Source organism: Gavia stellata, chromosome Z (genome assembly GCF_030936135.1).
Source record: "Gavia stellata isolate bGavSte3 chromosome Z, bGavSte3.hap2, whole genome shotgun sequence".
NCBI lineage: Eukaryota > Metazoa > Chordata > Aves > Gaviiformes > Gaviidae > Gavia > Gavia stellata.
Window position 1 is genome coordinate 37,735,716 of NC_082637.1, and position 70,941 is coordinate 37,806,656.

The following is a 70,941-nucleotide window of genomic DNA, read 5'->3' on the forward strand; positions in this document are numbered from 1 at the left end:
AGGGCAACTATCTTAGAGATAATTTTACATGATTTAGAGCAAAAGGATAATTGGTGTGCAGTGCTGTCCCACCCTGCTGAGGGGGCCTATTTTTGTAGGTGTAGGTGTAGGTGTAGGGAAACGTGTCTTTCAACAAATGGGGCCAGAAAGAATGCACAGAATAGCTGAAAAATCTGTTACACTTGATGACATGGGCCTGGTCTTGACATGTTGCACAATACTTGGCAGTTCCGTATTGCTCTGTTCCCTGTCTTGTACAGGTAATCCCTGAAGAATGCTTTATTCCTCAGGTGGTAGGATCAAAATCTGCCTTGGCCAAGACAGACATTACCAGGGCTGACAAAAGTTTGCATCTAAAGCTTCAGTGCTAGGATGAAGGGTGTGATCCAGGGATTAGAAGAAATCAGGAGGCCGTTTGCTTTCACACCTCAGGTAGTTCAAAGCTTTGCCTACAGAGCCCTGTGATTCTATTCCCTTCTAGGAGCACATAAGATGTTGTTGATGGAAGCAACATCCTTTTTTCACTGGCAGATTTACAGCTTCTGTCATCCTGCTTCCTAAGGTGTATGTTTTCAGAAACATTTAAAAAATGTGACATGGGTTCCTAATTACCAAACTTGGCTGTGGAACTGCTGCTCCTCACAGAGGAAATTAGGAAGTCTTCCAGCGCTGAGCTATCAGCTGCCGAATATAGCAAAATGTTTTGAGGTTGATGTTGACTTTTTTTTCTGTTGAACCCTAAGGTTTCATGAAGCTTTTACCTTAGACATTCTCATTTATTGCAAAGTGAAATGTTGTGAGTAATATAGCAAAAAACCCCAACAGTTCCCTGAACAGTTCTCCATTTAAATACAGAAGTGATTGAACCAAATGGGGGTGGGTTTTTTTCCTCTTTTAAAATATCCCCTTCCCTTCAGAAAGAAAGAAGATGGTAGTCACACCCAGAATTTTGTATTTGAATCTTGCTTAGTGATTATACAGACACCTGTCCCTTTACAGATAATCATACTGCTTTTCCCACATGAACTACATGGACAAGACTTGAAAACTGCTATGAGGACTTCTTTCCTGGTTTCATATTTTTTGGTCTTTCAAATCTTTATGGCTACCACTACACTGAGCAATAGTTCTGCTCCAGGATGTATCCTAGGCTTGCCATATCTACAGGCAGAGGAAACTGTCTTAGGAAAGCAGAGAACAGGGTGTGTGTAGGTCAGTGTGCAGATGGGTCTTCTTCCCAGCATAGGAGTAGGCTGAGTTTGAGCTGGGCAAGTGAAGTAATGAATCAGGGCACATTCCCAGGTAACACTGTATAAAACCAAATGCATTCTATAGAAATGGTCTTAATTTTCTGCAAAGCACCAGTAGGTTGTCTTAGACTTAAGCTCAGAATTTCTAAAATGCTCTGTAATTATATTTTTATTATTTTTAAACTCTTAGCACTCTGGTAGTTCAAACACAGACTTGGAATTTCCAGAAGGCTTTGCTGTCTTTCTTTCCTTACTATTTGGCCTAAAATGTTGCAGAAGATGGGAACAGCTTTGTGATATATTCTTGCTGTGCACTGTGAAGTAAGATAAATTCTAAGCTATTTACCTTTAATAGGATCTCCATGGAGATAAAGCACAGCGGAGTTGGTCAAAGAAGCAGCAGCTTCTATCACACCATCCTAGAGCCGCTGGCTCTGGAAAGCCCTGGTGGCTCTGGGACTCAAACAGAGAACACTTCCCTTTCAGATGCTGCTGGGGCAGACAGTGGACGAGCTTAAGTCCCTGCAGTAAGAGCCCTCTCGTGGCCTGCAGCTCATTCGATGGGGTAGTGGCAGCCAGCCTCATGCTACTCGCACTCACTTGCATAGCACTCAGGGCTTGTGCCTTTCACTCTCTTCACCTTTTGTGAAACCTGGAGTTAAAAAGAAGCATTAACAAAGCAGGGAAAGAAAAGGGGACTTGAGCTCCTGTGTCTCTGCTTGTCTATATGCTGGGAGGCTCCAGGAGGGGCTGGGCAGCTCTCTGACAAGATCTACTTTCCCGGTACCTGCAGAAACACACTGGTGCTTCTTTGGGTCACCGCCTGAAACTAGAGAATCCAGCAATTTACCTTTCATAGGCCCCTGTTAGCTGCACTCTAGGTGCTGTGCTCCCACCCCACGAAAACCACATACTTCAGTCTGAAACCATGTACCCATCCAACACCTACATCCAAATTCAGTGTAATGCATACACTCTCTTGTCCCAGTTATGGACCTCTATTTTGACATGTAACCTTCACACTGTCTAACATTTCTGCTCAGGGGTAGGACTTGGCATTTCCTTTTGTTGAAGTTCATTAAGTTCTTGTCAGCTCATTTCTCCAGCCTGTCCAGGTCCCTCTGGATGCCAGCACAACCCTCTGTATCAACCACTCCTCCGTGTTTTGTATCATCTGCAAAGTTATGGAGGGTGTACTCTGCCTAATATTCCAGACCATTAATCATAGAATCATGGTGTCACAGAACGGTTTGGGTTGGAAGGAACCTTTGAAGGGCATCTTGTTCCAACCTCCCCCCACTGCCATGGGCAGGCACATCTTTCACTATATCAGGTTGCTCAAAGCCCTGTCCAACCTGAGTTTGAACACTTCCAATGATAAGACATCCACAGCTTCCCTGGGCAACCTCTTCCAGTGTCTCACCACCCTTATCGTAAAACAATTTCTTTCATATGTCCGATCTATATTTACCCTCTTTCGGTTTAAAACAGTTGCCCCTGGTCCTGTCACTACAGGCCGTAGTAAAAAGTCTATCTCCATCTTTCTTATAAGCCCCCTTTATATATTGAAAGACTGCAATAAGGTCTTCCCAGAGCCTTCTCTTCTCCAAGCTTAACAACCCCAAGTCTCTCAGCCTCTCTTCATAGGAAAGGTGTTCCAGCCCTCTGACCATATTCACGGCCCTCCTCTAGACCCACTTTAGTGAAGATGTTGAACAAGATTGGTCCCAATATTTGCTGCTGGTGTACACCATTCACAGCTGGCCTTCAGCTGGTCATTGTGCTGCTGAACACAACCCTCTGGACCCAGTCATTGAATCAGTTTTCAATCCACCTCACTGTCCACTGATCTAATTCATACTTTATCAGTTTGTCTGTTAGGATGTTAAACCACAGAGAATGTTACACCACAGGACTCCCAAAATACTAAAATGTATATATTTCTCTAGCACTTGCTTGTATATAGAGCAGACCATAGTCTCCTAAAATATTCGGATTCTTAAATAATCGGTAGGTTCTTAAATATTGAATACTTTAAGTCTGGCATCTATTTTCATGTTAGTTGGTGAAACAAATTTTCATAGAACCAAGGAAAAATTTAGATTTGGAGAGTCATCTGTGGAGTCTAGTCCAACCTCCTGCTCAGAGGAGGTATGACTGGATCATGCTGCTCAGGTCCATGTCCAATTAAGTCTTGAACATACCCAAACTGGAACTGCAAATTCTCCAAACTTTTTTTTGCAGAGAGGTGGAACATCCTTAGTTTCCACTGAAAATAATAGTGAAGTCACAGCACTGTAAAAGTTAGCTGGTATATGCTATGCATCAGAATACTTGGATACACACAGGCCTTCAGTGCCTGCTGTAGTGGCTGCCTCCAAAGCTTTTATGTTATGTGTAGTGAGAAGGACATTAGTTATGACTCTGTGTAACAGTTATGGTTACAATGGTTGACAGTACGAAGTACTTGAGGAGTACTGGTATCTAATAGTGGAAAAGACAATACACAGATTGCATAATTACACTGAGTTAATTGCATAACCAGAATTCCACAAATACCTTGGCTAGGTTTCAAAGATTTAACATTTATTCTGAATGCCTGTGTCTAAGGTTTGGTTTTTCAAAGTGCCTATTGAGTTGCCGCTTAGCCCAGTGGTCATTACAGGTTTTGTTTGTAAAATTCCTCAAGTGTCTACATTTCTTACCCAGAAGCACTGAAGCCTTGGCAAAACTCATCTCTGACTCTTTGCAATTGATGAGCTAAATAATCCTCTGCCAATACTGCAAGCAGAACTCAGTCCAGTACACAGTCATATTTTCTTAATTTATGTCAAGATCTGCTGGGCTATTTGATCTTAAAAACCTGTCAGCAAAAATTGTAGCACTAACTCTAGCTGGGCAGTCTCATTCAACCATTTTATATCCCCATCTGCCTGGACCTTCCAGAGATCACAAGAACAGGAAGAAATCCAGAAGCTCCTGTAGTAATGTGGAATGTATCATACGTCTGAAGCTTCAGCCCATGTATGGGGTTGCATGATGAACAAGGCAACTTTAGAAGAGGCAGAAAGATGTTCAGTCTGCTAGTAGGAAGCTTCAGAGCCAGAATTATCCTCTCTTTTTGCTGACTTTTCAGGTGGTGCTGGGAAATGAAATTCCTGGAATTTCTCTGATTTTAGCCTTTAAGTGAAATGTGATCAGAGCTGCTTCTAAAACAAATACCGACATGAAGAGAAAGAGTCATAAATAGAAAACCTCGCAAGCATACTTTACTTCAGTGTGAGAGGAGGAGGTGGCCTCTGACAGTCCTTTAGCAGTAGGCCGAAGTAGTTTGTTAGCAGCTCACAGTTACCATAATGCAAACTTGAACCATCAGGAAAAGATATAGGATGATGATAAACATCAGCACACATCAGTGGTGATGTCCAAAGGAAACTGCAGATGCACCAGCTTCATCAATCCTACAGCAATCTTCTGATCCAATGTTGTACCCAGTTCCTGTATGATGAGCGGAGTAGAGGGAAGAGTAATGCTAAGGCAGCTGGTCAGTCCCTGCAAGTCCTGTAAGCAGGTGCTTTAAAGCTTGCTTTTCAAAGAGCAGAATGAAATTACAGATATAAAGTAAATAGAAGGCAGCTGGACTGTTTATGCCATCGTAAGGCATAAGGCGGGACATTAAAAAGCATGGTATACCACATGAAAATAACTTAGACTCACGACGTCCAATACAAAAGGGCAGCAGCTGCTATGCTCAGCTGTGTGTAAGGCTGAGATAACTGTTCAAAATTGAGGAAGCTTCCAGAGACATGGGACATTGTAGATCATTACACCATGTCCTCAAAATTCCTTCTCCCAGAAGCTGCTCCTTGCTTTCACTTTGGAGCATCCTGAAGTTACTATTTGCTTTCGCCTGGAAGTCTAGCAGGGTCTCATGTGATTCCCAAAGTCACCAAGGTCACATCATACCTGTTTCCAGATCTGTTTAAGGCCCTAAGATGGGACTTAGCATAGATTTGATTTCCAGTGCTGGCAAAGAATTGGTGCCAGGAACTGGGCAGTGAATTCAGTTTCATTTCTCCAACTGTACAAGAGGGCTGATAATGATTCCACATTTCACAGAGCTGTTGAGAATACATATTAAAATGCATAAAGCTCTCAGACTTTACACTGCAGACTTCAGCAAAAATCTGTTCAGTTTGCTCTGTACAACTACGTTATTAATTCAGCCAAATCAAAATTTCTGCTTTTACCCAAGGCCAAAATTTTTACTTTTGCCAGTTTAAGGATATTTACTAAATATTAATACTCTAACCTTCAGTTGAGAGTCTGAAAATGGAGTTAAGCTGAAGGTATCTTCCACTGAATACTGGGATGATGTTTGGCAACTAGAGGTATAATGAGCTGCAATTTCATAGGTAGATGTCTGGAGGTCACAACTTCAGCACTTCACCAGACTGTAAAGTTAACTGTAGATATGTTCCTCCACACCCTCATGTCAGAGGGCCTATCAAATAATAGTGCAATTGGCATCAGTGGTTCTTTTTCTGTTCTTCTTCTCAGCCTGCAAAAGTAATAAATAATCACATTATCTTATATATTTTTCATTTCTTTATGTCTAAAGGAAGTTCATGGAATTCCAAAATTCCCTATAACCCGACAAAAGCTCTCACTTCCTGCTGCTCTCTGCAATATTACAGTATGAAGAGATATGAAGAAACAAGTCTGCTGATCTGGTTTGTAGCACTGTATGCACACTTCTAGAGATTACCAGGAGGCAAAACTGGAAGCATAGACAGGTGGGACACTGCTTGCTGAAGGTCAGCAATCACCCGCTGTCACCTCTGAACAAGTATTTCCAGTCTGTCCAAGAAGATTCTTACTTGATGTCTGAGGCAAAGGCCTCCCTCTTGATAGTGTGCAGCTATCGATCTTGTTTCTAAACTTAACACAGGCCAGCAGCCCACTTTTGTCATAGCTCCTGCGGGGAACTAGAGCAGGGAAGGAGTTTCACAATCCCTGCTGAACTTGCAGGCTCTGATGAGCTGTAGAAAATGCAACAGGACATGATTGTTTCTATTTTCATACCCTGGAAAGCATTTTTTTCAACTGATGATGCATAACATTGCAGCCTTGTTGGTGCAATATGAATGTGGTTTGTTCTACCATGCAGTCAGCAGCCCCTGGAGAAGCCAGTCAATTTCTTCAAGCCACATACAGCGTATGCTGCCACCACCTTTTCAAGACGTGGGAGGGACGCAAATCTGTTTTTAACAAGTCTAGCATGTTTCAAATTAAATGCAGCTGGCAATCTTCTCTTAGATTTTGGACCATGGTTCCTGCTGAATTACAAATAATTTGATTTTAGTTACTGTTTGGTGTTAATACTGTGAGCCAGTAGAGGGCACCCTGGCATTTAATTTTAATACTATTAACTTTTAAATAGATAGGTTTTCTTCCTGAAATTTAAAGTTTTAAATGATACTGTTAACAAACGTAGAGATTCCTACAGATAATGGCCATTGTGTAAAGCCAATTGTGAAAACCTACTTTTTCAATACACCCAAACCTGAACATTGAAATTTAAAAAAACGCAAACAACCCAAAAACCCAAGCTGTAGTAATTTCAGAAGCTCACCCTACTTACTTTTGTCTATCATGTTTTCACAATGTAGGCATTTTTTTTTAATGCAGATCTTCAGAATGGCTTAATAAAACACATCTAAGGGTTGAAAAGTCCAGTAAAACAATTGAATAGCACACACATACTCACATCACCCATGTGTCCTGAAAAAAGTTATTTTTAGCTGTCTCGTAGCTACAGATCCTTCCAGCACAAAGCTCTATAATTTCAATCAGGCACACATTCTTATATGTAGCTTTTACTCCCCTCTTCCCCATATAATAATAGAATCACAAAGGCTTACCTTCAGAAAACATAAAATTAAAAAAAAAAATCAGAAAACTTCTGAAATTGTTCATTCAAGCACAAACTATTAATCATGAAATACATCTGTCAGCCTTTAGCTGGAAGGAGAGTTATGCTCACTTTGGGCCAAACTGTCTCCAGGAATATATTAGAATATGAATGTTTTGACAGTTCATAGCACCTTTCATCTGAAGTTCCCCAAATACTTCATGTATATTAATTGAAGTTTCTTCTTGTAGCAAAATCTTTCTGTTATACCCAGTTTGCACATGGGCCCTTGAGGCATAAGTGATTAAGACCCACTTTTCGCAAAGTGTGTCTTGAAGCAGTTGTCTCAATGCCTGGTTGCTCTTCACTGTAATATTAGGGTAATTTCAAATGTGTTTTGTTTTATTTCTGTAAAAATGTATTACAAGTAAGAGGAGGTGCAGGAACTAATAATGCCTAAAAATTTAATTAATCTGTAACTTGACTATAAGAGATAAGTATGAGAATAAGTATGAAAAAGTGTTTTCAGGAGTAAAGATTGGTTCTCCAGAGACATTCGGGAAGTTATTCATATTGGTAAACAGCTAAGCTGAAAGTGCCTGTTAAAAATGCTGAAACAAGTATTCTTCATGTGAAATCTTAAAACCATACTCAAAAACAGATTGTAAGAATATCAACGTCATGCACATGTGCAAAAGTAGACAGTGAGTGGGGCAAGAGGGTAATAACCTGAGGCATTAGGGACTTCGTATAGACAAGACAGAGAGGACTCAGGCTGTCAAATGTACAGGAGCAATGATGGCAAATCATTGCCTTGTGTGCCCTGCGTGGCACCACCAGAGAGCTAGACTGATGTCATCAGCAATGCCAGTGCTTTGTAAAATGTGGTTTTGCCCAGCAGCACACAGAGATGCCTTTTCCGGAGACTTTTACCAACTCTAGCTACCATTTTGATGCTTTACAATGAGTTAAAAAGAAAACAAAAGAGTCTGACAAAAAGGAACCAGGCATTTTTTGGCCTCATTGGAATAGAAAAATAAGTGAAAAACACAAGCGTGGGGATGGAGCTCCATGGATATAGGCTTCTGCTTTCACCTGTTGTAGGAAATGCGCTTCCGCTCTTGTAGGAAAGGCTTACAAGCCATGCTGCAGGCATGGGAGTGTGAGGATCAGCACATTCCTTGAAAGTATCTTGAATGTGCAAAGTAGAAATGTTTTGTTGATGAGCTCTGGAAAATCCCTTCTAGCAACCAATCTTTGCTGTCTTTATATTCCTGGGTCCTTTCATAGCATCATTAGTGACACCACTTACTTCAGCTAGTACTTTGCTCCTAAAGACCTAAGGGAATACCTTACAGTTAAACCCATCAGGATTACAAAACACAGGGTTTCCAAGGATTAGACAGTCCCAACTCCAGATTGTTTGGATATTCTGTGTTGTGATAGATTTCCAAAATTTCTGGACTGTACAGATGGCAAAATATCTTGTGATGGCTGAAAGCAAATCCTTTTCATAGGTTGTTTAAACTTTCATTCCTTTCCAAGTATTTAATTTGACATTTTTGTCTCCAAAATCTTTTTTATTTGCTGCAGGAGTATCACAACCTTTGCCCTGATCATAAGTAAGTCCCTAAGCGTAATTAACCACGGCTGACAGGCAAGCAAGCAAGCAAGCAAGAACTGAGTGGGATGAACCATGGTATGGACCATGGATCATCAAGTGCCAGGAGAATAACACCTGAAACTGCTGGAAAGGCTTAGTGTGATCTCATTATGTATCAATTTGAGACAGCACATGGCTATAAACCCCCCCAGCAACAGAGTTTGGGAAAGCTGGTATATGGACTTCTGCAATCAAGTAGAAGCACAGAACCCAAGATGCAACTGTTAAAACATTGCCTGCCAAGCCCTCAGGCAGAGCGCACGATGGAGTGGCTGGAGAGAGTGTTGCTTTTTCTGGAGCCTCAACTTTCTGGCATGGGAACGGTGAGGGAATCACACATGTAACTGTATATGTTAACTCTGTGTGTGTCTGAGTATGCATGTGCATGTGTGAGCATGCGTGCAATTCTTTACCTGATACAGCCTATCCCACTTTCTGGTCCACTTAATAGTCAACTCATACATATCATGTTACCTGGTGTAAAATTTGAAGTAAAATTACTCCTATTTTCTCTCTCTTATATATTTTATATGCCACATTTTACCCACATTTCAGTACAAAAGAAAGCATGTGAAACAAAAAAATGAAAAAATATGGGAATATTTCTATCATTGAAAAAAGTATTTAAAACTTTTACAGTCTTCAGGTGTTCTACTCTGAGTTGCTATTCTAAGAAAAATGCCACTGGAAACAATTTGTAATTACAAAGTCATAACTTTTTTTTTTGACAAAAATAAACTTTGGCAAACAATTTTTGATCAGCTCTTGAGTATCTCTGTAATTCAGAGATGTCACCTAGCTACAAGAAGACTTCTTAGGCCAAGATTAAGGTATACTGGGTGTTATGTAAGATGATATCTATAGCTGCTTTGATACGCAACATTACTGGACAACTTGCATCATGTCTTTACCCCTAAACTAGTTTTGCAGTCTACAGATTGAAGCAACAGCCTCTTATTTTATATTTTTTTCATGTTTATATGGAGGATAACTTTTGTTTATGTAGAGGATGCACACCTACTTATTGAGGAGTTGTATTGGGTTTGTGTGGCAAGGTTTTGGTAGTAGGGGGGCTACAGGTGTGGTTTCTGTAAGAAGCTGCTAAGAGGCTTTCCCTATGTCCAATAGAGACAGTGTGAGCTGGCTTCAAGATGGACCTGCTGCTGGCCAAGGTCAAGCCAATCAGTGACGGTAGTAGCACCTCTGTGATAACATATCTAAGAAGGAGGGAAAAAAAACCCCACCTGTGCAACAGCAGTGGAGAGAGGAGTGAGAATATGTGAGAGAAACAACTCTGCAGACACCAAGGTCAGTGAAGAAGGAGGGGGAGGATGTGCTTCAGGCGCTGGAGCAGAGATTCCCCTGCAGCCCGTGGTGAAGACTGTGGTGAGGTAGGCTGTCCCCCGGCAGCCCATGGAGGTTAATGGTGGAGCAGATATCCACCTGCAGCCCATAGAGAACCCCACGCCAGAGCACATGGATGTGCCCGAAGGAGGCTGTGACCCCATGGAGAGCCTGCGCTGGAGCAGGCTCCTGGCAGGACCTGTGGACCTGTGGAGAGAGGAGCCCACACTGGACAGGTTTGCTGGCAGGACCTGTGTCCCCCCAGGGGACCCACACTGAGGCAGTCTGTTCCTGAAGGACTGCGCCCCGTGGAAAGGACCCATGCTGGAACAGTTCGTGAAGAACTGTAGCCTGTGGGAAGAACTCACATTGGAGAAGTTTATGGAGGACTGTGTCCTGTGGGAGGGACCCCATGCTGGAGCAGAGGAAGAGTGTGAGGAGTCCTCCCCCTGAGGATGAAGGAGTGGCAGAAACAACGTGATGAACTGACTGCAACCCCCATTCCCCATCCCCCTGCGCTGCTCGGGGGGAGGAGGTAGAGAAAATCGGGAGTAAAGTTAAACCCAGGAAGAAGGGAGGGGTGGGGAGAAGGTGTTTTTAAGACTGATTTGATTGTTAATAAATTAATCAATTTTTTTCCTCCAAGTTGAGTCTGTTTTGCCCATGACAGTAATTAGTGAATGATCTCTCCCTGTCCTTATCTCGACTCATGAGCTTTTTGTTGTATTTTTCTCTCCCCTGCCTAGCGAAGGAAGGGCTTTGATGGGCACCTGGCATCCAGCCAAGGTCAACCTACCACAGGAGTTTGTCCTGAAGGAGATAATTTTGATAAAGATAATACCAACTTCTGAATCTCTGTTATCAAGATTACTCTTCTTACTTTCATTTTTCCTGTCATCACATCTCTTTTGTGTATTCACTGTAAACCCTGAGAATCTGCTCATGTTCCAGCAGAGACTGAAAACAGTTACTCCGTTTCACTTCTTCTGGCTATGTTTCAGAGTAGCCTCTGCAACACTTTTGCATTTGGCCTTTGTCCTCATCTACTTAACATTCTGTAAAACTTCATGGAGCTTTTTTTATATTTGTGTTGGATGCTCAAACAACAGGGATCTAGCTGAAAGGCACTTTTTAAAATCCCCTAAATTTGTAACTCCTGCCTGCACTTAGCAGTGTGCTGCCACAGGCTGTGTGCATCTCCCCTATCTTTCACCTGTTTTGGTCCTATGCTTAGGCAATTATTTACTTGACTTCATTTCTACAGCACTTAGTATAGAAAGAGGAAAAAAGTCTCCATATTAGATTTTACCACTATGCCTGGCATGGTGTAAGTTCTACAGTTATTTTGCATATCAATCCTTAGCAGCTATAGACACAATCCTACATAATACCCAGTATATCTTAATCTTGGCCTAAGTAGGTTTTCTGTATATTTTCTTTAATAGTGTATTATTCAGACTTGCTTTTAAAGATCTCCAGTACTAAGCTCTGTAATGACAATATAGACTGCAAGGACAACCTTCAGATGCTGCTGCTCAAGTGCATTTATAGAGAAAACAAGTAACAAGCGAAGTGTCTTGCATTAGCAGCATTTAGGAACAGTTAACCCTGTGCAGTTAGTATCCTTGGGGTTAGCAGTCCTGCAAACTGGAAGCAGCTAGTGGGGGTGTCTGCACACAGAGGGAGATAGAAAGGGATGCTGAAGGCTAAGAGTCTGGTGAATAACTCTGGTGATAGGAAAGAGTAATTAGAAATGCCTGGCTGATTGGTATCAACCAGGATGCCATCCATGGTCCCTGCTCAGCTTGACACAAAGGAAATACAAGAAGCAAGAAACTTGACTGTGTGCTCTTCTCTCAGAATAATAAGAGGAAAAGCATTGGGATACATTCTTCTCTTCCCATTAGGTCTGAAGACATTTTCTTGTGTGAACATCTCATAGTTTCTGCTTTTATTATTTCCAGTTAAGAGCAAGAAAGCTAAACCTTCCCACAAAACATATTTCCAAAGTGTTGATTTACCAGTCAAAATATTTTGTGTAAGCTTCTGTGTGACTATGCTTAACATAGTTTCTGACATCTTGAAAGTGATAGCTAGCATAGATAACCACATTGATAAGATATTACGGGTGGTTTTACTTTGTAAAACTTTGTCTTAAAAAAAACCGGGCTACATTTTCTGACCAGTTTCTCTTATGTTACAGCTGCAAAAATCCAGAAATCTGTCCTAATAATTCTGTGCAGGTAATCTGACACTTAGAGGAATTAATACTTACAACCTATGGTTGTTCTATGTTCTATGGTTGTTCAACCTATGGTTGAAGCTGGTGAGGGGTCTGGAACACAAGTCTTATGAGGAGCGGCTGAGGGAGCTGGGGTTGTTTAGCCTGGAGAAGAGGAGGCTGAGGGGAGACCTTATCGCTCTCTACAACTACCTGAAAAGGGGTTGCAGAGAGGTGGGTGCTGGCCTCTTCTCCCAAGTGACTAGTGACAGGACTAGAGGAAATGGCCTCAAGTTGCGCCAGGGGAGGTTCAGGCTAGATATTAGGAAAAAGTTCTTTACTGAGAGAGTAGTGAAACATTGGAACAGGCTGCCCAGGGAGGTGGTAGAGTCACCCTCCCTGGAGGTATTCAAGGAGCGTGTGGATGTGGCATTGTGGGATGTAGCTTGATGGGCATGGTGTTGGGTGGGTTGGTTTTTGGTGTGTTGTGGTTTGTTGTTGTTGTGTGGTGGGGTTTTTTTGTTGTTGTTTTTTTTTTTTGTTGTTGGACTTGATGATCTTACAGGTCTTTTCCAACCTTAGTGATTCTGTGATTCTGTGATTCTGTGATTCTATAAGAAGTGATCAAAATTCCATTCCTCATACCTGCTTAGGCTATCAGAAAGGCCTGAAGATCTGTGAGGTTTTTCTTCCCCTGTCTTTAATGTCTATGCTCTTTCTTCATCTCTACAATCTGTTGGTGCATGAATAGAGCTGATGAGTGTGCCCCATTCAAAACTGGTTTTCATTCTGGGCTGCTGTGAGAGCCTGATGAACAGAGATCATAAAAATCAGTGTCAGGTAACAACATGGATATCAGTACTGAGATATGGGTATAAAAATGAAAATCACAAACTTTCACACAGACAACATGGTGAGAAGCAGAATTGGTGTCAGGTGCAATGTCCTCATTAAGCATCACTGGGGAGAAGTGTTCAAAATAAAGCCTGGGCTGTAAATGCTAGTTTCTAATAGCCGACATGCTGACTTGTTCACATATTTGCTATGAATTTGTTACCTTTACAGCTGCTTCCAGCAATTCAAAATAAATACTATGCTTCCATCCTAACAACAATGCCACTAACTTTCTGAAATATGTCAATAGGGTAGAAATCAGTAGACGTAGAGAGGCGATTTTTGTGAAACTCATGCCAGAACACTACATACAGCTCTAACATCAACACTTACAAGGAACTGAAAAACGGAAATGTGGGAAAATGCTTGCTAATTGTTTGAAGGCTAGGGAAACAACCTGCCGAGACCCAGTCCTTTTTTAGCTTAATAAGAAACAGAGATAACCTGTATTTGGTAGAAAAATATTTATTGGTATAAATGGGATGAAATAGAGAACATACTGCATCTACTAAAGCTCATAAATATAGTAAAGAAAGGCTGTTGGCCAAAATATGCATTCACACTACATTAGTGACTGGGTCCCTTTCAAAATGCAGAGCACAATAAGGCACAGTTTATAGATGTAGTTAATAAGTGGCAATTGAATGAAATTTTGTGGCTTGAATAAATTTGTCTATGAGTTTAATAGCCTCTACCAGTCTAAGAGACAAGAAGTTGATAGTGAGGAAACTAGGAAATTGGAGGGTAGAGGAATAAATGAACATGTTATCAAAGAAGAGGTAGGTAACAGGAAGGTAGAGCAACATCACAGTAATTACTTTCCCTTGATTAAATGAACAGCACTGATGGTTTGTTAATAAGAAGTTTTGTTTGGAATACGTGAAGAATGTTTTAAGTGACACATTATTAAAGGCTTCCTCTCAATTCCTCTCTCTTTTCTTAAAAGGATGATGAATTGGTCACTATCCCTGACTGCCAACAAGTCAGACCAATAGTGTAGGCTCAGTTGAATGGGTTAATAAGATTTGAAAAACCTTGTATTTTATCTCTCTGGTATGCTGTCAAAAAGCAGCTAAATATCATAATCTTTCATTATGGTAACTAGTCTTTAATGGTGATGAAGTCCAGAGAAAATATGGTATATGGAAAGAATGCACTATGGAACTTCCGAAAATGTGACAATATTTAATGTATTACTGTAAATTCCAATTCCGGATCAAAAAAGTGTCAGAAAAAATAGGCATGTAGTGGGGGTTTTAACTGCATAGTTTCTCAGTATGATGTAGTATGACACAATTGTCTATAACCAGCAGTTTTTACTCAAGTACTTCAAACAGGGGAAGAGTTTTGGAGAATGACTGAGATGTTGTTAATGTTTAAACTACATTTTCTTTTACCTGTGGTTCACAGTAATTATGCAACATTCATGATCTTAAGAGAACTTTGTTGTCATTGAAATAAATTTAAAAAAAGAAAAAGAAAAGCTAACTTTCACACAAGATAAAACAAATATTTGTATTTAGGCACTATTTTTCTTTGGAAATTTACAACCAGTTCCTCCTCACTCATACTTGGCCTTTTCTAGTGTTCTTCAAAGCTGAAGATTCACACCTGTGTATTTTAAAAAGAGAATACTGCACAAGGATCTTTCTAACATGGACAGCTATGTAAATCATTGCATTTGGCACTATAGAGTGAAACCCTTCAGCATTTCACCTCATAATCCCTGTACTGAAAACTTACCTGACTTCATCCATTTTAGTTTAATGGCATATGTATGTTTCTATAGTACATGAAGAGCAAGGCAATTTATATTCATGATAGGTGATTTTAAAGTTTTTAATGGATGCTTTAGCCCCAGCTAGACCTGAAGAATGTTCTCTACTGTATTTGGGTACTTGTAACTGCATGTTAGAACTGCACAGTGCAATAGAGGTGTTATCATGTTTAAAATCTCTGCCTAGCTGGCATACAAGTGCTTATTCTTTTCTATTTTCTGTTACGGAACATTCCTAATGTCAAGCATTATTAGCACACCTCTGGATTCCCTGCATATTTTCATTTTACAAAAGAAGCTGCATTGTCCTAGTTCTTTTTTCACAGAATCAGTACGGTTGGAAAAGACCTGTAAGATCATCGAGTCCAACCTGGGGGAAAAAAAAAAAAAACAAAACAAAAAAAAAAAAAAAAAACCCCACACAACACACAACGTCAAAAAACCCACAAAAGAAAAAAAAGAAAAAAAAAACCACAAAACCCACGCCACACAACAACAATAACAAGCCACAACCCACCCAACACCACACAGCACCATGTCCATCAAGCTACATCCCACAATGCCACATCCACACGCTCCTTGAATACCTCCAGGGAGGGTGACTCTACCACCTCCCTGGGCAGCCTGTTCCAATGTTTCACTACTCTCTCAGTAAAGAACTTTTTCCTAATGTCTAGCCTGAACCTCCCCTGTCGCAACTTGAGGCCGTTTCCTCTAGTCCTGTCACTAGTCACTTGGGAGAAGAGACCAACACCCACCTCTCTGCAACCCCCTTTCAGGTAGTTGTAGAGAGCGATAAGGTCTCCCCTCAGCCTCCTCTTCTCCAGGCTAAACAACCCCAGCTCCCTCAGCCGCTCCTGTGTTCCAGACCCCTCACCAGCTTCGTCGCCCTTCTCTGGACACGCTCCAGCACCTCAATGTCCTTCTTGTAGTGAGGGGCCCAAAACTGAACACAGTATTCGAGGTGCGGCCTCACCAGAGCCGAGTACAGAGGCATGATCACCTCCCTGCTCCTGCTGGCCACACCATTTCTGATACAAGCCAGGATGCCGTTGGCCTTCTTGGCCACCTGGGCACACTGCTGGCTCATATTCAGCCGGCTGTCGATCAACACCCCCAGGTCCTTTTCTGCAGGGGAACTTTCCAGCCACTCATCCCCAAGCCTGTAGCGTTGCCTGGGGTTGTTGTGGCCGAAGTGTAGAACCCGGCACTTGGCCTTATTGAACTTCATCCGGTTGGCCTCAGCCCATCGATCCAGCCTGTCCAGATCCCTCTGCAGAGCCTTCCTACCCTCAAGCAGATCAACACTCCCTCCCAACTTGGTGTCGTCTGCAAACTTGCTGAGGGAGCACTCTATCCCCTCATCCAGATCATCAATGAAGACATTAAACAAGACCGGTCCCAAAACCGAGCCCTGGGGGACTCCGCTTGTGACCGGCCGCCAGCTGGATTTCACCCCATTCACCACAACCCTCTGGGCTCGGCCATCCAGCCAGTTTTTTACCCAGCGAAGAGTGTACCTGTCTAAACCACAGGCCGCCAGCTTCTCTAGGAGAATACTGTGGGGAACAGTGTCAAAGGCTTTGCTGAAGTCCAGGTAGACAACATCAACAGCCTTCCCCTCATCCACTAGGCGGGTCACCTGGTCATAGAAGGAGATCAGGTTGGTCAAGCAGGACCTGCCTTTCATGAACCCGTGCTGGCTTGGCCTGATCCCTTGGGTAACCTGCACGTGTCCCGTGAGCGCCCTCAAGATGAGCCTCTCCATAACCTTCCCCGGCACCGAGGTCAGGCTGACAGGCCTGTAGTTCCCCGGATCCTCCTTCCGGCCCTTCTTGTAGATGGGCGTCACGTTGGCAAGCCTCCAGTCATCCGGGACCTCCCCCGTTGACCAGGACTGTTGATAAATGATGGAGAGCGGCTTGGCAAGCTCCTCCGCCAGCTCCCTCAGCACCCTTGGGTGGATGCCATCAGGCCCCATAGACTTATGAGTGTCCAGGTGGCATAGCAGGTCGTTAACTGCTTCCTCCTGGATCATGGGGAGCCTATTTTGCTCTCCATCCCTGTCATCCAGCTCAGGGGGACGGATTGCCTGAGGATACCCGGTGTGGCTGTTAAAGACTGAGGCAAAGAAGGCATTAAGTACCTCAGCCTTTTCCTCATCCTTCGTGACAATGATGTAACTAGGGAAAGATGTAACTAGGGAAAGAAATTAATTCCTTGTACAGTAAAAAATATAATAATAATCGAGTAACCTTTGAAATATGTCAAACAACTTCTTCAGATAGCATAAGTGGGTAAAGTATATCACGTAAGGCTCATACAGGGTTTTAGCTAGAGATACACAAGACAAGCTGATAGATGACAAGAACAAGTCTTTTATCAAATGATCTGTAGGCTCTTTTTCATCTAAAACTAGGAAGGCTTTGTCTTACTTCCAGCTCTTCAACAACTTTGAGCAATCGGCACCAGGCCAAGACAGAAAGAAATGGATACCTGCAAGTACCTTTAGTACAGTGAGAAAGGGTTGCATACCATCCAGGCAAACTGAGAAGAATCTTGGTGATGAAGAGAGAAACACTGTTTGCATTTGGAAGTGTTCAATAGGTTGCTTCATTTTTTCGTTTGTTCTCCGAAAGCACCTATTATGGAGTTTTGTTTACTTGATCATTAATTCCTTGAACTCAGTGCTTCTCTTCCAAGCATCTCAAAAGTAGCTCATGAAAAGGCAAATTTGAGTTATAAAGGTTGGAGGTAGAGAGCCATTGACAGAGTTGAGGAGGAAAATAATGTCCAGAATCTTTTGTCTGATTTAATGGCTGCACCAAACTCTCTGCTAGAGCCTACATTACAGTATCTGGTAACTATTTATTCAAACATTGTTTATTGTCTATCTCTCTGAAAGACTTTTAAGTTTTCCCATGTATTCTGTGCATCTTAAAATCAAAATTATTACTCAACTGCATGGATAGTAAACAGTAAAAAAACAAACTTCATGGTATTTTTATGCTTTAAGTTCCTTTTAAAGTAAAATCAATGTTGTCTTTATCTTAATGATTCTAGCACAGTTCACTGCTGCAAAGTACTGAAGATTGCCTTTCTATGTGGCCCAATTATTTAATAATTTATGAGGTAGAAGATTTGTGATTTGTACTCAGTTTTGATGTGATTCACTCTGTGCACCTGAGCAAAATGTGTACTCTCTGCATACCTCAGTAGCACTTGTTAATCAAATATCATTAATATTAACCAACCTGGTAGAAAACTGCTGCCTATGTGACAGTTACCATAGCATTTATTGACATCGCTGTAAGTACCAGTTTGCCGTGCTGCAAATAAAATTATTTTTGGTGGCTGCAAAACCACTGAATCTGTTACTGTGTGCACTGATTTATTCATTTGGATGCTAAACAGTAAATTTGCACTATTTAAGGCAAATATATGTATATTTATACTGGCATCACCCAAACTGAAACTTAATGTAGTGCTCCAGATGGTTCGATGGGCTTTGTAGCAGAACCAAAATCCTGTAGGGACGGAATCAATGACCTCGTCCATCTCCAGAAGTTTTAACAAGAAGAATTGTGTACTGATACTGTAGTACTTGAAACACACTTAAAAACACCTGAAAAATAATCTCCCAGAACTTGCCAGTCAAAATCCTCTTTAATCTACTTATAGTCTTTCATCCTAGTTAGGCACAAGCACAAATAAGTGAAGCAAAATGCCACACATTTCAGCCAACGTAATGAGGAAAAAACTTTTTACTTTGTGTGTTTCTGTTCTTACCTGATAGAAAAATTCTTCCTAGTTGTTGTATTTCAGTAGATGATAGGTTATGAAGTTCTTTTAATATTTATTTCTGCTGCTTATCTTCAGCCTAAAATTTTGCAACCCTCTGCAAATAGCTTAGCTTGCAGTTACTCTTCACTTCATTTTTGGTAAATTTGTCCTGTCGTGTGTTGGGTTAGTTTGCAGGAGCACACATGCCAAACAGAAAGGCAGGGGCAAAACTATGCAGTTTTAGCTAATGTCAGAACTACAGACTAGAAATGTATCTGAATAGGTTAACAGGCATTTGCTATGTGAAAATGCCTTGAAAGACTGCAGAATGGAATACTGGGTTCTTGCAGTCCTCTTCTTGTCAAGGGACCAGTATTTTTCTCCTATTTTTTCCCCTTCTCAGCATTTCAAACTGCCTTTCAGCAAGGTTGTGTAATAGTAGATAAACACATGCGTTTAGTCTTTTTTTTTTTCCTGCCTTTTCCTTTGGCCTGGGAGGTACCTATGCATAGACGACTGCTCTTCAGCTTTAGCATAAGATTATTTGTAAACCTACTCATACAGAAAACGCTTGGAGACCTAAGGATGGAAAGTGCCACTTCACCAGCCTCAGCAAACGTGCCTGTTCCTAGGCAATAATCAGAGTGTACTACACCTAGTGAATGGGCTCACTTACAAATAATCCCTTTTTTTGTGTTTCCCATGTCTCCACCAATATAAATGAAAATAGCACATGAAAAGTTCTTATCTTTGGGGGGTTATGGGGTGTATAGGACAGTTTGAAAAAGGCTAGGTAGGAATTATACTTCAGATAATGCCCTGAGAAAGCAATTTAATTTACAAGGCTTTCATGGCGTAAGAAGCAGCAAGGTAAATGCAGGAAAGATAAGACAAACTAGACTGATACTAACAGTCTCAGTGCTCTGGTATGCTACTTTCTTAGGAATAAAAACCCGCCAGTTCATTCCAAACACTTTCAAAAAAGTTCCTGAAATCAGTGGGGAGTGTTTCAATGAGGAGTATTGCATCTAGTGATGCAATGTCTTGCAAAAAGTTTAAGGCAAATCTCACACTTGTATAGGTACTTCCCATGCATTGTGTATGTGTGTGTGTAAATACAACTGGTGAATTTCTTTCTCACAAGTCATTAGGATATAATATGACTTTGCACACTTAACTAACGTTAATGCAATGGTTTAGATCCTTTTAATCCACATCTAATATCAGGTCATCACCAAGTAAAAATTAGTGCATTTCAAAGTAACACACATTTTGACAAACAGGAAATGCTCTTGGTATGAATTCCTAAATGTAAATACGTTTCACTAGCCCTGGCTAGTAACAATTAGAAAAATTTCTCAACATGCTATAAGTATTGCAGAAGTGATTATGGACTGCAGAGCACGTGATAGGGTACTACTTTCTTTTGGAAATTTGGTAGCATATTTACCAGACATGTTGTTAGCAATGGGATATAGATATTAATACATAGTTCAATGAAAGGATCTCCTCAATTTGTTCCATACTATGGTACTACAAGCAGTAGACAAACAGTTTTTATTTTATTCAGAGAAAACTGTGTTGCTTATAGTCATTCTGAAAATGTCCTACCTTGCAAATTTTCTTGTGGATTTGAATAGAATTTTTCAGGAAATAATATGCCACTTATTCACTGTAAAGACAGCAAAGTTCAGTCCCTAATACACTCTATTTCTATTTTCCCTTCCTATCTCCTACAAATGAAGTGTTTTATTCTGCCCCTTGATTTTTTGGTTCCTGTGTTCTTCCTTCAAATCTAGCAAAATGTAAATGTTTTCAACTCTAGCACTCTTTCAGTCTGTCTGTTTCACTTTTTTCACTTTGGATTTCTTTCACTCATCTAACACCTGCACAGTCGTGCTATCTCCCTAGGAGTCCCACATCTGTTCAGGTGCATACCCACACCCCCACCAGACCATACATGCCCAAACATAGTATATTTCTGGATCCATGGGCTCCAAGAACCCACTGTTGGAGTCCAGCTGCTCAAAAAACTTCAGTATTCATAATATGGTCATTTCTCTTTTTCAGGGCACATTTTATTTTACCTCCTGGAAGGGCAGGAATAGAAAATTTACTGCAAAGTAATATTCCTTAGGATTGACTATCAGTTCAGTCTGGAAATTACTTAGAAGGCCTACAAGACTTCTTGCCAAGCTTCTGCCCCTTAGGTATTAGCTTCTGGGTTGATTCACTAGGGACAGGTGAGAGATATCTGGGTCATTTTCAACACAGATACACGTCAAGCTAACTGCTTCTGAAATAAACAGATCAACTTCTAAGAAAAGGGTTGTTTAAAGAGCTGCCAGTGGGTATTCTACTGTTTGCCTCCTTTCCAACCCCTTTTACATTTTAGGTTTTGAACTTTTCTTCTGCTTGGTCTGGATTCTGCCTTTTTGAAATCATTAGGAGTTTGTGCCATGGGATGAAGTCTGTAAAACAGGAGGAATAGGGCCTAACTTACAAATTTTTACAACTTTACAAATAACTTACAAAGTCCAAGGACAAACAGACGTACAACCTTGCCAAACGTTTCTTGAAAGAGTTCTTGCCCTATTCACCTATTCCTGCACTTAAAAAGCTTTGTTCTTTTCCAGTTTATAGCATCCTCCAATTTGATCCAGCACTGTAAGTCATAATAATGCTAGGTTTGTGACCATGTGTTCGTTTCTACGGCAACGAAATGCTAAGTCACAAATACAGGATTATGGCTGTCAGCAAAATTATTCTTATCCAAGCACAAATATGCCAGAAAATAAACAGCAAAGGAAATGTACAAAATGGTGGGCCAACTAAGTTGTTCTGTGCAGAAATATAAAAGAAACGGTCTTAAGAAGCTACTCAAGAGACAAGCAAAAATTAGTTGCCTACTATTGGTTATTTTAATTAGAGACCAAATAAAATTGCATTAGAAAATTTAGGGATGTTTTCAAGTGTCACTAAAGGCAGGAAGTTTCCTGCTGGAAATGGCATCTTTGGTACAAACGTTACTATATTCTATTAAAGGGCTCTTGGTGTGAAAAAGGCTTTACTAGGAAGACTTCCAGCGCGAATTTTCTGACTGTTCTGGACAAACAATTTGTCTCTTGATAGAATCAATGGTTTGGGTTGGAAGGGACATCCAAAGATGTTGCAGTGTTTCACCACCCCCATTGTAAAGAACTTATTCCTTTTATCTAGTCTGAATCTACCTTCTTTTAGTTTAAAACCATTACCCCTTGTCCTATTGCAACAGGCCCTACCAAAAAGTCTGTCCCCATCTTTCTTACAAGCCCCTTTTAAGTATTAAAAGACCAGAGTCCTCTCCTCTCCAGGCTAAACAACCCCAACTCTCTCAGCCTTTCCTCATAGAATACGTGTTCCAGCCCTCTGATCATCTTCGTGGCCCTCCTCTGGACCCACTCCAGATCCATGTCTTTCCTGTGCTGAGGACTCCAGAGCTGGATGCAGTACTCTAGGTGGGGTCTCACCAGAGTGGAGTGGAGTGGAGCGGCAGAATCACCTCCCTCGACTTGCTGGACATGTTTCTTTTGATGCAGACCGGGATATGGTTGGCTTTCTGGGCTGCCAGTGCACATTGCCAGCTCATGTCCAACTTTTCAAACACCAGTACCGCCAAGTCCTTCTTCACAGGGCTACTCTCAATCCTTTCAACCCTCAGCCTGTATTGATACCAGGGGTTGCCCTGACCCAGGTGCAGGACCTTGCACTTGGCCTTGCTGGATCTCAAGAGGTTCACATGGGCCCACTTCTCAAGCTTGTCCAAGTCCCTCCGAATGGCATTCTGTCCCTCAGGCATGTCAACCGCACCACTCAGCTTGGTGTCATCTGCAAATTTGCTGAGGGTGCGCTCGAACCTACTGTCTGTGTCATTGATGAAGACATTGAACAGTACTGGTCCCAATCACAGAATCACAGAATCACCGAAGTTGGAAAAGACCTGTAAGATCGTCAAGTGCAACCATCAACTAACACCGCCATGCCCATTAAACCATGTCTCACCATGCCTTGTCCACATGTTCCTTGAACACCTCCAGTGAGGGTGACTCCACCACTTCCCTGGGCAGATTATTCCAATGTTGCACCACTCACTCAGTAAAGGAATTTTTCCTAATATCCAGCCTGAACCTCCCCTGGCGCAACTTGAGGCCATTTCCTCTAGTCCTGTCGCTAGTCACTTAGGAGAAGAGACCAGCACACACCTCTCTGCAACCCCCTTTCAGGTAGTTGTAGAGAGCGATGAGGTCTCCCCTCAGCCTCCTCTTCTCCAGACTGAACAACCCCAGTTCCCTCAGCTGCTCCTCATAAGACTTGTGCTCCAGACCCCTCACCAGCTTCGCTGCCCTTCTCTGGACATGCTCCAGCACCTCAATGTCCTTCTTGTAGGGAGGGGCCCAAAACTGAACACAGTATTTGAGGTGCGGCCTCACCAGCGCCAAGTACAGGGGCACGATCACTTACCTACTCCTGCTGGCCACGCTGTTTCTGATACAGGCCTGTATCAGGCCACCTGGCACACTGCTGGCCAACACCCCAGGTCCTTTTCTGCGGGGCAGCTTTCCAGCCACTCTTCCCCAGGCCTGTAACGTTGCATGGGGTTGTTGTGACCAAAGTGCAGGACCCGGCACTTGGCCTTCTTGAACCCCATACAATTGGCCTCAGCCCATCGATCCAGCCTGTCCAGATCCCTCTGCAGAGCCTTCCGACCCTCAAGCACATCAACACGCCCACCCAACTTGGTGTCGTCTGCAAACTTGCTGAGGGAGCACTCAATCCCCTCATCCAGACCATTGATAAAGATATTAAACAAGTCCGGCCCCAAAACTGAGCCCTGGGGGACTCCACTTGTGACCGGCTGCTGAACTGGATTTCACTCCTTTCAACACGACTCCCTGGGCTCAGCCATCCAGCCAGTTTTTTACCCAGCAAAGAGCGCACCTGTCTGAGCCATGATTTGCCAGATTCTACAGGAGAACACTGTGGGAGACAGTGTCGAAGGCTTTAGTAAAGTCCGGGTAGGCAACGTCGACAGCCTTTCCCTCATCCACTAGGCGAGTCACCTGGTCATAGAAGGAGATCGGGTTGGGGAAGCACGACCTGCCCTTCATGAACCCGTGCTGGCTGGGCCTGATCCCTTGGTTGTCCTGCACATGCCCTGTGAGCATCCTCAAGATGAACCTCTCCATAATCGTCCCTGGCACCAAGGTCAGGCTGACAGGCCTGTAGTTCCCCAGATCCTCCTTACGGCCCTTCTCGTAGGTGGGAATCACATTGGCAAGCTTCCAGTCATCTGGGACCTCCCCCGTTGACCAGGACTGTTGATAAATGATGGAGAGCGGCTTGGCAAGCTCCTCCGCCAGCTCCCTCAGCACCCTTGGGTGGATGCCATCAGGCCCCATAGACTTGTGAGTGTCCAGGTGGCATAGCAGGTCATTAACTGCTTCCTGCAGGATCATGGGGAGTTTATTTTGCTCTCCATCCTTGTCTTCCAGCCCAGGGAGCTGGATACCCTGAGGATACCTATTATGGCTATTAACGACTGAAGCAAAGAAGCCATTAAGTACCTCAGTCTCTTCCTCATCCTTGATGACTATGTTCCCCCCTGCGTCCAGTAAAGGATGAAGATTCTCCTTGGATCTCTTTTTATTGTTAATGTATTTGTAAAAACCGTTTTTGTTATCCCTTATGACTGTGGCCAGATTGAGCTCTAGTTGTGTTTTTGCCTTTCTAATTCCCTCTCTGCATGACCTAACGAGATCCTTGTATTCTTGATCCTTCTTCAGTTGCCTGCCCCTTCTTCCAAAGGTGATAAACTCTCCTTTTTTTCCTGAGCCCCAGGAAAAGCTCCCCATTCAGCCAGGCTGGTCATCTTCCCTGCCGGTTCTTCTTATGGCACATGGGGACTGCCTGCTCCTGCACCTTTAAGATTTCCTTCTTGAAGAAGGCCCAGCCTTCCTGGACCCCTTTGCCCTTCAGGACCGTCTCCCAAGGGACCCCCTCAACCACTGTCCTGAACAGGCCGAAGTCTGCCCTCTGGAAGTCCATCGTAGTGGTTTTGCTGACCCCCCTCCTTACTTCACCTAGATTTGAGAATATTTCATCATTTCATGGTCGCTAAGCCCAAGACGGCCTCCGACCTTTACTTCTCCCAGCAGACCCTCTCTGTTTGTAAACAGCAGGTCAAGCAGGGCACCTCCACTGGTAGGCTTGCTTACCAGCTGTGTCAGGAAGTTATCTTCCACACATGCCAGGAACCTCTGGGACTGTTCCCTCTCTGCTGTGTTATGTTTCCAGCAGACGTCTGGTAAATAGAAGTCCCCCACAAGAACAAGGGCTTGCGACTGTGAGACTTCTGCCAGTCACTTGTAGAACGCTTCATTGGCTTCTTCGTTCTGGTTGGGTGGTCTGTAACAGACACCCAGCAGGATATCTGCTTTGTTAGCCTTCCCCCTCATCCTTACCCATAAGCACTCAACCTTGTTGTCACAATTGTTGAGCTCTACACAATCAAAACACTCCCTAACATACAGAGCCACCCCACTGCCTCTCCTTCCTTGCCTATCCCTCCTGAAGAACTTACAGCCATCCATTGCAGCACTGCAGTCATGTGAGTCATCCCACCATGTTTCTGTGATAGCGACTACGTCATAGCTGTCCTGCTGCACAACGGCTTCCAGCTCCTCCTGTTTGCTGCCCATGCTGCGTGCACTGGAGTAGATGCACTTGAGCTGGGCTATCGATTTCACCCCCAACATCGGCATGCCACCCCTACGCTCATCTCTAGGCAGCCTGGTTTCATCCCCTTCCCGCTTTGAATCTAGTTTAAAGCCCTCTCGATGAGCCTCACCAACTCATGAGCGGGAATCCTTTTTCCCCTTGACGATAGTTGAACTCCATCTGCTGCCAGCAGACCCGGTGCCATGTAGACCACCCCATGGTGAAAAAAAGCAAAATTCCTCCGATGGCACCAGCCTCTGAGCCACGTGTTAACCAGGTTCGCTTTCCTGTTCCTCTCAGTGTTCCTCTCTTCCACTGAAGGGATTGACGAAAACACTACCTGAACTCCCAATCCCTCACCCAGTCTCCCCAGCGCTCTGAAGTCCCTCTTGATCACTTTGAGGCTTCTTTGTGCAACCTCGTCGCTGCCAACCTGCAAAACCAACACTGGGCCGTACCAGACCAGGGAGTTTCCTAGTGACCTCTCTCACCCGGGCCCCAGGGAGGCAGCAGACTTCCCTGTGGGTTGGGTCAGGCCGGCATATTGGGCCCTCTGTTCCCCTCAGGAGGGAATCGCCTACGACAATTACCCTCCTTTTTGTCTTAGTAGAGGTGGTTCTGATGCGTGGCGCAGACTGTCTCGCCCTAGGCAGCCCCCTGGAAGGACTATCATCCATATCCTCATTAGCCTGGCCCTCAAGTTCCAAAGCCCCATATCTGTTGTGTAGGGGCAGCTGGGAAGGTGAGGCAGGCTGGGAGGGGATTCGCCTGCTGCCCCGAGCAGGGACCTGTTTCCATTCCCCTTCGTCTCTAAGGTCCCCTCCTTCTGCCCGGTGGCAAGAGGGTAAGGGATCCTCTGCTTCTCGAGGAGCCTCCATCCTCTGCCTTTGCCTCAGGGACGGCAGGGCATGGCTCCACCAGTCCATCTCCCTCTTGCACTCCCTGATACTCCTCAGCCTCTGCACTTCCTCTTTCAGCTCTGCCACCAGGCTGAGCAGATCGTTCACCTGGTCGCACCGCACGCAGGTGTGATCTCCCCTGCCCTCCGGCAGGCTCAGGCACTCCTGGACAGCTGCGTGCCTAGGCGGGAGCTCCGTCTGGGTCGCCACATTCCTTCTGGCGATGGCTTTCAGACGAGTGGAGACCATCGCTGTGCCTCTTCTGGGAGGGCGACATCCACTCGTCGAGAGAGCCTCTCGAGCCAGGAAGGGAGGCGCCCTGCCCGCACGCCCTCCCTGCACGCCCCGCCTGCGCGAACTGACACGCAAACTGCCGTGCCACGCCCTTCTGACGCGCCACGCCCTGTTCGCCGTGTTCCGTGTCGCTCGCGCTCCCTGGGGGCTGCTCTTGTACGTGAGGGGCTCAGGCCGCCGCCGCCGCTTTAGTCCCCGCCCACGGTGAGCCAGAGCTGCCGCTCGTCAGGAGCTCTCTCTGCCGGCTCGGGCGGGGGGCGGGGGGGCGCCCTCTCTCTCCCTGCACTTTCGCCTTTGCTGTTTGCCACCCTAGGAAGGGTCCCCCGTCGCGATCCTCCGCTCTGGAGCCCTTCGCCTCGGTGGCTTCCAATACGGACCCCTTGAGGGACACCACTCTTCACTGGTCTCCATCCGGACACTGAGCCATTGACCACTACTCTCTGAATGCGACCATCCAGCCAACAAGTCCTTATCCACCCAACAGTCCATCCATCAAATCCATATCTCTCCAATTTAGAAAAGGACGTGGGGGACCGTGTCAAAGGCCTTAAGTAAGTCCAGATAGACGACATCCATTGCTCTTCCCTTGTCCTCTGATGTAGTCACTCCATCACAGAAGGCCACTAGGTCGGTCAGGCAAGACTTGCCCTTGCTGAAGCCTTGCTGGCTGTCTCGAACCACTTCCCTGTCCTCCATGTACAAAGTCTATTTGGAGACCAGTAACTAGCAGTGTACCGCAGGGGTCAATACTCTGCACAGTCCTGTTTAACATCTTCATTAATGATCTGGATGATGGGGCAGAGTGTACCCTTAGGAAGGGTACACAAAACTGGGAACAGTGGCAGATACACTGGAGAGTCATGCTGCCATCCAGTCAGCTTTCAACAGGCTGGAGAAATGGGCTGACAGGAACCTCATGGAACCTCATGAAGTTCAGCAATGAGAAGTGCACAGTCCTGCACCTGGGCAGGAAAAGCCCCAAGCACCAATACAGGCTGGGGGCCACCCAGCTGGAAAGCAGATTGGCAAAAAAGGACTTAGGGGTCCTGGTGGACTCCAGCTTGACCATGAGCTAGCAATGTGCCCTTGCGGTAAAGAAAACAAATGGCATCCTGGGCTGCATTAAATAAGGTATTGCCAGCAGGTTGAGGGAGGTGATCCTTCCCCTCTACTCAGCACTGGTGAAGCCACATCTGGAGTCCTGTGTCCAGTTCTGGGCTCCTCAGTACAAGAGAGACATGGATGTACTCAAGAGAGTCTAACAAAGGGCCGCAAAACTGATGAGGGGACTGGATCATCTCTCTCATGAGGAAAGGCTGAGAGGGACTGTTCAGCCTGGAGAAAAGCAGGCTCGGGGGAATCTTGTTAATATACAAAAATACCCGAAGGGAGGATGCAAAGGAGACAAAGCCAGGCTCTTCTCAGTGGTGCCCAGTGACAGGACCAGAGGCAATGGGTGCAGAGTGAAACACAGGAGGTGCCCTCTGAACAGCAGGAAACACTTTTTTACTATGAAGTGACTGAGCCCTGGCACAGGTTGCCCAGAGTGGTTGTAGAGTCTCCCACCCTGGCGATATTCAATAGCTGGCTGGACATGGTCCCAAGCAACCACCTCTGGGTGGCCCTGCTCGAGCAGGGGCGTTGGACTGGATGACCCGCAGAGACCCCTTCCAACTTCAGTCAATTTGATACTAAGCTTACAGCTGTCCTCTTGCAGACAGTTGAGCAGATGCTTTTCTTCCAAACATTTCTCAGTCTTCCACAGAAAATGTAGCCTGCACCAACGTGGTCTGATTTCACAGAATCACAGAATTACTAAGGTTGGAAAAGACCTGTAAGATCATCAAGACCAACCTTAAAAAAACAAAGAAAAACCCCAAAAAAACCCAAACCACACACAAAAAAATACCAAAACCACCCACAAACCACAAAATACACCACAACCCACACCAAAACAACCCACCCACACCACACAGCACCGTGCCCATCAAGCCACATCCCACAATGCCACATCCACACGCTCCTTGAATACCTCCAGAGAGGGTGACTCTACCACCTCCCTGGGCAGCCTGTTCCAATGTGCCACTACTCTCTCAGTAAAGAACTTTTTCCTAATACCCAACCTGAACCTCCCCTGGCGCAACTTGAGGCCATTTCCTCTAGTCCTGTCACTAGTCACTTGGGAGAAGAGGCCAACACCCACCTCTCTGCAACCTCCTTTCAGGTAGTTGTTCCCTGCCAATAGAGGACAGTAGCAGTGGAACTCTTGGGTAGCACGCCACCAACCTCTCGCACCCTCACCTATGAATTAGCTTGATGACAATGTAATTGTCCACCTGAACTTACCTATTCCCACATTAGATTTAAAGGCAAATGAAGAAAGCAATGTGGGAGGAGAGCCAAGTGCCAAAGCTTTCCCTGCAAAGCTGCGTCCACTGGACTGACAAGGAGATTACACTGGTTTTCAGGCCTCCTATACTTAGCAGAGTAGCAGGGATGACGGTGAAACCATTGGCTTTTGGCTTTGGAGTTTACATCAGTTTGAGATGAATGGGTGTAGGTCCATACCCTTGCGTACCTGCTGTTGAAGATGCAGAGCTGAACTGGGCAAATCTCCCCATGACAAAGACAGATGTTTATGTGTATAGCATTCAGCAGGGAGCTGACTCTGTTTGGCATTTCAGGGTGGCGGAACGGTGGCCCTCTTAAAGCCAAGCAGAAGGCAGAAGGCAGAAGCAGAGGGCTGTCCCTGGGAGCGCACACGGGCACAGGGGAACTGAGCCAGGATCGCTCCCCTCCCCAGAGGTCAGGTTGCTCAGGTCTCCTCACACATCTCAAGACACCCCTCAAGGGTCCCAGACATGGCTGCACCCCATGTGGGCCCCCACTAGACACAGTCCCCAGAGCCACGGTACCCCCTGAATGGAACGGGCCTGTGCTTTGGGGGTCAGGACCCCCAAATGCTGCCAGGCTCTGAGGGCTCCTTCCTGGGGTGAGATGGGGGGTGGCCCTCATGCCAAAGGATTTTGTCAAGGAACTTAGGCAAGGAAAGTCTATAGGAGCATCGTCTCCTTTTGCTTGGTTAGGAAACAACCTCGTAGTGGAGAGAAAGCGGAACGCCTGAAGAAGGCCTCAGCCTGCGAAAGGCACAAGTTGGCTGCTTTGAGGGAGCCTCTGAAATGACATTGCTCTGCATCAGACTAACAGCCACATCCCTCTGGTCTGTTTCTCAATTTTCCTCTTTAATTCTTATTGAGGGAGGGTCTCCACATGTGTCTGGCCGATGGCATTCATTCCCACGATCTTCCCATGCACTTGCACTCGATAAATGCAGGTGTATCCTGGTTTTCCCCAGTTGCTCTGTATGACAAGCTTCAAAAACCGAAAGGCTCTGGGGATCCCATTCTGCAAAGAAACCACAGCAAAAAGCAACATCATTCCTGGGGTATAAAGAGTGACAGCAGGCTCTGCGCGTCTTTCTTTGCCAGCCCGGCCCCTGCTCTGGGACCAGCTCCTGCCCTGGCTGAGGCGGCAGCTTCTCCCTCCTTCCCTTCTCCCACCCAGGTGGCCGCTGCAGAGCAAATGCCTGGTCTCAGAGAGCATGATGAGCAGCTGTGGAAACCTGAGGCTCGCTGGTCCTGGGGAAATGGGGTCTGGGGAAAGTTCTGCTGCTGGGGCAAGGTGCTGGGCATCCTCCCTGCCACAGCCTGCCCGGTGGGTGCAGCCAGGCAGCTCTGGGGACCCAGATGGTTGTGGGGCCAATGCAGCCTTTGTTCTGCTTTTGCCATGCTGCTTGCCAGATGCCACTCACTCTCCCTCCCGATCCCACCAATATTTCTCTTAGCCAGGATCAGGCCCTTGCCCCAGCAGGAACTGTCCACACTCCTTCTCCAAGCGACTTGCTGGCAAACCAGCATTTCTGCCCTGGGCTCTTGCCCACACACAGTCACTGTACCTGCAGAAGGAAAGTCTGGGTTGGCTTTTTCTGCACAGTGTAGGTGAATGTCCCCAGCAGAGCTTCGTCCTCTCCTTCTTCATCCAGTCCCTTGGAGAGAAAGCACAGGGGAGCAGGTCAGGCTCAATGCGCCCATGAGAAAACGCTCATGCCAGATCCAGGCCCATGATCCCCACCCAGCTCCTGCAGCTCCAGCACAGTCTGGTGCAGAGTGAGGTGTGGCTGAGTCTCCTCCTTGTGTGTTGCTCAAGGGCCCGGAGGTGCTGGGCCAAAATGCGCTGAGCAAGTCTTAGGAGGGGTGACTCTGTCCCGCATGTGCCTTGAAATTTCCCCTCAGGGAACGGCAGTGCTTGGGAGCATGCAAATCTTGGCAGATGTGCAGAGAGCAGCAAGTCCCCCTTATAGCTTTTCCCCGTGACCAGGTCCCAGCCCCCAGTACCCAGCAGAGACTTACAGAGACTGTGAAATCTCGGGGGGCGCTACTGACAGGCCCCAGCAGAGAGTCTATCTTTGAGGTGTGCTGTATGGTGACGGCCATTGGTCGTATTTGTGTGGGCAACTGGATTAGCACCTCACTCCGAGACCCTTGGAAAGGCCAGCAGTATCCCGGGGAAGCATCTGGCTGAAAGCAGAGGGCAAGAGCAATGAACGTGAGGGTGTGATGAGGCCCGCTGCACTTCTGTGCAGCCAGAAGCACAGGCAGCACTGCACCTGTGGGCTGTGCTTGTGCTTGGAATGAATGGCGTGTTGGGAAGCGGACGGAAGCACCTGGCTGTCTTCCCAGCCCAGGAAAGAGGAAAATAGCCAGCCAGTGGCAACACTTGATACCCTGCACTGGAGTCAGGGTTTTCAAGGAACCTCTCTTTTTGGCGAGCAGCTCTGCAGCCTCCCCTCACCCTCCACTGCCTCCTCAGGAAAGGGACAATCAATCAGAGGTGCGGCAGGGAAATGAGGTCCTGAAGGAGAAGCTCCTTCACCCAGCAGTGACCAGGGACAGCAGGCAGGAAGCTTGGCTCAGGTCAGCCCCCTTCTGAGGGCAACTGCTGTTTTGTAGCGTGCCAAGCCCTGTATGAGACCTCAGGTGTCAGGCACCGGAACAGTGCCGTGGCCTGTACCACTGGCCTGAGGGGAGATGCCCTAGGGCTAGCCCCCAACCTTGTAAGAGGCAAGAGAAGCAGCACTGACAGTTTCTGCTACCGTACCTGCACAAAGGTATCCAGAAGGGGTGGAGGACACAGGAACCAAAACACCCTGCAGAGCCATGCAGAGCTGCTGGATGATCTCTGCAGGTTGATGGCAGCCCCTGAAGGGAGAAGAGAGCAGCTGACTGCAAAAGGCCCCAGGCTCAGAGGACCTGGTGGCTGCAGACGACTTCTGAGGCTGCCTGCCAGCCCTGCACGCAGCACCGCACCCTTGGAGGTGCCCCAGGAAAAGGAGGGGATCTCTGGTGACAGCTTTTCTCTCCCAGCCCCACAAAGAGAAGGTCTGCAGGTACTGGGAGGCAGCAACCCCCCATCGGAAGGGCAGCAGACCCAAGCCACGGCCCCGCTGTGTGGACAGCAAGGACAGTGCAGCCATTCTTCTTCATTCCCCAGGAAAGCTCTGTGGAGTGGGAGAGGGCAGAAATGCTGTCAGGAGCTTGGCCAGGGCTCCAGTGAGGGGTCTGACAGCAAGGCTGGGATGAGCCCAAGGAAGCTGCTCAGCCACAGTCATTCTTTTGGGCCCCATGGTTTTGTCCCACGTCCCTATGCCTTGGAGAGCAGAGTCTGCCATGCAGCCTCCTTTTGGGAACGCTAAGCAGCAGCCCAGTGCGATGACAGCCCTGCCTGCCTGTGTCCATCTGTACCTGCACTTTTCAGAGCCCAGTCGGACATCTGTGTGACTGCAGACATTGCCTCTTTTATTTGCTGAACTTCCTGGGAAAGACAAATGAACAGAGGAAACAACCATGTCAGACCTGGCCAAGAGAAGGGGCTTTACATCAGAGCAGCTCAACCAGCAGCCCCTGACAATGGGTATGTGGGCTGAGCAGGAAAAGCCCACCAACTGGCCCACGAAGTGCCTTGTGCGGGGCCATGCTCATCCTAGCCTTCATTCCCAAAGTGCAGGATTACCTTCTTCATAGAGCCAATCTCTGCAGCCAGGCTCACCACCTCATCTCTCAGCTGTTGCATTTCTTGTGATTGTTTCCCCAACAGAGCAAATGTGTTCCTGCAATCACCAGGAAAGCAAATCTTATCAGAGAGCTGCCCAGCCCCTCCCAGAGCCTCCAAGCTTGGGAGAGGCAGAGACAGAGGTGCTCAAGCCCCCTTTTCTTCACCCAGTTTGTGACTGCTTCCTTTCCCCTCCAGGTTTAGCAAAAGGCCCAGGCAGGAGTGAAAAGCATGAACCCTGGGCGCTGTGCAAGTGAGTGCAAATAGCATGGGCTCATCTGCTGCTACCCCACCAAATGTGCTGCAGGCCAGGAGAGAGGAGAGGGGTCTTACCACAGGGACCTCAGGTCGGCTGTAGGCTGCCCCAGCAGCACCTGAAAGGGAAAGGCTCTCTGTTTGAGTCCCAGAGCTGCCAGGCCTCTCCAGAACCACCAGCTCTAAGAAGGGATGGCAGAAGCTGCTGCTTGTTCTTTGGGTCACTGCCTAGAACTGGAGGGACTGGACAATTTACCCACCCACCTCCAGCAGTGCTCCTTTGTGGGACTTTCCTGTCCCACAACAGCAGTCACTGACCTGTGGCACATCCTCTGTCCACAGCATCCACGTAAGCATCAAGGTCCCGCAGCAGGCACCAGCTGTAATTCACATCACCGAAAGAGAGTTATTTTATTAGAGTTTCTAATGATCTCTGTAGTCACACAGTCTCTTCCCACATCAGGGTGGCAAGAGGTTGGATGAGGACATGGGTAAGAGGTGCAGACAGAGGTTGCAGCTCCAAGCAGGGACCCCCTCCATGGGCCTCGGGACCCTGTACAGCTCTGGCTTGTGGTCACACCTGGTGCCCCACAGCTGCACCCTGTTTCCCCTCCCTGCTGCAGTGAGCGCCAACACCAGGCTCCACAGGCTGCGCGCTCATTTCCTCTGTTGGTTCTGGGGTGGACTCTGCATATAGCGAGCATGTGGGGAGCTCCCTGAGCTGCAGATGTGGGAGGTTGGAAGGGCCCCACCAGTGCCTCTCCCTCACTCTAAAGCTCACATTCCGTGCCTCCGCTGGCAGTGGGCAAATACTCACCAAGAGCAGCTAGGCCTGTCAAGAAGAGGATTGTGAAGAACCTCCTCTTTTTCAAGGTGATGGTCTTTTTCCTGAAAAAGAGGGACTCCTTGTGTTAGCAGTGGTCAAGGTCAGAGCCCTGTGCACGGGGGATTTTCTCTTAGAAGCTGAAGAGCAGCAATTTTGGAGGAGCCAGGGTCTCCTGGTGGAAAGCACCACCAGCCTCCCCCTGCTTGCCCTGACTCACTGGCACTCCTTGCCTCCAAGTCCACACTGGAAACATGTTATACTCACATGGTAGAGATGCCTGGGCTGAGGCATCTCTGGAGGGAGACCACAACCATTGCCAGACTGAAGACCAACCCTGGGCAAAGAAATCAGAGAAAAGCTTAAGGACCCTTCTTGAGAACAGCGGTTCAGCTCATGCCAGATCCCTGTAGGGAGGTGGGCACTGGTCCTACACAATCCCTCCCTGGGGCAGGGGTTATGTGGTTATGTCTTACAGAGGGGAGCAGCTGGGTGCACCCTGAGAGTGGGGCGGTGGAGGGCCAGGCAGGATCCCCTCACAGGCAGGGTGTGCCTGGGGAAGGAGGGTGGCACGAGTCCTGGGATAGCCACATTTACTACAGTATCCCACAAAGACATGGACATGCTAGCCAGCTCCATCGTCGTCATGTAGCCAAGGTGGCCCCAGGTCTCCCTTGTGGCAGGATGACGCTGGTTCTGCAGGGTTATCAGGCCCAGCGAAGCCAGGCAGGCTTGGTGCATACATGGGGTGAAAGGCAGCACTGAACTTACGCGCATTTTCTGCAGCATTGTAGAGTGCACGCACTCTGCCTTGGGCCTCCCGAGGTCTTGACAAGCTGCTGCCGGCTCGTCTCCTTGGCAGAGCAGCCCCTTGTTGCCTGGCAGAAGCCTTTCTCCTCCTCATCCAGGTAAAAAATGAAGCTCTCCTGCAAGCTTATGTACAGGAGTGTTGTCTGTCTAGGCAGATCTCCTCCTGGAGCTATCTGTTAGGAGAACACCTGCCACAAGCACACCACCACCAATACACTGCGAGCTCTTTCCACGCCCACAGCTTATGGCCTGACCTCATAAAGAGCTGGCCCTGCAAGGTGTGAGGTCATGTCTATGACATCACAGACAGAGCTGGGGGGGGGGGTGGGGGGGTGGGGGGGGTGCAGGTCGTCGAAAGAGACCCCGCAGCCCACTTGGGCTGTGTTTCATATTTGCAACTAGACAAACTGATTGCTGAGCAGTGCTTGCAGAGCACCAAGGCTTCCTCCGTTTCCCTCTGTGTGTCCCCAGGCAAGTAGGCTGAGGCTGGGTGAGAGGCTGAGAGAGGACCCAGCTGGGACAGCCAACCCAAATTGACCAAAGGGGTACTCCATGCCATGTAGCGTCATGCTCCACAATGAAGTCTGGCCCTTTGGTATTTCCAAAGGAGCCATTGCTTGGGGACTGCCTGGGCATTGGTCTGCTGGGGTCAATCCACCACAACCTTTTTAGAGAAAGAAGGGTGTTCACTGTGTGCTTTATAGTCTCCCAGTGGACAAGAAAGGGGTCCACTGTATGCCCCACTGTGTGGGGGTACAAGGTGCCCTGAGGGCACTGGGCATCTGGAGTGGCAGCATGGGGGCACGGGAGGTACTGAGCATGGTCCCCTGCCTTCCCCCGGCCTGGGCAGGGCCAGTACTGCTGGACAGGGGGTCCCATGGGGCAAGAGGGTGCACTGGGTCTGGGTGACACAGGCTGGGGCTGTGTAGGGCTTTGGCCCACTCAGCCCCTCTGGCTCCACATCGTCATGGGGATCTTCAGGCACCAAAGTGGCCGCAGGCACGTGCCAAGGGGCTGCTGCACACCTCCTGCGATGAGCCAGCTTGCATGGCCTTGCTGGGTCATGACAAGAGTAAGCACCTATAAGAGGATAAAGATAGAGCTGTGCACTGTCTCCATGCCATGCAAGCGAAGAGAGAGGGGAGCCACCGGTGCAGAGGCCCTTGACAGAGGACAGGCCTTGGAAAGCTGCTTGGCAGATGTCCCTGCCACAGCACCTGCACCGGCCACAGTCCCTCCACCTAGTCTGCTGCACTGCTCCAGACACCCTGGCCCAGTGTATTGGTGTATTGGGTGTCCCTGTCCAGGTGTTGGCAGTGCGGCGACTGCCGAGGGAGCCTCTGTGAGGAGAGGCCGTGACTGCCCCGTGCCAGACGTAGCCAGTCCCAGCCGGCTCCAGCGGACCCACCACAGAACACAGCTGAGCACATGCTGTGCCTTCCTGGGGCAAGATGCACCCCAGAGGTGAGTAGTGGGTCCAGTCTTGTTTAACAGGAGTCCTGCCACACCTGGAGTACTGTGTCCAGTTCTGGGGTCCCCACCACAAGGGAGATGCGGAGCTGCTGGGAGGAGTCCAGCAATGGGCCATTAATATGGTGAAGAGACTGGAGCATACCTCCTATGAGGAAAGGCTGAGAGAGATGGGACTGTTCAGCCTGGAGAAGAGAAGGTGCAAGGGGTATCTGAGTAATGTTTGTAAATACCTGAAGGGAGAACGCAAAGAGGACAGAGCCAGGCTCCTTTCAGTAATGGACAGTGACCAGACCAGAGGCAATGGGCACAAACTGCAACGCAGGAGGCTCCATCTGAACATCAGGAAACACTTTTTCACTGTGAGGGTGACTGAGCACTGGCACAGGTTGCCCAAGGACATTGGGCAAGGACATTGAATATCTCCACCCCTGGATATATTCAAAAGCCTGGGCATAGTCCTGGGCAACCAGCTCTAGGTAACCCTGCTTAACCAGGGTGTTGGACCAGATGATCTCCTAGAGGTCCTTTCCAACCTCAACCAGTCTGTGATTCCATGGTTTATTTCAAAGGCAGTTTTCTACTAGGAATTGTTTTTTAATATCTTTCTTAGTTTTCAACTTACAGTGTATGAACTAAGGTCACTATTTTAAAACACTGCGAAGTTTTATACCCAGTCTTTAGATCACCCAAGTTTCCACTCTGCTGAGCTGGTGTGGTAAAGAAGAGATTTTTAATTAGTATACATAGGAATTTCTCTATCATGAACTCCCTTGTGTTCCTCCTAGGTCAGTAACAAATATTTACTAACTTCTGCAAGGCCCCTATATCTAAGGCTCCTTTTCACAGCAGCTAGGTTTTTATACTCTTGACTATGGCCAATTGCTGAAGCTGTCTCTTGAAGTGATAAATAACCTTAGACAAAGCCTAAAATTGTCTTTATTAACTCAGCAGGTTGGAAAAGTGCTTGGGGGCACCTAGCTCTGGAATGCCCACAGGCTGCATTAAGTCACCTTTTAGATTTTCACATACAATTTGGGTAGCGCTGCACAAGCGTGTTACATAACTAAACAATACATATTAAATATTATAATAAATATTTGGTACCAGCTTTGAACAACAGAACACTTGTATATCGCATCTAGCATGCCGGTCAGATGCCGCTGGGTGAACACGAAAGTCTAAGAGACTTTTACACGTTGTTCATACAGTTTCTTCTCCATTAGTCAAACTCCAGTGGCTTCCTAGAGAGAGAGCAGAGGTTCACATGGGGAATGGGGAAGTTCGTTCTGGGGTTTGACTTACCAAAACTGCCAGCATTCTGGTGGCAGGGCAGAGACCAGGGCCTGATCCCCAAGCCCTACTCAGCTGAGCTCTACCATCAAGCTGACTGAAATACCTGAATGACACCTGACCTTGGGTTTCCATCTGGAATTGCATTTTGATTATTTTCTCTCATTTTTTTATGTTTGCTAGGGCAAATGTCTAACGACCAAAGGAGTGCTTGTGGTATTTGTCCCCCAGCATAGACTTAGAAGATGTTAATTACTTCTGTTGACAGCGATGAGAGTGGCATAGAATAAGATCTATTAGTGCAAGCATATAACCAAGGAATCGGATGCTAGAAATAACGGTGTGATGTAAGTGGGAAATCCAATAACTGGAGACAGTTGAAGAAGACAGTGATCACACTGTTCTGGTCAATAGGAACTTGCTTTTGAGAGGCCAGTGTATCGTAGCTGCAAAAAAACCTCACAATGCTATCAAGAGATATTTTTATAAAGTCAGGGAAGCACCACTAATATCTTAGATCATACAGTCGTCATCATGTATGTTGAAGAAAGATTAACTAGAATTGGAACAGGTGCGCAGAAGGGCTACTATGAAGATTTGCAAAATAGAGTATCTAAGGAAGATGAAATGCTTTTTAAGTTAAAGGATAACAACAAGAGTGCATATTCAAATAGTTCTACATTAGTTATGGAGTAATTAATCATAACTGAACACTAAAATACTAACCCAAATACTGTCACAATAGTATTTCCAACCATCCAAGGAGAAGTCTAGTACTGTTGATTGAAGTAAGATAAATGGTCAATAAATTCAACTTGTTTTAATATGAAGCTTGAAAAACTTAGGAGCAGGGTTTTATGTTTAAAATAAGATCATTCCTAGGAGATCAGGAATGAAGTTTTGAATATGTGAGCACATCATATTCCAAAAGGAGTTTGAAAAGAGCCTGGATTACTGTTTGTTTGCAGTCTGGCTTTGCTGTATTACTATGTGCTTTGAGTCTTCTGCTAGTTGCTATGGAAGTTTATTTCCTTGCCAAGGAAAGAAGACTCTCTTCTCCTCCCTTCCACTCTTCCTCCCTGCCTTGCCCCCCTCAGTGAGTACTTAAAAGATTGGCTGCTGGGCATTGTCATCTTTCTCTGAAGCACTGGACTGAAAATAAAGTAAATATAGATAAAGTGTGATTACTGATAGTAATTTTTATCTGGTGTCTGACTGATGTGACCAATTAATATGCTCAGGATTTAACCAACTACCAGGTTTGGGACAAAGAAGTAATTTTCCCTTAGATCAAACTGGAAGAAAAATTAGCATTTTTTTTTTTTCTCTTCAGCAATGTAAGGCATGGTTTCCTGTTGAGGATCAGCTGGGAGGTTCATCAAAGGGACTCCCTGCTATATCAGGAAGCTATGAGTTTTGTGAGACCTTCTGTCCTTTCTGCTCACTTCCTATGTTTCTTTATAGTTGTGGATTTTCTTCATTTGGCTTTACCTTTTCTGTAGGCTATTGAGAAGTGCTGTGGGTTCTATGTTGACACACAGAATAGAAAATCCTATAGACAGTTATCTAAGCTGAGCCTTTTTTATAGTGCTTTTTTCAATGCAAGAAATGCACTTGGCTATTCCTCTGATCCTCTCCAATCTTTCTCTAAAACAGACTTATTATTCTTTTACTGACTTGCTGCAGCCATGGACTCTAGCATTATACCTAAGAGTATCATTAAATCCTCACTTACTCATCTTAAATTTCCAGTAAGAGTGTTGATTAATTTTGATTGTTGTTATAGCTTCGGCACGGCACTTTTGTTTAGCTATAGAAAGCACTGTATCTTATTACCAGGCCTGTGATATTTGAGTCTTTCATTTGACATGAATTGAAGAATTTATTCCTGCTGCTTTCTTAAAGGTTTCCTGTGATTCATTTTAATAGCATTTATTTCTCTTGTAAATTAAATGGCTGCAGAAATGAGAAACATTCACTCCCTCACCATCCTTCTCTTTCCTGTGTCTCCCATGAAGCAAAGCTAGATACAACTGTCAGGCAATTTAACAGCTAGTTATAGCACAGTAACTATTTGTTTTACCTGCTGCTTCAGTGGGCAAATGAGAGGCGATCCCTGCCAGTGTAGATGCCTGCTGTCCTCTTACTTTGAGCGTGATTACTGATGATCTGGATTGCACTTACCTAACTAAAACTTCAGCGCAATAAGTGCAAGTGAGGTCCCATTTCCATTTCGGTGTGGGTATCATCCAGTCTCTTTGTGCTGACTGACTGAAAATCATTGGAACCTAAATAGCTGTTTCACTGCTCCTTCTTACATCCCAGGACTACAACTTCCCTTACTCACCTTGGCTCACACCAAAACTTCAGTCTATATAAGAAGTCTGTGTTCATCCAGAACTCCTCAATGCTGTTTTTAAATATAATTCACAAATGGGTGAGGAAGAATGTATAAAGGTGGAGAGGGCAGCAGTGTGTTTAGAATCCGATTTTGAATCGTTGGTCAGGACTTGATCTCTGTGTAATTACTTTGATAGTAGACACAGAGGAGTGAAAACAAGAATTGAATTATATTCATGGCTCATTACATGGCATTGTTTTAGCTCTCTTGACTGGTGCAGTCAAAAAGGAAACTTCATTTGAAGTATTTCTTGCAATATCTCCAGCTTCATTTAGAAAGCTATAACACGTAGACATGACCGGATACATAAGAAATCTTTTAAGTATGCTTCTTGCTCTCACAGACGTTAAAAAGATTTATAAGATTTCCAAACACTTTCTAGAGTCTCAAAAAAAATGGAGACAGCTAAAAAGGGCATTTGCAACAACCTGAATTTAATGATTTTTAAGAACCTTCTATTTTTGAATGGCAGTTGTGACTGTAATCTTCATGGTGTTAGAAGTGCAGTTTGATACGTGTCTCTGAAAAGTCACGGAAGACAAAATTATATCCTGAAAGAATAGGAAATTCCACTTTCCCAAATTCTTCACTGTGAGAAAAATTTTGCATTTCAAAGATGATTTTGCTATCCTGCTGCTAGTTTAGCCTTCTGGGTGAAGAACTCTATAAAAACACAGGTGCTCTGGGCTTTTAACTGCAACTGACTAGTCTGCAATAGATCTCCTCAGTGAAAGTGTAACTCAGTCCCCTGCAGAGCAGTAGATAAAGGCACAGTATGATATCTATTTCTGCTAGGCTTTCAGGCATACTACTTCTGAAACCCAGCTTCTGGCTGAGGTGAGGCGCCTGTACGATGTGAGCGGTACCTAAGGAAAGAGGACAGGGCTCCTACAGCCCAGGGGAATACCAAGCATCTTCTAGATACCAGAAGTACTTGGCAGATCTCTGGGTTTTGAAAGATTTTTTGTTTTCTTTACAGAGAAACTGAAGCAGGGAATGGATGTCAGGCACATTTCTCTGGAGAGGGGCAGGGAAAGAAAGAGGGAGAGAAATAGCAACTACTGGTATTGGCAGATGCTGAGCCACTGTTTTGTGGCAAAAGCTTAACCTTTTCAAACAGTCCTTTTCCTGGCCAGGTATTTAGGTCAACACTCTTTAACTGTGTGCATCTACAGGTACCACATTTATAATAGTGCCTTTTCCTTTGGCCTGGGAGGTACCTATGCATAGACGACTGCTCTTCAGCTTTAGCATAAGATTATTTGTAAACCTACTCATACAGAAAATGCTTGGAGACCTAAGGATGGAAAGTGCCACTTCACCAGCCTCAGCAAACGTGCCTGTTCCTAGGCAATAATCAGAGTGTACTACACCTAGTGAATGGGCTCACTTACAAATAATCCCTTTTTTTGTGTTTCCCATGTCTCCACCAATATAAATGAAAATAGCACATGAAAAGTTCTTATCTTTGGGGGGTTATGGGGTGTATAGGACAGTTTGAAAAAGGCTAGGTAGGAATTATACTTCAGATAATGCCCTGAGAAAGCAATTTAATTTACAAGGCTTTCATGGCGTAAGAAGCAGCAAGGTAAATGCAGGAAAGATAAGACAAACTAGACTGATACTAACAGTCTCAGTGCTCTGGTATGCTACTTTCTTAGGAATAAAAACCCGCCAGTTCATTCCAAACACTTTCAAAAAAGTTCCTGAAATCAGTGGGGAGTGTTTCAATGAGGAGTATTGCATCTAGTGATGCAATGTCTTGCAAAAAGTTTAAGGCAAATCTCACACTTGTATAGGTACTTCCCATGCATTGTGTATGTGTGTGTGTAAATACAACTGGTGAATTTCTTTCTCACAAGTCATTAGGATATAATATGACTTTGCACACTTAACTAACGTTAATGCAATGGTTTAGATCCTTTTAATCCACATCTAATATCAGGTCATCACCAAGTAAAAATTAGTGCATTTCAAAGTAACACACATTTTGACAAACAGGAAATGCTCTTGGTATGAATTCCTAAATGTAAATACGTTTCACTAGCCCTGGCTAGTAACAATTAGAAAAATTTCTCAACATGCTATAAGTATTGCAGAAGTGATTATGGACTGCAGAGCACGTGATAGGGTACTACTTTCTTTTGGAAATTTGGTAGCATATTTACCAGACATGTTGTTAGCAATGGGATATAGATATTAATACATAGTTCAATGAAAGGATCTCCTCAATTTGTTCCATACTATGGTACTACAAGCAGTAGACAAACAGTTTTTATTTTATTCAGAGAAAACTGTGTTGCTTATAGTCATTCTGAAAATGTCCTACCTTGCAAATTTTCTTGTGGATTTGAATAGAATTTTTCAGGAAATAATATGCCACTTATTCATTGTAAAGACAGCAAAGTTCAGTCCCTAATACACTCTATTTCTATTTTCCCTTCCTATCTCCTACAAATGAAGTGTTTTATTCTGCCCCTTGATTTTTTGGTTCCTGTGTTCTTCCTTCAAATCTAGCAAAATGTAAATGTTTTCAACTCTAGCGCTCTTTCAGTCTGTCTGTTTCACTTTTTTCACTTTGGATTTCTTTCACTCATCTAACACCTGCACAGTCGTGCTATCTCCCTAGGAGTCCCACATCTGTTCAGGTGCATACCCACACCCCCACCAGACCATACATGCCCAAACATGGTATATTTCTGGATCCATGGGCTCCAAGAACCCACTGTTGGAGTCCAGCTGCTCAAAAAACTTCAGTATTCATAATATGGTCATTTCTCTTTTTCAGGGCACATTTTATTTTACCTCCTGGAAGGGCAGGAATAGAAAATTTACTGCAAAGTAATATTCCTTAGGATTGACTATCAGTTCAGTCTGGAAATTACTTAGAAGGCCTACAAGACTTCTTGCCAAGCTTCTGCCCCTTAGGTATTAGCTTCTGGGTTGATTCACTAGGGACAGGTGAGAGATATCTGGGTCATTTTCAACACAGATACACGTCAAGCTAACTGCTTCTGAAATAAACAGATCAACTTCTAAGAAAAGGGTTGTTTAAAGAGCTGCCAGTGGGTATTCTACTGTTTGCCTCCTTTCCAACCCCTTTTACATTTTAGGTTTTGAACTTTTCTTCTGCTTGGTCTGGATTCTGCCTTTTTGAAATCATTAGGAGTTTGTGCCATGGGATGAAGTCTGTAAAACAGGAGGAATAGGGCCTAACTTACAAATTTTTACAACTTTACAAATAACTTACAAAGTTCAAGGACAAACAGACGTACAACCTTGCCAAACGTTTCTTGAAAGAGTTCTTGCCCTATTCACCTATTCCTGCACTTAAAAAGCTTTGTTCTTTTCCAGTTTATAGCATCCTCCAATTTGATCCAGCACTGTAAGTCATAATAATGCTAGGTTTGTGACCATGTGTTCGTTTCTACGGCAACGAAATGCTAAGTCACAAATACAGGATTATGGCTGTCAGCAAAATTATTCTTATCCAAGCACAAATATGCCAGAAAATAAACAGCAAAGGAAATGTACAAAATGGTGGGCCAACTAAGTTGTTCTGTGCAGAAATATAAAAGAAACGGTCTTAAGAAGCTACTCAAGAGACAAGCAAAAATTAGTTGCCTACTATTGGTTATTTTAATTAGAGACCAAATAAAATTGCATTAGAAAATTTAGGGATGTTTTCAAGTGTCACTAAAGGCAGGAAGTTTCCTGCTGGAAATGGCATCTTTGGTACAAACGTTACTATATTCTATTAAAGGGCTCTTGGTGTGAAAAAGGCTTTACTAGGAAGACTTCCAGTGCGAATTTTCTGACTGTTCTGGACAAACAATTTGTCTCTTGATAGAATCAATGGTTTGGGTTGGAAGGGACATCCAAAGATGTTGCAGTGTTTCACCACCCCCATTGTAAAGAACTTATTCCTTGTATCTAGTCTGAATCTACCTTCTTTTAGTTTAAAACCATTACCCCTTGTCCTATTGCAACAGGCCCTACCAAAAAGTCTGTCCCCATCTTTCTTACAAGCCCCTTTTAAGTATTAAAAGACCAGAGTCCTCTCCTCTCCAGGCTAAACAACCCCAACTCTCTCAGCCTTTCCTCATAGAATACGTGTTCCAGCCCTCTGATCATCTTCGTGGCCCTCCTCTGGACCCACTCCAGATCCATGTCTTTCCTGTGCTGAGGACTCCAGAGCTGGATGCAGTACTCTAGGTGGGGTCTCACCAGAGTGGAGTGGAGTGGAGCGGCAGAATCACCTCCCTCGACTTGCTGGACATGTTTCTTTTGATGCAGACCGGGATATGGTTGGCTTTCTGGGCTGCCAGTGCACATTGCCAGCTCATGTCCAACTTTTCAAACACCAGTACCGCCAAGTCCTTCTTCACAGGGCTACTCTCAATCCTTTCAACCCTCAGCCTGTATTGATACCAGGGGTTGCCCTGACCCAGGTGCAGGACCTTGCACTTGGCCTTGCTGGATCTCAAGAGGTTTACATGGGCCCACTTCTCAAGCTTGTCCAAGTCCCTCTGAATGGCATTCTGTCCCTCAGGCATGTCAACCGCACCACTCAGCTTGGTGTCATCTGCAAATTTGCTGAGGGTGCGCTCGAACCTACTGTCTGTGTCATTGATGAAGACATTGAACAGTACTGGTCCCAATCACAGAATCACAGAATCACCGAAGTTGGAAAAGACCTGTAAGATCGTCAAGTGCAACCATCAACTAACACCGCCATGCCCATTAAACCATGTCTCACCATGCCTTGTCCACATGTTCCTTGAACACCTCCAGTGAGGGTGACTCCACCACTTCCCTGGGCAGATTATTCCAATGTTGCACCACTCACTCAGTAAAGGAATTTTTCCTAATATCCAGCCTGAACCTCCCCTGGCGCAACTTGAGGCCATTTCCTCTAGTCCTGTCGCTAGACACTTAGGAGAAGAGACCAGCACACACCTCTCTGCAACCCCCTTTCAGGTAGTTGTAGAGAGCGATGAGGTCTCCCCTCAGCCTCCTCTTCTCCAGACTGAACAACCCCAGTTCCCTCAGCTGCTCCTCATAAGACTTGTGCTCCAGACCCCTCACCAGCTTCGCTGCCCTTCTCTGGACATGCTCCAGCACCTCAATGTCCTTCTTGTAGGGAGGGGCCCAAAACTGAACACAGTATTTGAGGTGCGGCCTCACCAGCGCCAAGTACAGGGGCACGATCACTTACCTACTCCTGCTGGCCACGCTGTTTCTGATACAGGCCTGTATCAGGCCACCTGGCACACTGCTGGCCAACACCCCAGGTCCTTTTCTGCGGGGCAGCTTTCCAGCCACTCTTCCCCAGGCCTGTAACGTTGCATGGGGTTGTTGTGACCAAAGTGCAGGACCCGGCACTTGGCCTTCTTGAACCCCATACAATTGGCCTCAGCCCATCGATCCAGCCTGTCCAGATCCCTCTGCAGAGCCTTCCGACCCTCAAGCACATCAACACGCCCACCCAACTTGGTGTCGTCTGCAAACTTGCTGAGGGAGCACTCAATCCCCTCATCCAGACCATTGATAAAGATATTAAACAAGTCCGGCCCCAAAACTGAGCCCTGGGGGACTCCACTTGTGACCGGCTGCTGAACTGGATTTCACTCCTTTCAACACGACTCCCTGGGCTCGGCCATCCAGCCAGTTTTTTACCCAGCAAAGAGCGCACCTGTCTGAGCCATGATTTGCCAGATTCTACAGGAGAACACTGTGGGAGACAGTGTCCAAGGCTTTAGTAAAGTCCGGGTAGGCAACGTCGACAGCCTTTCCCTCATCCACTAGGCGAGTCACCTGGTCATAGAAGGAGATCGGGTTGGGGAAGCACGACCTGCCCTTCATGAACCCGTGCTGGCTGGGCCTGATCCCTTGGTTGTCCTGCACATGCCCTGTGAGCACCCTCAAGATGAACCTCTCCATAATCGTCCCTGGCACCAAGGTCAGGCTGACAGGCCTGTAGTTCCCCAGATCCTCCTTACGGCCCTTCTCGTAGGTGGGAATCACATTGGCAAGCTTCCAGTCATCTGGGACCTCCCCCGTTGACCAGGACTGTTGATAAATGATGGAGAGCGGCTTGGCAAGCTCCTCCGCCAGCTCCCTCAGCACCCTTGGGTGGATGCCATCAGGCCCCATAGACTTGTGAGTGTCCAGGTGGCATAGCAGGTCATTAACTGCTTCCTGCAGGATCATGGGGAGTTTATTTTGCTCTCCATCCTTGTCTTCCAGCCCAGGGAGCTGGATACCCTGAGGATACCTATTATGGCTATTAACGACTGAAGCAAAGAAGCCATTAAGTACCTCAGTCTCTTCCTCATCCTTGATGACTATGTTCCCCCCTGCGTCCAGTAAAGGATGAAGATTCTCCTTGGATCTCTTTTTATTGTTAATGTATTTGTAAAAACCGTTTTTGTTATCCCTTATGACTGTGGCCAGATTGAGCTCTAGTTGTGTTTTTGCCTTTCTAATTCCCTCTCTGCATGACCTAACGAGATCCTTGTATTCTTGATCCTTCTTCAGTTGCCTGCCCCTTCTTCCAAAGGTGATAAACTCTCCTTTTTTTCCTGAGCCCCAGGAAAAGCTCCCCATTCAGCCAGGCTGGTCATCTTCCCTGCCGGTTCTTCTTATGGCACATGGGGACTGCCTGCTCCTGCACCTTTAAGATTTCCTTCTTGAAGAAGGCCCAGCCTTCCTGGACCCCTTTGCCCTTCAGGACCGTCTCCCAAGGGACCCCCTCAACCACTGTCCTGAACAGGCCGAAGTCTGCCCTCTGGAAGTCCATCGTAGTGGTTTTGCTGACCCCCCTCCTTACTTCACCTAGATTTGAGAATATTTCATCATTTCATGGTCGCTAAGCCCAAGACGGCCTCCGACCTTTACTTCTCCCAGCAGACCCTCTCTGTTTGTAAACAGCAGGTCAAGCAGGGCACCTCCACTGGTAGGCTTGCTTACCAGCTGTGTCAGGAAGTTATCTTCCACACATGCCAGGAACCTCTGGGACTGTTCCCTCTCTGCTGTGTTATGTTTCCAGCAGACGTCTGGTAAATAGAAGTCCCCCACAAGAACAAGGGCTTGCGACTGTGAGACTTCTGCCAGTCACTTGTAGAACGCTTCATTGGCTTCTTCGTTCTGGTTGGGTGGTCTGTAACAGACACCCAGCAGGATATCTGCCTTGTTAGCCTTCCCCCTCATCCTTACCCATAAGCACTCAACCTTGTTGTCACAATTGTTGAGCTCTACACAATCAAAACACTCCCTAACATACAGAGCCACCCCACTGCCTCTCCTTCCTTGCCTATCCCTCCTGAAGAACTTACAGCCATCCATTGCAGCACTGCAGTCATGTGAGTCATCCCACCATGTTTCTGTGATAGCGACTACGTCATAGCTGTCCTGCTGCACAACGGCTTCCAGCTCCTCCTGTTTGCTGCCCATGCTGCGTGCACTGGAGTAGATGCACTTGAGCTGGGCTATCGATTTCACCCCCAACATCGGCATGCCACCCCTACGCTCATCTCTAGGCAGCCTGGTTTCATCCCCTTCCCGCTTTGAATCTAGTTTAAAGCCCTCTCGATGAGCCTCACCAACTCATGAGCGGGAATCCTTTTTCCCCTTGACGATAGTTGAACTCCATCTGCTGCCAGCAGACCCGGTGCCATGTAGACCACCCCATGGTGAAAAAAAGCAAAATTCCTCCGATGGCACCAGCCTCTGAGCCACGTGTTAACCAGGTTCGCTTTCCTGTTCCTCTCAGTGTTCCTCTCTTCCACTGAAGGGATTGACGAAAACACTACCTGAACTCCCAATCCCTCACCCAGTCTCCCCAGCGCTCTGAAGTCCCTCTTGATCACTTTGAGGCTTCTTTGTGCAACCTCGTCGCTGCCAACCTGCAAAACCAACACTGGGCCGTACCAGACCAGGGAGTTTCCTAGTGACCTCTCTCACCCGGGCCCCAGGGAGGCAGCAGACTTCCCTGTGGGTTGGGTCAGGCCGGCATATTGGGCCCTCTGTTCCCCTCAGGAGGGAATCGCCTACGACAATTACCCTCCTTTTTGTCTTAGTAGAGGTGGTTCTGATGCGTGGCGCAGACTGTCTCGCCCTAGGCAGCCCCCTGGAAGGACTATCATCCATATCCTCATTAGCCTGGCCCTCAAGTTCCAAAGCCCCATATCTGTTGTGTAGGGGCAGCTGGGAAGGTGAGGCAGGCTGGGAGGGGATTCGCCTGCTGCCCCGAGCAGGGACCTGTTTCCATTCCCCTTCGTCTCTAAGGTCCCCTCCTTCTGCCCGGTGGCAAGAGGGTAAGGGATCCTCTGCTTCTCGAGGAGCCTCCATCCTCTGCCTTTGCCTCAGGGACGGCAGGGCATGGCTCCACCAGTCCATCTCCCTCTTGCACTCCCTGATACTCCTCAGCCTCTGCACTTCCTCTTTCAGCTCTGCCACCAGGCTGAGCAGATCGTTCACCTGGTCGCACCGCACGCAGGTGTGATCTCCCCTGCCCTCCGGCAGGCTCAGGCACTCCTGGACAGCTGCGTGCCTAGGCGGGAGCTCCGTCTGGGTCGCCACATTCCTTCTGGCGATGGCTTTCAGACGAGTGGAGACCATCGCTGTGCCTCTTCTGGGAGGGCGACATCCACTCGTCGAGAGAGCCTCTCGAGCCAGGAAGGGAGGCGCCCTGCCCGCACGCCCTCCCTGCACGCCCCGCCTGCGCGAACTGACACGCAAACTGCCGTGCCACGCCCTTCTGACGCGCCACGCCCTGTTCGCCGTGTTCCGTGTCGCTCGCGCTCCCTGGGGGCTGCTCTTGTACGTGAGGGGCTCAGGCCGCCGCCGCCGCTTTAGTCCCCGCCCACGGTGAGCCAGAGCTGCCGCTCGTCAGGAGCTCTCTCTGCCGGCTCGGGCGGGGGGCGGGGGGGCGCCCTCTCTCTCCCTGCACTTTCGCCTTTGCTGTTTGCCACCCTAGGAAGGGTCCCCCGTCGCGATCCTCCGCTCTGGAGCCCTTCGCCTCGGTGGCTTCCAATACGGACCCCTTGAGGGACACCACTCTTCACTGGTCTCCATCCGGACACTGAGCCATTGACCACTACTCTCTGAATGCGACCATCCAGCCAACAAGTCCTTATCCACCCAACAGTCCATCCATCAAATCCATATCTCTCCAATTTAGAAAAGGACGTGGGGGACCGTGTCAAAGGCCTTAAGTAAGTCCAGATAGACGACATCCATTGCTCTTCCCTTGTCCTCTGATGTAGTCACTCCATCACAGAAGGCCACTAGGTCGGTCAGGCAAGACTTGCCCTTGCTGAAGCCTTGCTGGCTGTCTCGAACCACTTCCCTGTCCTCCATGTACAAAGTCTATTTGGAGACCAGTAACTAGCAGTGTACCGCAGGGGTCAATACTCTGCACAGTCCTGTTTAACATCTTCATTAATGATCTGGATGATGGGGCAGAGTGTACCCTTAGGAAGGGTACACAAAACTGGGAACAGTGGCAGATACACTGGAGAGTCATGCTGCCATCCAGTCAGCTTTCAACAGGCTGGAGAAATGGGCTGACAGGAACCTCATGGAACCTCATGAAGTTCAGCAATGAGAAGTGCACAGTCCTGCACCTGGGCAGGAAAAGCCCCAAGCACCAATACAGGCTGGGGGCCACCCAGCTGGAAAGCAGATTGGCAAAAAAGGACTTAGGGGTCCTGGTGGACTCCAGCTTGACCATGAGCTAGCAATGTGCCCTTGCGGTAAAGAAAACAAATGGCATCCTGGGCTGCATTAAATAAGGTATTGCCAGCAGGTTGAGGGAGGTGATCCTTCCCCTCTACTCAGCACTGGTGAAGCCACATCTGGAGTCCTGTGTCCAGTTCTGGGCTCCTCAGTACAAGAGAGACATGGATGTACTCAAGAGAGTCTAACAAAGGGCCGCAAAACTGATGAGGGGACTGGATCATCTCTCTCATGAGGAAAGGCTGAGAGGGACTGTTCAGCCTGGAGAAAAGCAGGCTCGGGGGAATCTTGTTAATATACAAAAATACCCGAAGGGAGGATGCAAAGGAGACAAAGCCAGGCTCTTCTCAGTGGTGCCCAGTGACAGGACGAGGCGAAGGGCTCCGGAGCAGAGGATCGCGACGGGGGGCCCTTCCTAGGGCGGCTGACGGCGAAGGCGAAAGCTCAGGGAGAGAGAGGGTGCCCCAGCCCGCCCCCACACCGCCCCCCCCGAGCCGGCAGCGCGAGCTCCTGACGAGCTCCTGACGAGCGGCAGCTCTGACTCAGCGTGGGCGGGGACTAGAGCGGCAGCGGCAGTTCAAAACCCAGAGTGCCCGCCATTTTGGCGAAGCCACCGAGGCGAAGGGCTCCGGAGCAGAGGATCGCGACGGGGGGCCCTTCCTAGGGCGGCTGACGGCGAAGGCGAAAGCTCAGGGAGAGAGAGGGTGCCCCAGCCCGCCCCCACACCGCCCCCCCCGAGCCGGCAGCGCGAGCTCCTGACGAGCTCCTGACGAGCGGCAGCTCTGACTCAGCGTGGGCGGGGACTAGAGCGGCAGCGGCAGTTCAAAACCCAGAGTGCCCGCCATTTTGGCGAAGCCACCGAGGCGAAGGGCTCCGGAGCAGAGGATCGCGACGGGGGGCCCTTCCTAGGGCGGCTGACGGCGAAGGCGAAAGCTCAGGGAGAGAGAGGGTGCCCCAGCCCGCCCCCACACCGCCCCCCCCGAGCCGGCAGCGCGAGCTCCTGACGAGCTCCTGACGAGCGGCAGCTCTGACTCAGCGTGGGCGGGGACTAGAGGGGCGGCTTTCCAATGCCCTCGGGTACAAGAACAGCCCCCAGGAAGCGCGAGCGACCCGGAGCGCGGCGAACAGGGCGGGCAAACAGGACGTGGCGCGTCAGAAGGGCGTGGCGCGTCAGTTTACGCGTCAGTTCGCGCAGGCGGGACGAGCAGGGTAGGCGAGCGGGCAGGGTGCAGTCCTGCCCTCCTGGCTCTGAAGGCTCTCCGGACGAGTGGTCACTGCCCCCCCAGAAGAGGCCCAGCCATGGTCTCCACTCGGCCGAAAGCCATTGCCAGAAGGAATGTGGCGACCCAGACGGAGCTCCCGCCCAAGCACGCGGCTGTCCAGGTCTCCGGCTGCCAGGAGTGCCTGAGCCTGTTGCTGGCGCCGGAGGACCAGAGAGACAACGCCTGCGTGCGGTGCGACCAGGTGAACGATCTGCTCAGCCTGGTGGCAGAGCTGAAAGAGGAAGTGCAGAGGCTGAGGAGTATCAGGGAGTGCAAGAGGGAGATGGACTGGTGGAGCCATGCCCTGCCGTCCCTGAGGCAAAGGCAGAGGACGGAGGCTCCTCGAGAAGCAGAGGATCCCTTACCCTCTTGCCACCGGGCAGAAGGAGGGGACCTAAGAGACGAAGGGGAATGGAAACAGGTCCCTGCTCGGGGCAGCAGGCAAATCCCCTCCCAGCCTCCTTCACCCTCACCTTCTCAGCTGCCCCTACATAACAGATACGGGGCTCTGGAACTTGAGGGCCAGGCTAACGAGGATATGGACGAAAGTCCATCTGCGGGGCTGCCTAGGGCGAGACAGCCTGCCCCATGCATCACAACCACCTCTACCAAGGCAAAAAGGTGCGTGGTTGTTGTAAGTGATTCCCTCCTGAGGGGAACGGAGGGCCCAATATGCCGGCCTGACCCGACCCACAGGGAAGTCTGCTGCCTCCCTGGTGCCCGGGTGAGGGAGGTCACGAGGGAACTCCCCAGTCTGGTACGGCCCACCGATTACTACCCGCTGGTAGTTTTGCAGGTTGGCAGCGAGGAGATAGAGCAAAGAAGCGTGAAAGGGATGAAGAAGGACTTTAAGGCGCTGGGGAGACTGATTGACGGATCGGGTGCGCAGGTGGTGTTTTCTGCAATCCCTTCAGTGGCGGGGAGGAACACTGAAAGGAATAAGAAAGCGAACATGGTCAACGCGTGGCTCAGAGACTGGTGCCACCAGAGGAATTTTGGATTCTTTGACCATGGGGTGGTCTCCACAGCACCGGGCCTGCTGAGTGCAGACAGTGTTCAGCTGTCCCCAAGGGGGAAAAGGATCCTTGCCTGTAAGTTGGCAAACCTCATCAGGAGGGCTTTAAACTAGACTCGAATGGGGAAGAGGAGGAAGCCAGGCTACCCAGAGGTGAGCCTAGGGGTGACATGCCATTGTCAGGGGCAAGACCGATAGCCCAGCTCAAGTGCATCTACTCCAATGCACGCAGCATGGGCGGCAAACAGGAGGAGCTGGAAGCCATCGTGCGGTGGGGCAGCTATGACGTGGTTGCCATCACAGAAACATGGTGGGACGACTCGCATGGCTGGAGTGCTGCGATGGAGGGCTATAAGCTCTTCAGGAGGGACAGGCAAGGAAGGAGAGGCGGTGGGGTAGCTCTGTACGTCAAGGAGTGCTTTGATTGTATAGAGCTGGATGATTGTCACGACGGGGTTGAATGCTTATGGGCAAGGATGAGGGGGAAGGCCAACAAGCCGGATATCCTGCTGGGTGTCTGTTATAGACCACCCGACCAGGCCGTAGAAGCTGATGAAGCGTTCTTCAAGCGACTGGCAGAAGTCTCACAGTCGCAAGCCCTTGCTCTTGTGGGGGACTTCAACTTACCGGATGTCTGCTGGAAGTACAACACAGCTAAGAGGAAACAGTCCCGGAGGTTCCTCGAGTCTGTGGAAGATAACTTCCTGACGCAGCTGGTAAGCGAGCCTACAAGGGAAGGTGCCCTGCTTGACCTGCTGTTTACGAACAGAGAGGGTCTGCTGGGAGAAGTGAAGGTCGGAGGCCGTCTTGGGCTTAGCGACCATGAAATGATAGAGTTTTCAATTTTTAGCCAAGTAAGGAGGCGGGTGAGCAATACCGCTACCATGGACTTCCGGAGGGCAGACTTTGCCCTGTTCAGGACACTAGTTGGGAGGGTCCCTTGGGAGACAGTCCTGAAGGGCAAAGGGGCCCAGGAAGGCTGGACCTTCTTCAAGAAGGAAATCTTGAAGGCGCAGGAGCAGGCAGTCCCCATGTGCCGTAAGAAGAGCCGGCGGGGAAGACGGCCGGCCTGGCTGACCAAGGAGCTTATGCTGAGGCTTGGGGAAAAAAAGAGAACTTACCACCTCTGGAAGAAGGGGCAGGCAAGTGAAGAAGAATACAAGGACCTCGTTAGGTCATGCAGGGAGGGAATTAGGAAGGGGAAAGCCCAGCTAGAGCTCAACCTGGCCACGGTCGTGAGGGACAACAAAAAAAGCTTCTATAAATACATTAACAACAAAAAGAGAGCCGAGGGGGATCTCCATCCTCTACTGGATGCGGCGGGGAACATTGTCACGAAGGATGAGGAAAAGGCTGAGGTACTTAATGCCTTCTTTGCCTCAGTCTTTAACAGCCACACCAGGTATCCTCAGGGAATCCGTCTCCCTGAGCTGGATGACAGGGATGGAGAACAAAATAGGCTCCCCATGATCCTGCAGGAAGCAGTTAACGACCTGCTATGCCACCTGGACACTCATAAGTCTATGGGGCCTGATGGCATCCACCCAAGGGTGCTGAGGGAGCTGGCGGAGGAGCTTGCCAAGCCGCTCTCCATCATTTATCAACAGTCCTGGTCAACGGGGGAGGTCCCAGATGACTGGAGGCTTGCCAACGTGACGCCCATCTACAAGAAGGGTCGGAAGGAGGATCCGGGGAACTACAGGCCTGTCAGCCTGACCTCGGTGCCGGGGAAGGTTATGGAGAGGCTTATCTTGAGGGCGCTCACGGGACACGTGCAGGATACCCAAGGGATTAGGCCCAGCCAGCACGGGTTCATGAAAGGCAGGTCCTGCTTGACCAACCTGATCTCCTTCTATGACCAGGGGACCCACCTAGTGGATGAGGGGAAGGCTGTTGATGTTGTCTACCTGGACTTCAGCAAAGCCTTTGACACTGTTCCCCACAGTATTCTCCTGGAGAAGCTGGCGGCCCGTGGTTTAGACAGGTACACTCTTCGCTGGGTAAAAAACTGGCTGGATGGCCGAGCCCAGAGAGTTGTAGTGAATGGGGTGAAATCCAGTTGGCGGCCGGTCACAAGCAGAGTCCCCCAGGGCTCAGTTTTGGGACCGGTCTTGTTTAATGTCTTTATTGATGATCTGGATGAGGGGATAGAGTGCACCCTCAGCAAGTTTGCAGACGACACCAAGTTGGGAGGGAGTGTTGATCTGCTGGAGGGTAGGAAGGCTCTGCAGAGGGATCTGGACAGGCTGGATCGATGGGCTGAGGCCAATTGTATGGGGTTCAAGAAGGCCAAGTGCCGGGTCCTGCACTTTGGTCACAACAACCCCAGACAACGCTACAGGCTTGGGGATGAGTGGCTGGAAAGCTGCCCCGCAGAAAAGGACCTGGGGGTGTTGATTGACAGCCGGCTGAATATGAGCCAGCAGTGTGCCCAGGTGGCCAAGAAGGCCAACGGCATCCTGGCTTGTATCAGAAATGGTGTGGCCAGCAGGACTAGGGAGGTGATCGTGCCTCTGTACTCGGCGCTGGTGAGGCCGCACCTCGAATCCTGTGTTCAGTTTTGGGCCCCTCCCTACAAGAAGGACATTGAGGTGCTGGAGCATGTCCAGAGAAGGGCAGCGAAGCTGGTGAGGGGTCTGGAGCACAAGTCTTATGAGGAGCGGCTGAGGGAGCTGGGGTTGTTCAGTGTGGAGAAGAGGAGGCTGAGGGGAGACCTTATCGCTCTCTACAACTACCTGAAGGTAGAGAGGGACCCCTTCCAACTTCAGTCAATCTGATACTAAGCTTACAGCTGTCCTCTTGCAGACAGTTGAGCAGATGCTTTTCTTCCAAACATTTCTCAGTCTTCCACAGAAAATGTAGCCTGCACCAACGTGGTCTGATTTCACAGAATCACAGAATCACTAAGGTTGGAAAAGACCTGTAAGATCATCAAGACCAACCTTAAAAAAACAAAGAAAAACCCCAAAAAAACCCAAACCACACACAAAAAAATACCAAAACCACCCACAAACCACAAAATACACCACAACCCACACCAAAACAACCCACCCACACCACACAGCACCGTGCCCATCAAGCCACATCCCACAATGCCACATCCACACGCTCCTTGAATACCTCCAGAGAGGGTGACTCTACCACCTCCCTGGGCAGCCTGTTCCAATGTGCCACTACTCTCTCAGTAAAGAACTTTTTCCTAATATCCAACCTGAACCTCCCCTGGCGCAACTTGAGGCCATTTCCTCTAGTCCTGTCACTAGTCACTTGGGAGAAGAGGCCAACACCCACCTCTCTGCAACCTCCTTTCAGGTAGTTGTTCCCTGCCAATAGAGGACAGTAGCAGTGGAACTCCTGGGTAGCACGCCACCAACCTCTCGCACCCTCACCTATGAATTAGCTTGATGACAATGTAATTGTCCACCTGAACTTACCTATTCCCACATTAGATTTAAAGGCAAATGAAGAAAGCAATGTGGGAGGAGAGCCAAGTGCCAAAGCTTTCCCTGCAAAGCTGCGTCCACTGGACTGACAAGGAGATTACACTGGTTTTCAGGCCTCCTATACTTAGCAGAGTAGCAGGGATGACGGTGAAACCATTGGCTTTCGGCTTTGGAGTTTACATCAGTTTGAGATGAATGGGTGTAGGTCCATACCCTTGCGTACCTGCTGTTGAAGATGCAGAGCTGAACTGGGCAAATCTCCCCATGACAAAGACAGATGTTTATGGGTATAGCATTCAGCAGGGAGCTGACTCTGTTTGGCATTTCAGGGTGGCGGAACGGTGGCCCTCTTAAAGCCAAGCAGAAGGCAGAAGGCAGAAGCAGAGGGCTGTCCCTGGGAGCGCACACGGGCACAGGGGAACTGAGCCAGGATCGCTCCCCTCCCCAGAGGTCAGGTTGCTCAGGTCTCCTCACACATCTCAAGACACCCCTCAAGGGTCCCAGACATGGCTGCACCCCATGTGGGCCCCCACTAGACACAGTCCCCAGAGCCACGGTACCCCCTGAATGGAACGGGCCTGTGCTTTGGGGGTCAGGACCCCCAAATGCTGCCAGGCTCTGAGGGCTCCTTCCTGGGGTGAGATGGGGGGTGGCCCTCATGCCAAAGGATTTTGTCAAGGAACTTAGGCAAGGAAAGTCTATAGGAGCATCGTCTCCTTTTGCTTGGTTAGGAAACAACCTCGTAGTGGAGAGAAAGCGGAACGCCTGAAGAAGGCCTCAGCCTGCGAAAGGCACAAGTTGGCTGCTTTGAGGGAGCCTCTGAAATGACATTGCTCTGCATCAGACTAACAGCCACATCCCTCTGGTCTGTTTCTCAATTTTCCTCTTTAATTCTTATTGAGGGAGGGTCTCCACATGTGTCTGGCCGATGGCATTCATTCCCACGATCTTCCCATGCACTTGCACTCGATAAATGCAGGTGTATCCTGGTTTTCCCCAGTTGCTCTGTATGACAAGCTTCAAAAACCGAAAGGCTCTGGGGATCCCATTCTGCAAAGAAACCACAGCAAAAAGCAACATCATTCCTGGGGTATAAAGAGTGACAGCAGGCTCTGCGCGTCTTTCTTTGCCAGCCCGGCCCCTGCTCTGGGACCAGCTCCTGCCCTGGCTGAGGCGGCAGCTTCTCCCTCCTTCCCTTCTCCCACCCAGGTGGCAAAGGACCCCTGTGCCGCTGCAGAGCAAATGCCTGGTCTCAGAGAGCATGATGAGCAGCTGTGGAAACCTGAGGCTCGCTGGTCCTGGGGAAATGGGGTCTGGGGAAAGTTCTGCTGCCGGGGCAAGGTGCTGGGCATCCTCCCTGCCACAGCCTGCCCGGTGGGTGCAGCCAGGCAGCTCTGGGGACCCAGATGGTTGTGGGGCCAATGCAGCCTTTGTTCTGCTTTTGCCATGCTGCTTGCCAGATGCCACTCACTCTCCCTCCCGATCCCACCAATATTTCTCTTAGCCAGGATCAGGCCCTTGCCCCAGCAGGAACTGTCCACACTCCTTCTCCAAGCGACTTGCTGGCAAACCAGCATTTCTGCCCTGGGCTCTTGCCCACACACAGTCACTGTACCTGCAGAAGGAAAGTCTGGGTTGGCTTTTTCTGCACAGTGTAGGTGAATGTCCCCAGCAGAGCTTCGTCCTCTCCTTCTTCATCCAGTCCCTTGGAGAGAAAGCACAGGGGAGCAGGTCAGGCTCAATGCGCCCATGAGAAAACGCTCATGCCAGATCCAGGCCCATGATCCCCACCCAGCTCCTGCAGCTCCAGCACAGTCTGGTGCAGAGTGAGGTGTGGCTGAGTCTCCTCCTTGTGTGTTGCTCAAGGGCCCGGAGGTGCTGGGCCAAAATGCGCTGAGCAAGTCTTAGGAGGGGTGACTCTGTCCCGCATGTGCCTTGAAATTTCCCCTCAGGGAACGGCAGTGCTTGGGAGCATGCAAATCTTGGCAGATGTGCAGAGAGCAGCAAGTCCCCCTTATAGCTTTTCCCCGTGACCAGGTCCCAGCCCCCAGTACCCAGCAGAGACTTACAGAGACTGTGAAATCTCGGGGGGCGCTACTGACAGGCCCCAGCAGAGAGTCTATCTTTGAGGTGTGCTGTATGGTGACGGCCATTGGTCGTATTTGTGTGGGCAACTGGATTAGCACCTCACTCCGAGACCCTTGGAAAGGCCAGCAGTATCCCGGGGAAGCATCTGGCTGAAAGCAGAGGGCAAGAGCAATGAACGTGAGGGTGTGATGAGGCCCGCTGCACTTCTGTGCAGCCAGAAGCACAGGCAGCACTGCACCTGTGGGCTGTGCTTGTGCTTGGAATGAATGGCGTGTTGGGAAGCGGACGGAAGCACCTGGCTGTCTTCCCAGCCCAGGAAAGAGGAAAATAGCCAGCCAGTGGCAACACTTGATACCCTGCACTGGAGTCAGGGTTTTCAAGGAACCTCTCTTTTTGGCGAGCAGCTCTGCAGCCTCCCCTCACCCTCCACTGCCTCCTCAGGAAAGGGACAATCAATCAGAGGTGCGGCAGGGAAATGAGGTCCTGAAGGAGAAGCTCCTTCACCCAGCAGTGACCAGGGACAGCAGGCAGGAAGCTTGGCTCAGGTCAGCCCCCTTCTGAGGGCAACTGCTGTTTTGTAGCGTGCCAAGCCCTGTATGAGACCTCAGGTGTCAGGCACCGGAACAGTGCCGTGGCCTGTACCACTGGCCTGAGGGGAGATGCCCTAGGGCTAGCCCCCAACCTTGTAAGAGGCAAGAGAAGCAGCACTGACAGTTTCTGCTACCGTACCTGCACAAAGGTATCCAGAAGGGGTGGAGGACACAGGAACCAAAACACCCTGCAGAGCCATGCAGAGCTGCTGGATGATCTCTGCAGGTTGATGGCAGCCCCTGAAGGGAGAAGAGAGCAGCTGACTGCAAAAGGCCCCAGGCTCAGAGGACCTGGTGGCTGCAGACGACTTCTGAGGCTGCCTGCCAGCCCTGCACGCAGCACCGCACCCTTGGAGGTGCCCCAGGAAAAGGAGGGGATCTCTGGTGACAGCTTTTCTCTCCCAGCCCCACAAAGAGAAGGTCTGCAGGTACTGGGAGGCAGCAACCCCCCATCGGAAGGGCAGCAGACCCAAGCCACGGCCCCGCTGTGTGGACAGCAAGGACAGTGCAGCCATTCTTCTTCATTCCCCAGGAAAGCTCTGTGGAGTGGGAGAGGGCAGAAATGCTGTCAGGAGCTTGGCCAGGGCTCCAGTGAGGGGTCTGACAGCAAGGCTGGGATGAGCCCAAGGAAGCTGCTCAGCCACAGTCATTCTTTTGGGCCCCATGGTTTTGTCCCACGTCCCTATGCCTTGGAGAGCAGAGTCTGCCATGCAGCCTCCTTTTGGGAACGCTAAGCAGCAGCCCAGTGCGATGACAGCCCTGCCTGCCTGTGTCCATCTGTACCTGCACTTTTCAGAGCCCAGTCGGACATCTGTGTGACTGCAGACATTGCCTCTTTTATTTGCTGAACTTCCTGGGAAAGACAAATGAACAGAGGAAACAACCATGTCAGACCTGGCCAAGAGAAGGGGCTTTACATCAGAGCAGCTCAACCAGCAGCCCCTGACAATGGGTATGTGGGCTGAGCAGGAAAAGCCCACCAACTGGCCCACGAAGTGCCTTGTGCGGGGCCATGCTCATCCTAGCCTTCATTCCCAAAGTGCAGGATTACCTTCTTCATAGAGCCAATCTCTGCAGCCAGGCTCACCACCTCATCTCTCAGCTGTTGCATTTCTTGTGATTGTTTCCCCAACAGAGCAAATGTGTTCCTGCAATCACCAGGAAAGCAAATCTTATCAGAGAGCTGCCCAGCCCCTCCCAGAGCCTCCAAGCTTGGGAGAGGCAGAGACAGAGGTGCTCAAGCCCCCTTTTCTTCACCCAGTTTGTGACTGCTTCCTTTCCCCTCCAGGTTTAGCAAAAGGCCCAGGCAGGAGTGAAAAGCATGAACCCTGGGCGCTGTGCAAGTGAGTGCAAATAGCATGGGCTCATCTGCTGCTACCCCACCAAATGTGCTGCAGGCCAGGAGAGAGGAGAGGGGTCTTACCACAGGGACCTCAGGTCGGCTGTAGGCTGCCCCAGCAGCACCTGAAAGGGAAAAGCTCTCTGTTTGAGTCCCAGAGCTGCCAGGCCTCTCCAGAACCACCAGCTCTAAGAAGGGATGGTAGAAGCTGCTGCTTGTTCTTTGGGTCACTGCCTAGAACTGGAGGGACTGGGCAATTTACCCACCCACCTCCAGCAGTGCTCCTTTGTGGGACTTTCCTGTCCCACAACAGCAGTCACTGACCTGTGGCACATCCTCTGTCCACAGCATCCACGTAAGCATCAAGGTCCCGCAGCAGGCACCAGCTGTAATTCACATCACCGAGAGAGAGTTATTTTATTAGAGTTTCTAATGATCTCTGTAGTCACACAGTCTCTTCCCACATCAGGGTGGCAAGAGGTTGGATGAGGACATGGGTAAGAGGTGCAGACAGAGGTTGCAGCTCCAAGCAGGGACCCCCTCCATGGGCCTCGGGACCCTGTACAGCTCTGGCTTGTGGTCACACCTGGTGCCCCACAGCTGCACCCTGTTTCCCCTCCCTGCTGCAGTGAGCGCCAACACCAGGCTCCACAGGCTGCGCGCTCATTTCCTCTGTTGGTTCTGGGGTGGACTCTGCATATAGCGAGCATGTGGGGAGCTCCCTGAGCTGCAGATGTGGGAGGTTGGAAGGGCCCCACCAGTGCCTCTCCCTCACTCTAAAGCTCACATTCCGTGCCTCCGCTGGCAGTGGGCAACTACTCACCAAGAGCAGCTAGGCCTGTCAAGAAGAGGATTGTGAAGAACCTCCTCTTTTTCAAGGTGATGGTCTTTTTCCTGAAAAAGAGGGACTCCTTGTGTTAGCAGTGGTCAAGGTCAGAGCCCTGTGCACGGGGGATTTTCTCTTAGAAGCTGAAGAGCAGCAATTTTGGAGGAGCCAGGGTCTCCTGGTGGAAAGCACCACCAGCCTCCCCCTGCTTGCCCTGACTCACTGGCACTCCTTGCCTCCAAGTCCACCCTGGAAACATGTTATACTCACATGGTAGAGATGCCTGGGCTGAGGCATCTCTGGAGGGAGACCACAACCATTGCCAGACTGAAGACCAACCCTGGGCAAAGAAATCAGAGAAAAGCTTAAGGACCCTTCTTGAGGACAGCGGTTCAGCTCATGCCAGATCCCTGTAGGGAGGTGGGCACTGGTCCTACACAATCCCTCCCTGGGGCAGGGGTTATGTGGTTATGTCTTACAGAGGGGAGCAGCTGGGTGCACCCTGAGAGTGGGGCGGTGGAGGGCCAGGCAGGATCCCCTCACAGGCAGGGTGTGCCTGGGGAAGGAGGGTGGCACGAGTCCTGGGATAGCCACATTTACTACAGTATCCCACAAAGACATGGACATGCTAGCCAGCTCCATCGTCGTCATGTAGCCAAGGTGGCCCCAGGTCTCCCTTGTGGCAGGATGACGCTGGTTCTGCAGGGTTATCAGGCCCAGCGAAGCCAGGCAGGCTTGGTGCATACATGGGGTGAAAGGCAGCACTGAACTTACGCGCATTTTCTGCAGCATTGTAGAGTGCACGCACTCTGCCTTGGGCCTCCCGAGGTCTTGACAAGCTGCTGCCGGCTCGTCTCCTTGGCAGAGCAGCCCCTTGTTGCCTGGCAGAAGCCTTTCGCCTCCTCATCCAGGTAAAAAATGAAGCTCTCCTGCAAGCTTATGTACAGGAGTGTTGTCTGTCTAGGCAGATCTCCTCCTGGAGCTATCTGTTAGGAGAACACCTGCCACAAGCACACCACCACCAATACACTGCGAGCTCTTTCCACGCCCACAGCTTATGGCCTGACCTCATAAAGAGCTGGCCCTGCAAGGTGTGAGGTCATGTCTATGACATCACAGACAGAGCTGGGGGGGGGGGTGGGGGGGTGGGGGGGGTGCAGGTCGTCGAAAGAGACCCCGCAGCCCACTTGGGCTGTGTTTCATATTTGCAACTAGACAAACTGATTGCTGAGCAGTGCTTGCAGAGCACCAAGGCTTCCTCCGTTTCCCTCTGTGTGTCCCCAGGCAAGTAGGCTGAGGCTGGGTGAGAGGCTGAGAGAGGACCCAGCTGGGACAGCCAACCCAAATTGACCAAAGGGGTACTCCATGCCATGTAGCGTCATGCTCCACAATGAAGTCTGGCCCTTTGGTATTTCCAAAGGAGCCATTGCTTGGGGACTGCCTGGGCATTGGTCTGCTGGGGTCAATCCACCACAACCTTTTTAGAGAAAGAAGGGTGTTCACTGTGTGCTTTATAGTCTCCCAGTGGACAAGAAAGGGGTCCACTGTATGCCCCACTGTGTGGGGGTACAAGGTGCCCTGAGGGCACTGGGCATCTGGAGTGGCAGCATGGGGGCACGGGAGGTACTGAGCATGGTCCCCTGCCTTCCCCCGGCCTGGGCAGGGCCAGTACTGCTGGACAGGGGGTCCCATGGGGCAAGAGGGTGCACTGGGTCTGGGTGACACAGGCTGGGGCTGTGTAGGGCTTTGGCCCACTCAGCCCCTCTGGCTCCACATCGTCATGGGGATCTTCAGGCACCAAAGTGGCCGCAGGCACGTGCCAAGGGGCTGCTGCACACCTCCTGCGATGAGCCAGCTTGCATGGCCTTGCTGGGTCATGACAAGAGTAAGCACCTATAAGAGGATAAAGATAGAGCTGTGCACTGTCTCCATGCCATGCAAGCGAAGAGAGAGGGGAGCCACCGGTGCAGAGGCCCTTGACAGAGGACAGGCCTTGGAAAGCTGCTTGGCAGATGTCCCTGCCACAGCACCTGCACCGGCCACAGTCCCTCCACCTAGTCTGCTGCACTGCTCCAGACACCCTGGCCCAGTGTATTGGTGTATTGGGTGTCCCTGTCCAGGTGTTGGCAGTGCGGCGACTGCCGAGGGAGCCTCTGTGAGGAGAGGCCGTGACTGCCCCGTGCCAGACGTAGCCAGTCCCAGCCGGCTCCAGCGGACCCACCACAGAACACAGCTGAGCACATGCTGTGCCTTCCTGGGGCAAGATGCACCCCAGAGGTGAGTAGTGGGTCCAGTCTTGTTTAACAGGAGTCCTGCCACACCTGGAGTACTGTGTCCAGTTCTGGGGTCCCCACCACAAGGGAGATGCGGAGCTGCTGGGAGGAGTCCAGCAATGGGCCATTAATATGGTGAAGAGACTGGAGCATACCTCCTATGAGGAAAGGCTGAGAGAGATGGGACTGTTCAGCCTGGAGAAGAGAAGGTGCAAGGGGTATCTGAGTAATGTTTGTAAATACCTGAAGGGAGAACGCAAAGAGGACAGAGCCAGGCTCCTTTCAGTAATGGACAGTGACCAGACCAGAGGCAATGGGCACAAACTGCAACGCAGGAGGCTCCATCTGAACATCAGGAAACACTTTTTCACTGTGAGGGTGACTGAGCACTGGCACAGGTTGCCCAAGGACATTGGGCAAGGACATTGAATATCTCCACCCCTGGATATATTCAAAAGCCTGGGCATAGTCCTGGGCAACCAGCTCTAGGTAACCCTGCTTAACCAGGGTGTTGGACCAGATGATCTCCTAGAGGTCCTTTCCAACCTCAACCAGTCTGTGATTCCATGGTTTATTTCAAAGGCAGTTTTCTACTAGGAATTGTTTTTTAATATCTTTCTTAGTTTTCAACTTACAGTGTATGAACTAAGGTCACTATTTTAAAACACTGCGAAGTTTTATACCCAGTCTTTAGATCACCCAAGTTTCCACTCTGCTGAGCTGGTGTGGTAAAGAAGAGATTTTTAATTAGTATACATAGGAATTTCTCTATCATGAACTCCCTTGTGTTCCTCCTAGGTCAGTAACAAATATTTACTAACTTCTGCAAGGCCCCTATATCTAAGGCTCCTTTTCACAGCAGCTAGGTTTTTATACTCTTGACTATGGCCAATTGCTGAAGCTGTCTCTTGAAGTGATAAATAACCTTAGACAAAGCCTAAAATTGTCTTTATTAACTCAGCAGGTTGGAAAAGTGCTTGGGGGCACCTAGCTCTGGAATGCCCACAGGCTGCATTAAGTCACCTTTTAGATTTTCACATACAATTTGGGTAGCGCTGCACAAGCGTGTTACATAACTAAACAATACATATTAAATATTATAATAAATATTTGGTACCAGCTTTGAACAACAGAACACTTGTATATCGCATCTAGCATGCCGGTCAGATGCCGCTGGGTGAACACGAAAGTCTAAGAGACTTTTACACGTTGTTCATACAGTTTCTTCTCCATTAGTCAAACTCCAGTGGCTTCCTAGAGAGAGAGCAGAGGTTCACATGGGGAATGGGGAAGTTCGTTCTGGGGTTTGACTTACCAAAACTGCCAGCATTCTGGTGGCAGGGCAGAGACCAGGGCCTGATCCCCAAGCCCTACTCAGCTGAGCTCTACCATCAAGCTGACTGAAATACCTGAATGACACCTGACCTTGGGTTTCCATCTGGAATTGCATTTTGATTATTTTCTCTCATTTTTTTATGTTTGCTAGGGCAAATGTCTAACGACCAAAGGAGTGCTTGTGGTATTTGTCCCCCAGCATAGACTTAGAAGATGTTAATTACTTCTGTTGACAGCGATGAGAGTGGCATAGAATAAGATCTATTAGTGCAAGCATATAACCAAGGAATCGGATGCTAGAAATAACGGTGTGATGTAAGTGGGAAATCCAATAACTGGAGACAGTTGAAGAAGACAGTGATCACACTGTTCTGGTCAATAGGAACTTGCTTTTGAGAGGCCAGTGTATCGTAGCTGCAAAAAAACCTCACAATGCTATCAAGAGATATTTTTATAAAGTCAGGGAAGCACCACTAATATCTTAGATCATACAGTCGTCATCATGTATGTTGAAGAAAGATTAACTAGAATTGGAACAGGTGCGCAGAAGGGCTACTATGAAGATTTGCAAAATAGAGTATCTAAGGAAGATGAAATGCTTTTTAAGTTAAAGGATAACAACAAGAGTGCATATTCAAATAGTTCTACATTAGTTATGGAGTAATTAATCATAACTGAACACTAAAATACTAACCCAAATACTGTCACAATAGTATTTCCAACCATCCAAGGAGAAGTCTAGTACTGTTGATTGAAGTAAGATAAATGGTCAATAAATTCAACTTGTTTTAATATGAAGCTTGAAAAACTTAGGAGCAGGGTTTTATGTTTAAAATAAGATCATTCCTAGGAGATCAGGAATGAAGTTTTGAATATGTGAGCACATCATATTCCAAAAGGAGTTTGAAAAGAGCCTGGATTACTGTTTGTTTGCAGTCTGGCTTTGCTGTATTACTATGTGCTTTGAGTCTTCTGCTAGTTGCTATGGAAGTTTATTTCCTTGCCAAGGAAAGAAGACTCTCTTCTCCTCCCTTCCACTCTTCCTCCCTGCCTTGCCCCCCTCAGTGAGTACTTAAAAGATTGGCTGCTGGGCATTGTCATCTTTCTCTGAAGCACTGGACTGAAAATAAAGTAAATATAGATAAAGTGTGATTACTGATAGTAATTTTTATCTGGTGTCTGACTGATGTGACCAATTAATATGCTCAGGATTTAACCAACTACCAGGTTTGGGACAAAGAAGTAATTTTCCCTTAGATCAAACTGGAAGAAAAATTAGCATTTTTTTTTTTTCTCTTCAGCAATGTAAGGCATGGTTTCCTGTTGAGGATCAGCTGGGAGGTTCATCAAAGGGACTCCCTGCTATATCAGGAAGCTATGAGTTTTGTGAGACCTTCTGTCCTTTCTGCTCACTTCCTATGTTTCTTTATAGTTGTGGATTTTCTTCATTTGGCTTTACCTTTTCTGTAGGCTATTGAGAAGTGCTGTGGGTTCTATGTTGACACACAGAATAGAAAATCCTATAGACAGTTATCTAAGCTGAGCCTTTTTTATAGTGCTTTTTTCAATGCAAGAAATGCACTTGGCTATTCCTCTGATCCTCTCCAATCTTTCTCTAAAACAGACTTATTATTCTTTTACTGACTTGCTGCAGCCATGGACTCTAGCATTATACCTAAGAGTATCATTAAATCCTCACTTACTCATCTTAAATTTCCAGTAAGAGTGTTGATTAATTTTGATTGTTGTTATAGCTTCGGCACGGCACTTTTGTTTAGCTATAGAAAGCACTGTATCTTATTACCAGGCCTGTGATATTTGAGTCTTTCATTTGACATGAATTGAAGAATTTATTCCTGCTGCTTTCTTAAAGGTTTCCTGTGATTCATTTTAATAGCATTTATTTCTCTTGTAAATTAAATGGCTGCAGAAATGAGAAACATTCACTCCCTCACCATCCTTCTCTTTCCTGTGTCTCCCATGAAGCAAAGCTAGATACAACTGTCAGGCAATTTAACAGCTAGTTATAGCACAGTAACTATTTGTTTTACCTGCTGCTTCAGTGGGCAAATGAGAGGCGATCCCTGCCAGTGTAGATGCCTGCTGTCCTCTTACTTTGAGCGTGATTACTGATGATCTGGATTGCACTTACCTAACTAAAACTTCAGCGCAATAAGTGCAAGTGAGGTCCCATTTCCATTTCGGTGTGGGTATCATCCAGTCTCTTTGTGCTGACTGACTGAAAATCATTGGAACCTAAATAGCTGTTTCACTGCTCCTTCTTACATCCCAGGACTACAACTTCCCTTACTCACCTTGGCTCACACCAAAACTTCAGTCTATATAAGAAGTCTGTGTTCATCCAGAACTCCTCAATGCTGTTTTTAAATATAATTCACAAATGGGTGAGGAAGAATGTATAAAGGTGGAGAGGGCAGCAGTGTGTTTAGAATCCGATTTTGAATCGTTGGTCAGGACTTGATCTCTGTGTAATTACTTTGATAGTAGACACAGAGGAGTGAAAACAAGAATTGAATTATATTCATGGCTCATTACATGGCATTGTTTTAGCTCTCTTGACTGGTGCAGTCAAAAAGGAAACTTCATTTGAAGTATTTCTTGCAATATCTCCAGCTTCATTTAGAAAGCTATAACACGTAGACATGACCGGATACATAAGAAATCTTTTAAGTATGCTTCTTGCTCTCACAGACGTTAAAAAGATTTATAAGATTTCCAAACACTTTCTAGAGTCTCAAAAAAAATGGAGACAGCTAAAAAGGGCATTTGCAACAACCTGAATTTAATGATTTTTAAGAACCTTCTATTTTTGAATGGCAGTTGTGACTGTAATCTTCATGGTGTTAGAAGTGCAGTTTGATACGTGTCTCTGAAAAGTCACGGAAGACAAAATTATATCCTGAAAGAATAGGAAATTCCACTTTCCCAAATTCTTCACTGTGAGAAAAATTTTGCATTTCAAAGATGATTTTGCTATCCTGCTGCTAGTTTAGCCTTCTGGGTGAAGAACTCTATAAAAACACAGGTGCTCTGGGCTTTTAACTGCAACTGACTAGTCTGCAATAGATCTCCTCAGTGAAAGTGTAACTCAGTCCCCTGCAGAGCAGTAGATAAAGGCACAGTATGATATCTATTTCTGCTAGGCTTTCAGGCATACTACTTCTGAAACCCAGCTTCTGGCTGAGGTGAGGCGCCTGTACGATGTGAGCGGTACCTAAGGAAAGAGGACAGGGCTCCTACAGCCCAGGGGAATACCAAGCATCTTCTAGATACCAGAAGTACTTGGCAGATCTCTGGGTTTTGAAAGATTTTTTGTTTTCTTTACAGAGAAACTGAAGCAGGGAATGGATGTCAGGCACATTTCTCTGGAGAGGGGCAGGGAAAGAAAGAGGGAGAGAAATAGCAACTACTGGTATTGGCAGATGCTGAGCCACTGTTTTGTGGCAAAAGCTTAACCTTTTCAAACAGTCCTTTTCCTGGCCAGGTATTTAGGTCAACACTCTTTAACTGTGTGCATCTACAGGTACCACATTTATAATAGTGCCTTTTCCTTTGGCCTGGGAGGTACCTATGCATAGACGACTGCTCTTCAGCTTTAGCATAAGATTATTTGTAAACCTACTCATACAGAAAATGCTTGGAGACCTAAGGATGGAAAGTGCCACTTCACCAGCCTCAGCAAACGTGCCTGTTCCTAGGCAATAATCAGAGTGTACTACACCTAGTGAATGGGCTCACTTACAAATAATCCCTTTTTTTGTGTTTCCCATGTCTCCACCAATATAAATGAAAATAGCACATGAAAAGTTCTTATCTTTGGGGGGTTATGGGGTGTATAGGACAGTTTGAAAAAGGCTAGGTAGGAATTATACTTCAGATAATGCCCTGAGAAAGCAATTTAATTTACAAGGCTTTCATGGCGTAAGAAGCAGCAAGGTAAATGCAGGAAAGATAAGACAAACTAGACTGATACTAACAGTCTCAGTGCTCTGGTATGCTACTTTCTTAGGAATAAAAACCCGCCAGTTCATTCCAAACACTTTCAAAAAAGTTCCTGAAATCAGTGGGGAGTGTTTCAATGAGGAGTATTGCATCTAGTGATGCAATGTCTTGCAAAAAGTTTAAGGCAAATCTCACACTTGTATAGGTACTTCCCATGCATTGTGTATGTGTGTGTGTAAATACAACTGGTGAATTTCTTTCTCACAAGTCATTAGGATATAATATGACTTTGCACACTTAACTAACGTTAATGCAATGGTTTAGATCCTTTTAATCCACATCTAATATCAGGTCATCACCAAGTAAAAATTAGTGCATTTCAAAGTAACACACATTTTGACAAACAGGAAATGCTCTTGGTATGAATTCCTAAATGTAAATACGTTTCACTAGCCCTGGCTAGTAACAATTAGAAAAATTTCTCAACATGCTATAAGTATTGCAGAAGTGATTATGGACTGCAGAGCACGTGATAGGGTACTACTTTCTTTTGGAAATTTGGTAGCATATTTACCAGACATGTTGTTAGCAATGGGATATAGATATTAATACATAGTTCAATGAAAGGATCTCCTCAATTTGTTCCATACTATGGTACTACAAGCAGTAGACAAACAGTTTTTATTTTATTCAGAGAAAACTGTGTTGCTTATAGTCATTCTGAAAATGTCCTACCTTGCAAATTTTCTTGTGGATTTGAATAGAATTTTTCAGGAAATAATATGCCACTTATTCATTGTAAAGACAGCAAAGTTCAGTCCCTAATACACTCTATTTCTATTTTCCCTTCCTATCTCCTACAAATGAAGTGTTTTATTCTGCCCCTTGATTTTTTGGTTCCTGTGTTCTTCCTTCAAATCTAGCAAAATGTAAATGTTTTCAACTCTAGCGCTCTTTCAGTCTGTCTGTTTCACTTTTTTCACTTTGGATTTCTTTCACTCATCTAACACCTGCACAGTCGTGCTATCTCCCTAGGAGTCCCACATCTGTTCAGGTGCATACCCACACCCCCACCAGACCATACATGCCCAAACATGGTATATTTCTGGATCCATGGGCTCCAAGAACCCACTGTTGGAGTCCAGCTGCTCAAAAAACTTCAGTATTCATAATATGGTCATTTCTCTTTTTCAGGGCACATTTTATTTTACCTCCTGGAAGGGCAGGAATAGAAAATTTACTGCAAAGTAATATTCCTTAGGATTGACTATCAGTTCAGTCTGGAAATTACTTAGAAGGCCTACAAGACTTCTTGCCAAGCTTCTGCCCCTTAGGTATTAGCTTCTGGGTTGATTCACTAGGGACAGGTGAGAGATATCTGGGTCATTTTCAACACAGATACACGTCAAGCTAACTGCTTCTGAAATAAACAGATCAACTTCTAAGAAAAGGGTTGTTTAAAGAGCTGCCAGTGGGTATTCTACTGTTTGCCTCCTTTCCAACCCCTTTTTCATTTTAGGTTTTGAACTTTTCTTCTGCTTGGTCTGGATTCTGCCTTTTTGAAATCATTAGGAGTTTGTGCCATGGGATGAAGTCTGTAAAACAGGAGGAATAGGGCCTAACTTACAAATTTTTACAACTTTACAAATAACTTACAAAGTTCAAGGACAAACAGACGTACAACCTTGCCAAACGTTTCTTGAAAGAGTTCTTGCCCTATTCACCTATTCCTGCACTTAAAAAGCTTTGTTCTTTTCCAGTTTATAGCATCCTCCAATTTGATCCAGCACTGTAAGTCATAATAATGCTAGGTTTGTGACCATGTGTTCGTTTCTACGGCAACGAAATGCTAAGTCACAAATACAGGATTATGGCTGTCAGCAAAATTATTCTTATCCAAGCACAAATATGCCAGAAAATAAACAGCAAAGGAAATGTACAAAATGGTGGGCCAACTAAGTTGTTCTGTGCAGAAATATAAAAGAAACGGTCTTAAGAAGCTACTCAAGAGACAAGCAAAAATTAGTTGCCTACTATTGGTTATTTTAATTAGAGACCAAATAAAATTGCATTAGAAAATTTAGGGATGTTTTCAAGTGTCACTAAAGGCAGGAAGTTTCCTGCTGGAAATGGCATCTTTGGTACAAACGTTACTATATTCTATTAAAGGGCTCTTGGTGTGAAAAAGGCTTTACTAGGAAGACTTCCAGTGCGAATTTTCTGACTGTTCTGGACAAACAATTTGTCTCTTGATAGAATCAATGGTTTGGGTTGGAAGGGACATCCAAAGATGTTGCAGTGTTTCACCACCCCCATTGTAAAGAACTTATTCCTTGTATCTAGTCTGAATCTACCTTCTTTTAGTTTAAAACCATTACCCCTTGTCCTATTGCAACAGGCCCTACCAAAAAGTCTGTCCCCATCTTTCTTACAAGCCCCTTTTAAGTATTAAAAGACCAGAGTCCTCTCCTCTCCAGGCTAAACAACCCCAACTCTCTCAGCCTTTCCTCATAGAATACGTGTTCCAGCCCTCTGATCATCTTCGTGGCCCTCCTCTGGACCCACTCCAGATCCATGTCTTTCCTGTGCTGAGGACTCCAGAGCTGGATGCAGTACTCTAGGTGGGGTCTCACCAGAGTGGAGTGGAGTGGAGCGGCAGAATCACCTCCCTCGACTTGCTGGACATGTTTCTTTTGATGCAGACCGGGATATGGTTGGCTTTCTGGGCTGCCAGTGCACATTGCCAGCTCATGTCCAACTTTTCAAACACCAGTACCGCCAAGTCCTTCTTCACAGGGCTACTCTCAATCCTTTCAACCCTCAGCCTGTATTGATACCAGGGGTTGCCCTGACCCAGGTGCAGGACCTTGCACTTGGCCTTGCTGGATCTCAAGAGGTTCACATGGGCCCACTTCTCAAGCTTGTCCAAGTCCCTCTGAATGGCATTCTGTCCCTCAGGCATGTCAACCGCACCACTCAGCTTGGTGTCATCTGCAAATTTGCTGAGGGTGCGCTCGAACCTACTGTCTGTGTCATTGATGAAGACATTGAACAGTACTGGTCCCAATCACAGAATCACAGAATCACCGAAGTTGGAAAAGACCTGTAAGA

The 70,941-nt window shown here is 47.6% G+C and overlaps 2 protein-coding genes across 2 annotated transcripts; both read right to left on the reverse strand.

Moving 5' to 3' along the window:
- Positions 1-30,044: 30,044 nt before the first annotated feature.
- On the reverse strand, positions 30,045-48,577 carry LOC132320725 (sperm-associated antigen 4 protein-like). Its single transcript, XM_059834005.1, has 8 exons — positions 48,437-48,577; positions 33,976-34,046; positions 32,865-32,961; positions 32,597-32,666; positions 31,953-32,053; positions 31,205-31,372; positions 30,751-30,840; positions 30,045-30,200 (listed from the first exon to the last, which is right to left on the reverse strand). The coding sequence occupies exons 1-8, from the start codon at positions 48,575-48,577 to the stop codon at positions 30,045-30,047; spliced, it is 894 nt and encodes a 297-aa protein (XP_059689988.1).
- Positions 48,578-56,310: 7,733 nt separating this feature from the next.
- LOC132320726 (sperm-associated antigen 4 protein-like) lies at positions 56,311-61,166 on the reverse strand. The gene is made up of 8 exons (XM_059834006.1): positions 61,034-61,166; positions 60,530-60,599; positions 59,146-59,242; positions 58,878-58,947; positions 58,234-58,334; positions 57,486-57,653; positions 57,032-57,121; positions 56,311-56,466 (listed from the first exon to the last, which is right to left on the reverse strand). Exons 1-8 carry the CDS (start codon positions 61,164-61,166, stop codon positions 56,311-56,313), a joined length of 885 nt encoding a protein of 294 aa, XP_059689989.1.
- Positions 61,167-70,941: the final 9,775 nt, after the last annotated feature.

Excerpts from the sequence above, each read along its gene's own strand:
- LOC132320725 (XM_059834005.1), bottom strand. The coding sequence starts at position 48,577 with ATGGTCTCCACTCGTCTGAAAGCCATCGCCAGAAGGAATGTGGCGACC. Across the intron at positions 31,373-31,952 it reads TTCTGGATACCTTTGTGCAG|CCAGATGCTTCCCCGGGATA; the intron begins GTACGGTAGCAG and ends CTCTGCTTTCAG. Across the intron at positions 30,841-31,204 it reads CCCGAGATTTCACAGTCTCT|GGACTGGATGAAGAAGGAGA; the intron begins GTAAGTCTCTGC and ends TTTCTCTCCAAG.
- LOC132320726 (XM_059834006.1), bottom strand. The coding sequence starts at position 61,166 with ATGAGGAGGCGAAAGGCTTCTGCCAGGCAACAAGGGGCTGCTCTGCCA. Across the intron at positions 59,243-60,529 it reads AGCCCAGGCATCTCTACCAT|GAACACATTTGCTCTGTTGG; the intron begins GTGAGTATAACA and ends TGGTGATTGCAG. Across the intron at positions 58,948-59,145 it reads AGATTGGCTCTATGAAGAAG|GAAGTTCAGCAAATAAAAGA; the intron begins GTAATCCTGCAC and ends TGTCTTTCCCAG.